The 72,089-nt window shown below is 36.7% G+C and overlaps 3 protein-coding genes and 1 long non-coding RNA gene across 5 annotated transcripts; 3 read left to right on the top strand and 1 right to left on the bottom strand.

The window, feature by feature from the left end:
• Window positions 1-970: 970 nt before the first annotated feature.
• Window positions 971-4,803, bottom strand: pax1a (paired box 1a). Its single transcript, XM_041972938.1, has 5 exons — window positions 4,665-4,803; window positions 3,408-4,034; window positions 2,387-2,520; window positions 1,799-2,012; window positions 971-1,576 (listed from the first exon to the last, which is right to left on the bottom strand). The coding sequence occupies exons 1-5, from the start codon at window positions 4,666-4,668 to the stop codon at window positions 1,479-1,481; spliced, it is 1,077 nt and encodes a 358-aa protein (XP_041828872.1). The 5' UTR covers window positions 4,669-4,803; the 3' UTR covers window positions 971-1,478.
• A 186-nt stretch (window positions 4,804-4,989) lies between these two features.
• On the top strand, window positions 4,990-7,893 carry LOC121631845. The gene is made up of 3 exons (XR_006008805.1): window positions 4,990-5,119; window positions 6,251-6,381; window positions 6,552-7,893. It is a non-coding gene; the product is annotated as an uncharacterized LOC121631845 (long non-coding RNA).
• Window positions 7,894-31,738: 23,845 nt separating this feature from the next.
• Window positions 31,739-39,055, top strand: nkx2.2a (NK2 homeobox 2a). Its single transcript, XM_041972126.1, has 3 exons — window positions 31,739-31,814; window positions 36,919-37,243; window positions 37,950-39,055. The coding sequence occupies exons 2-3, from the start codon at window positions 36,979-36,981 to the stop codon at window positions 38,504-38,506; spliced, it is 822 nt and encodes a 273-aa protein (XP_041828060.1). The 5' UTR covers window positions 31,739-31,814; window positions 36,919-36,978; the 3' UTR covers window positions 38,507-39,055.
• A 24,275-nt stretch (window positions 39,056-63,330) lies between these two features.
• On the top strand, window positions 63,331-65,147 carry nkx2.4a (NK2 homeobox 4a). Of its 2 annotated transcripts, none has more exons than XM_041972158.1 (2): window positions 63,331-63,815; window positions 64,430-65,147. In XM_041972158.1, the coding sequence occupies exons 1-2, from the start codon at window positions 63,446-63,448 to the stop codon at window positions 65,074-65,076; spliced, it is 1,017 nt and encodes a 338-aa protein (XP_041828092.1). In that variant the 5' UTR covers window positions 63,331-63,445; the 3' UTR covers window positions 65,077-65,147. The 2 variants fall into 2 exon arrangements, with proteins under 2 accessions (XP_041828092.1, XP_041828091.1); XM_041972157.1 differs by having other exon boundaries at window positions 64,403-65,147.
• The last annotated feature ends 6,942 nt before the right edge of the window (window positions 65,148-72,089 follow it).

Raw genomic sequence — 72,089 nt, 5'->3', positions numbered from 1 at the left:
AACTGTGTTTCATCTGGAGGGGAATCAATTCTGTCTAAAATGCAAAAAAAAAAAAAAAAAAAAAAAAAAAAGTACAGCCCAATTAGCAGTAATATGTCACATAAAACCATATCTGGGTTTTACAGAAATGATCCAATTGCAGTACTTTCTGTAGTTTTTAAAATGTGCCGGAAAACAAGAGACAAGACGGACGTAAAACAGCAACATGACAAACACCGTCGTATAATGCAACCAAGGTTCAGGAGCACAGTTCGAAGTATTAAGGAGAGCTGAGGAGTATTTTGGTTGGAGCTGGCCAGGGCACAGGAATAAACAGTTTACTGATCGAGGGAGAGGGCAGAGCCTATGGGCCTGTATGGGAAAATTCCCGTAATTTCTAAGCGGGATAACATATCCCTGAGGCTGCATGTGGGTGGATAGAACTGTTAGCAGCTCTCCTGTATACGCCGTTTATTAAAGGTGTACGGCCGGCCCTCAGATTTCCGTCGTTGCGAGTATCAATTACAGCTCAGATAGCATCTGCAGAGGCGCCCGGCCTTGAGAGCTCTACCCGAGTAAACAAAATTATATCCACCCAAATAGTTGTCTAATCGTTATCGGCATAAGGGTTCAATTCCAAATAATGCTCCTATTTGAGGCAGGGTTGAACTCATTTCATTTATACAAATATTGAAGTCTCATGAAAGCCAAACCACTTTCAAATCCTTCATTCAGAACATAGAAAATTATTTTTCTCTAACTTCCATCTTGGACATCCGGCGGTGAGAAGGCCAAAGTCACGACTATGATCCTAATGTTTAATTCTATAGCAACAAAACAAATGAATACATAAATTAACAAAGCATTTTCTTTAAATCATATGTCTTGAAAATGAAATCACCACCTTTTCCATGAATAAGGAGATTGCCCATAAACACATTTGTGCCATTTCACGTGTTAATACCGAAATAACATCAGCTAGAACAACACATGGCATTGAAATGTGCCTTTATTTTTGGAGTATTTACAATGGAATTATAAAAATATATAATTAAAGCTTTGGCATATATTTTACATTTAGACAATTTATATATTTTGTTCACATCGTCAAGTCGCTGCAGATTCACGATCATGGCCACAAATTAGGGTAATAAAACATATAAGTCAAATTACAGGTTGCCCCTGTTTTATGATAAAACATCAACAGAGTGGATTTTACAAAATATTATCCTGCAGTCTCCATACAGTCTAGCAACATGAAGTATTTTAACTGAAAAAATAAAAATAAAATAAAAATCAACCAGTGATGGGAAACACCGATACATCCATGCGAGCTTACATTCAGATGGCCACAAAGACGTAGCAAGCTACTGGTAAGTCATGTGAACAGGCCTGTGTTTGCCGGTCAGCCACAATCAAGCTGGTGATCACTTACTGTTGCAGCTGCTGAAATGAGTTCAATTAAATGTGTCTGGTATTAAAGGTGTTATAAGTCCCAGTTATGATGATGAGGTAGGAAGACTGAGTCCGTGCACACTATTCAAGTCGTCATGTTGCTGCTGCTGTTTGCTGAGGGGACTGGGAGGTTTTCTGTCTCCTGTAAAACACAAAGAAGACATACAGAGTGGATGTATGCAACAAACGTCAAATTAGGAAAAATATATGTGGTTAGACTGGATCATTGTCACAGGTAATATTTTGATCATTTTTAATTAAACATACGTTGTTTTATTTGGGAGTTTTTGCTAAATGTTTACATTCGTGTTCTAATAATAATAATAATAATAATAATAATTTTTGTATTATTTTTCCCGTCTACCTTCTCGGACTTGATGCTTGAATGCCATGGACGAGTGGATCTCTCCTGCGTGCATGCTCATTCCGCTCCCTGGATGGGACAGTGCCGGGCTCTGTGACTGCCAGTGGTGGTGGCCCGGGGCCACGTACCCGCCTGCTGGCCCACTGTACACCCCGTACTGGTTAGTTGGAGAGTAGGCACACGCCGAGACATAACTGGACAGTGTCGAGGAAGGCTGCAGGACCCCAGATAAGATGTTTGAAAAAATAAATAAATAAATAAACAACAAAAAAATTGATTAATCTTAAATAAGACCAGTTAGAGCATATACAGAAAGCCAGGCTTTCACGTCCTGATATACTCGTTCATAAAATGAATTTAATTAATTAAACCCTGCTGTGATGGTAATCATGATGCAGGAATCACTTGACCATTTAATGCTCTCTTGTCGCAACTTCAACACGGTTTTGCAGCAAGAATTATTTACTCATGAAATTAGGCTCTATGTTTTTTCTGCAAAGAACAGGCCATAAAACACATACAATATTGCATTCTGTGATCACATGCCCAGTTTTGGTGTTTTTTTTTTTTTTTTTTTTTTTTTTTTACCTGAGCGTATTTTATGTCGGCCTCAATGGCTGACTTGTCAATTCCGCCGACCGTGTGAGGTGCTGGGAAAGCTGCTCTGTTGACTCCACTCCACTCCTCCATTTTTGGTGGATATCCCTCCGTTCCGGCAATTGCTAAATCGGAAGCATTAATTTCAAGTCAAATATGTGCAAAGAGTTAAGTAAGGAAAGAAAAACAAAAATATAAGCCCCATTCAGACCCGCAAATGTCTATGAAAACTAAAACAATGAATTTTTTATATTGCATTTATATGCATATTTTGTGCATTAGCTATCGATTTTTTAAAATTTCATATCTCTAATTTGTGAGAATTAAACAAATATATTATATAATACCAAAACCATTATGTTATTATTTAACCATGCAAAGGGTGTAAAATTAGAGTGTATTTTTATTATTCTGTGTTTTTAATTCTAGGAAACAGTGAGGGAACTTATCACCAATATTATTCTAAATAGGAAAAAAAAAACAAATCTGAATTTTGAAGTATCACGGCTGTTATCACAAATATAACTACACAAATATACATACAAGAATTAATTTAAACATGAAAATCAGAAAACGTGTTTTTAAAACTATGCAGTTATTTATATTTTTACACATAAATGACATTTGATCAAATTAAAAAAAAAATACGCTTTAACGTGTCTAAAAATACTGACTTATAGAGGAGAAAAGCAAGGAAATATGTTTGTAAAGACTAACTGGGGAATCAGGTTGCATATAGCAGGTGAGCAAGGTGTTTGCAAATGCATCATCCCATGAAAAGCCCTATTGAGAGTGGCCTTACTGCGTTCTGGCTGAATGATAAAATGGAGGCCTGTATAACTTTTAATGGACATATTGTCCTACCTGTTGCCAAAACAGGTTGCGCGGAGGATATGGAAATTAATCACGCAGAATAACAGGAGAAAAAGCAGCTGTTCGGATTTAATAAGCTCAGAGTTGAGAACGCTGAGTGGTAGACTCTTGTGGCACGAAGGCCCTGTGTGTTCCTTACCTGAGGGATCCATGAAAGTTCGTATCCCGAGGATGTTGGTAACGGTGTGAGGAGAAGGCCAAGCCCTGGGTAAGCTCACGTGTCCAGCTGTCACTGGTACTCCTGGAGGGCTTCCCATTTTACTAGATGGCGACATGGTGTTGGGGTACGAATAGGGGTATATGTGGTTGTAGGAGAGCCCGGCCTGTGCGGACGCTTGCTTGCTGCTTTCATACTGGTTAGGCTGAGAGAGATTTCCAATCTTGTTGCGTAAAATCCTGCTGATCGAGCTAACAGACGGGACATTGTATTTGTCACAAACACCATCAGCCAAAAGCCTGTCCCGGATTTCCCAGGCAAAGATCCCAGGGTCATTTTGTTTGTATTCCCTGATATTTTTCACCACGTTAGGAGTTGTGACCCGTGGCTTGCTTCCACCAATGGCACCAGGCAAGATGGAGCCTGTCTCGTTGTACCTCGCTAAAATCTTGCTCACGCAGCCGTGAGAGACTCGAAGTTGCCGACTTATATCACAGGGTCTAATCCCGAGTTGTGCCAGCTCCACTATTCTCAACCGTATGGCGTTGGGCAGGGGTCGTCCATTGACGAACACGCCGCCTAGTTGGTTCACCTCTCCATAGGTTTGCTCTGCAGGAGAAATGATACACATGAATTACACATTTTAACTCTTAGAGGCGAGCAGATTTAACATAAGATCGACATGCATTTGCGCATAATTTATTTTTGTTAAAAAATAAACAGTATTATCTAACCATGTAAAAATGCTCAGCCTGCATTTATGTAACAGATTCCAGCTGCTGTAATTTCCACCACACAGCTACTGAGGTTAGAAAGTTACAGTGTTTGCCTGCGATGATTGGTAATCTGGCCGCTATTTTGCAACTGAACAAAAATGTGCAAATTGTTTGGCTGGTTTTACCCACCAACACCCTTTTGCACACACACACACAAAACCAACCTAAATATACCGAGTTCAAAGAATAGACAGAGAATCTTTCAAACAACTATATAATTGGAGATGTGATTACATTTGCGATTTAAAAATGTAACAAAGCTTTTCTGCTTATAGCTCTGGGAGAAAAAACTGTAAAATAAAACTGACAAGCTTTTGCAAAAACTTTCCCCCATTTGCACATTATCTAAACTTGGAAAAAGAAAACAAATGCGTCTTTTCTGTCTTTACGCAGGCGTGGTGAGTCCGGTTACGCTTCCATAAGCACCCTGCCACTGAAGCATGTACTCGGTTAAGGGGCTTACCCATTTGCCTATGTGCTTCGAGATGCTGGGGAATATAGGTGTCCCTTCAAATGGCTGAACGCGTCCGAGACAAGTCAAGGAAGGAAGGGAAGCGAGAGGAATGAGCCCCAGAAGAGGAAGAACTGGACCACAGTCTTTTCCGACTGCAACGCGTCCCCCTTCTTTATAAAGTTACCGCAGCGTACAATGGCACCAAAGTGATCTTCATCCGATAAATGCAAATTGGAGTTATCCCGGGGAGTCAGGAGTCTGCTGGAATTAATTTGACGCGTCCTCTACGTCAATCTCCACTTTTCTACGCCGAATCTCTGCTTTGGTTTCATTGGTCGTCCTGCACTGGAAATGCTGTCAGCCAATACAAACCCCATCCGGTTGGAGCCGGGCAGCCTCCTTGAGTATTTTGCATAGGGGAAGTGGCGGAGAGGGAAACGTTTCATCCAACATGCATCCCTCTGGTAAGGACTTACATACATCATGCAAGATTGATTTAAGTTGATTGTAGAGGGTAAACTTTGCTGAAACTGCTACTATTATAATTTGTATATATTTGAACCACTCTGACTTAATTTTTTAGCAGGTAATACAGTCATTTTATTTCAATAATCAGTCAAGTATTTTTCATTATGTACTATTTATTTTAATTAAATCGATTTGATTCGCATAAAATAGGCACCTTGTGATTTGTGTGAATGCATACTTGACTGAATGATGCTTTTAATAAGCCTTTAAAAAGCGTTTTAATTCTTTAGAATGACAGCAGTACCCCCTCCCTTACCCGATATTTGAAAATGGACAATGTTATACCAGCCTATTGTATGATATTTCAATATTTTACATTTGAAAATAAATAAAATAAAAAATGGTTTACTCAAAATATCAAGAGCATTTTTCTGTATAACATAATTAGATCGTGAACAGAGCATAACAAAGGAAAACTTGCACTAGTGTGAGCCTTTTTTATAAGCCAGTGTTTGGGCATCAAAGATGGAAGTGAGCTCATGTAATCGATACCTCTGTACATTGCAAAGCTCCCAGACTATGAGATATCGACTGGATTCCAGAGACGTACATTATCACAGCATGTTTTCAGAGTTTCCTGTGCAAGTTTAGAAGGCATCCTTTATAAGCTCACAAAACGTTACTTGTAAAACTTAACAGTCGACCCAATGTTACCATTAACGTTACCAGTAACTTGTCCCTATAGGCCTTGCACACGCTCCCTCCCCACCCCATCCCTCTCTTCACTGTCTGCTGTACTCCACGTTGAAGCAGGACACATGGAAAGCATCAGAGAGGCTTAGAAGCAACAACTGGTTGCTGGGTGCAGGGTTTTTTTTTTCTGAATTTTAAATTAAACTTGAATATTGTTTTTTTCCACCGGACATTCATTTTGATTGGGAAATATAAAGAACAAGAATTTTAAATATTCATAAGTACCTGAAAACATAGTGGCTGGAGGGCGATAATGTAGGTCACACCGAAGGAAATATAAACTGTTTTATTTTTTCGGCTTCTTCAAATTGTGTTTTGATCATGATTCTTTTTTGTCTCCTTCTGTCATCATCTTTCATTTTTATCTGTTCCAGTCTTTTCTCGTTGCTTGGCCAGCAGGACACCCCCCCATCTGGACGACTTAGGAACTGCATAACTTTATCAGCACTCGAATAACATTTCGAGATGTGCATATTTAATAAATCATTCGGGTATCTCAAATGAGGTGCGTTGACAAACACCATACACCATTTGTATATATGTATATATATATTTCCTTGCCTTTGTTTTATATTCAAAGATGTGAACTCAGAAACCACATTTATTATTCATTAGGCTTGTAATTTCGATGTTTCCTTTTCTTTATCATGATATTTGATGTTTCGCCAAATGCAGGAATTTTTCATGACACATCAACGACACACAAGTCTGGCTGCTGACCTGGAATGGCATTTGAAGTACTGGATAATGAAGATATATTACATGCAAGAGTGCACTTTATATACCTCTAACAAAAGTTTCTTTCTTCTGTTTTCTAAAAGTTGTCCTTTTGTCTCTCGTGCTTTTTTATAGGTGCAACTCACCTTTAAAGGTATGATTACATGTAAATATTTTGAGCTGTTGGCTTGTACCTTTTGTAAATTTATGAAGTCAAAATGGATTAAATGATACTGAAGGTAAAACTGTGCGTGGACACAAACTTTTTTTTTAAATTATTTTATTTTGTTTTAACATAATCAGTCTTTATAGGTTAGATATTATGGTTATATTATATATTATATTATAATTTAAATTAAAGTGAACGTTTCAAATGTACCTGGACATGTGTATAAGCACATTAAAAGAAATTTTAAATTAAATATGAGTGAATAAGTTGTCTTAAAAAGCCGTTGGTGTTTAGAAATTTCTTGCCGCTTCGCAACTGCCTGAAGTTTCTCACGTGTGACAAAACAAAAGCAACGTCGAACGGCTCCTTCTCATTTTTCCGGGATTCATAAAGTGTTCATACAATACATGCCCACATGCACACTAAAGCATAAACAGCAAAGGTCCCGTCCTCAAATTAGAATTTCAAATATATGAATAAATGTGTCTTGTGCCATTTTCAATTTTCTGCTATTGTTTAGGTGCATTCGGTTTTATTCATTTATTTATTTATTTATTCATTTATTTGTGTGTTTTAATAGATCTTTGTAAAGCCAATTTGGCCGTGTACTCTGAGAAACTGTAATTACTTGTTTATGTATAGTAATATTAATTATGATGCGCTGCCAGTGAACACGAATTAATATTAATAAATTACTTGTAATTTACTTTCATACTTTTAGTGGTTTATTATGGGATTTATGATCATGCTGAAATAAATCACCCGTCACGTGTTTTCACAAGGTCTGAATAATATATGCTTCATTTAGTTCAGGCATTCGAGCAAAGAAGTTTACCTAAAATGGTTTTATACTTATTATCTAATAATTTGACATCACGACAAACGTAAATAGAAGTCTTCAGACAGTAAAGCTTCTTCCGAAATCGCTTTTCAGACACAAGCCACCCTATCCAATCGACACATGACACCCGCAAGGTGCAATGACCCCAGACGGTAAATATTGATAAAGGTTTTAAGTGTCATCAAAGGATAAACTTCCTCAAGTGTGCTTTGTCTTTAAAGTCTTAAGGAGAACTTAAAGTTCTATTTTTCATTGTCTCAAATGGACCGAAAATGTGAGACAATGTGTCATGCTGGAACTGATCATTTTGAGAGATCTTTCAGGTACGATTACAATGATATCACGCCATAAATGGCGTTGTAAATGTTACAAGAGCTGCGTGCATTTTCATGTGTGCCTCACCAAGGCCCACAATATTACTTGTGATTAAAACATTTTCCACATATAGGCACGCCGGACATTAGTTTCTCATCTCCAGGTAAAACCCAACAGTGTCATAAACACGTCTTTCACATTTCAATATAATAAGAATGTGTGTGTATTTGACGTGGTTTCAATTTTCTTTCCACAACTGAGTGAACCACAGTTTTTATTGAAGTACTTTCTTTGTGTCTAAGGTTTTGATTTAGTGTTTGTGAGTTTAGTGATCTCAGAGCTCAGTATGGAAATTATTAGACAGGATCCAGCTTGCTTGGATTTACCAGGACCAACATGAGGCTGTAAGTCTAAAAGTGTGTTGTAGAAAATTTCATGATCTTAATATTACCACAAGGTCTTATAAACGAGGTAGACAAATATACGGTTTTTCTTTGTGGCTGATGTTTGTTTTGGTGAAGTAACATCTAACAGCTGGAAATTTGCACCTATTTAAAGATATATAATTTGTATTAAGTATAAAGTTTCCCTATTTATGTCTAAAGTTCTTGTTGCTCATTATTTGGAAAGAGGGGAAAATCAGTGTTTATCCTGTTGAAATCCAACCATGTCCAACCTGTAAAGAAGTACTCAGTTTTCTTGGTCAAGCCTCCCCCCTTCTCTCTTCTTAACAAAATAAAAAAAAAGAAAAGAAAAAGGTTTGTCCATTTCTATCTGATCTAAGAGGTGGTGATGTGTAGGTTCTTTGTGCTCCTGCTGGTGAGGTTCTGCTAAACGAGGCCTGGAAGGCAGCGAGCTCAGTTCTTTTATAGCCAGAAGTCCTACTCTGAGCTGCAGAACACGCCTAATGAGAGCTTGAAGCAGTGCCATGTGAGACATGCCAGTTTTTTACCAGGCTGGATAATTGCTTGTGACCTTCACTAAGCACTTCTCATATGTCTGTGTTTGGAACGTACCTCTAATTATTACATTTAAGTGAGTTGTCTGGGCATTGTGCATGTAGAAGAGCTGAAGAAACGGCAAATGAGTTATCCTTATCTATAAAGGTAAGATATGTCTGTTTATTTGTAAGCATTTATAATAAAATGAGTGCTGGACAAAGTCTGTATTTATAGATGTCAAATGAACTTTAATATGAGGGTGTAAAAATGTTCATTTACAATAAAAATATACAAACACATCATAAAACAACTTTATCTGAACCATTGTTTGATGCAAGACACTGCTGCCGCCCAAACTGCTGTACATTTTTGTTGGTTTTACAGCAGTATTGTACTATATTTCATAAGTATATATGGTCACAAGTTACATTTAAATTAAAATATTTCACATTTAAATGTACAGTAATATGTACAGTATAACTAACTAACAAGCATAAAACGGCATTTCCTGATAAAGAGCACCCTCATGCACTCACTTATAAGTACTGTAGGTTGCTGGATTAATTTTGATCTCTGACGTAACGCACCTGGGTGTAAAAACTAAGCTTTTCTCTTTTTAATATTTCAGAGAGAAATAGAAAATTAACAAAATGCATTTAGGGGAAAACTGATCTATGAGAAAGTGGATTTGAGAATGTAATTAGACAATCCTTTACTACACCAAGTGTTGGTGTTTCAGTCACACACTATTTTTCAGCATGCCACTAATAAGATTATTTAAAGCTACAACTATCCATCACATACTTTAATCAAATGACAATGATATAAAGTTAAAGATTATTCTGGAAAATGCATGAAAACACTACCAGCTGTGCCCCCAGTATTTTATTATTTTATTATTGCTGAAAATCTTTACATAGGCCTGTGACCCTGATTTGAAACTGTATAGATGTTTACAGGCAATACAGATGTTTTTTCTTTCTCTCTGTCACTCTGTCTTTTCTTTGGTTAACCATACCCAATCATGACTGAGAGTGAAGTCAAACATTGAGAAGATGTTGGAAAAGATCAGATCAGCTGATATTTGAACATGGTTTTGTCTTACCCTACCTCCAGGTACATGTTTTTAAACCCGTGATAAAACAGACTTTGACCTGTAACCATTTTCTGCTCAGAACAATGATCAGATTTAATGTTCATGATATTTGTTTGCCAAGCTATCATTCACACTAAATGTAGAATCTCTGAGTAAGGTCAAGTTGTAAGCCTGATCTTTACTCTTTCACACAGTTTCATGATACCAGGCTCATGACCTCTTTCTTTGGAAGACAGTAATTTGAATGCACCACAATAATTTCTCTGGATGTAAGAAAATGGCCATTTATTTATTGTGGTGCTTTTTAATCAAGGCATATTACTATTAAGGCAAGGCAGTTTATTTGTATAGCACATTTCATGTACAGTACAATTCAAAGTGCTTTACATTAAACAAAACCATTACCGATATTAAGAAATAGTAGAAGGCAGCAACAAATAGCAAGAATTGCAAAAAAATCATAAATTACATTAAAATGATTAAAAGCAAGATTAAAAGAAGTAGACTGATATTCAATTAGATGAAAATCCTTTCTAGAAAATATTAGTGAAAAGCTATACATATAGTACACATATGGAGTACTTGCCAGAGTAATATAGAAGGAATGATCCCATCTATACTACTTCATACATGGTAGATTTGACTATTTCAACTTTCTTGGAATAAACTCCACTGTAATAACATTTTTACTTTCATATTTTGGTCTACATTTCCTTTATCAGTTGTCTCTGATGCTGACAAAGTAAACGTATTACTTTTCAAGGTGTACTGCACCAAGTTGTCTTTATCTGGATTTATTTTTATTAACTAAAAGACTAAGATGAAGATGTTTCATGTCACAAGAAAGCACAACACCGTGTAAATGCATGATGAAGAGCACCCTCTGTGGTCATAAGCAGGACAGCCCTGCATGTTAGAACAATAAAACATAATAAATCATTTTTAAGGCAGCTCAAAAGACAACTTTATATTCCCAATATATATATATATATATATATATATATATATATTGTTGATTGGTGATAGGGTTGATTTAAACATGTTATAAACACATGCATGAGTGTTTGAGTCACACAATCTTCATGAAATACAGAGTAAAAATCTTTTTCATGGACTGCCTTACTACAGAGTAACATAAGGGATAATTTGTTTTGTTACTACATCATTAACTCTCAAAGCTCAAAGGCTATGCAGGCTGTTCAGCCAGAAATCCTTTCTTTGTTACATACACTTGTTTTTACTCCCAAGCATGGTTTTTGTTTGGCAGCCAGGCTTTCTGGACTGGATCTGTTGTCAATTAAGAAGAGGAACCTTAATTACTTTTGGAGCACTTCAGACTCCATCCATGGCTGCTGCTGATTCATGGCTGTCATACTTGGAAATCAGCCCAGAGACTCAAAAACAGTGGGTCACATGTGGAAACTAACATAAACCTTGTATTTTGAGTTCAGAATTCTTCTGTAATCTTTATGATTAACTTTTGACTTTAAGTTTTCGAACTTTAGAAAATTAGTTTGTTCACTTAGAGGTCTAAGCACCTGTAATAATGTAATTAAGCAGTGATTCCTCAAGAGACCCTTTCTGAGCTGTAAATCCAGATGTGTGTCAGGAATTATTGAGCTTTTAATTACAATTATTGAGCTGGAGTTATGGCATGATTCTGTGCTGCGAAGCCCGAGAATGCCAGATCCACGCTGGAAAATTATGTAAGGGGACATTCAAGGCCTTCAACTGGCAGCAGTGTGATATTGTTTTCCACCAAACCAGAAATCAAGGCCTTATAGAGGCCTTTTTTATGTCAGGGATAGGGGTGCTGTATGTTTTCTGACAGTTGTTCCTTTCAAGATTAATAAGCTTATGAAAACCGTGTGTCTTCTTCCAAATGCCAAGCTCAATATCAGTCAATGTTACCAGCATAATTGTGCTCTTCTGAAAAAGAAATCCCAAAGATAGATTGAGCATTAATGTCACAACACTGGAAAATCACAGTCTGTTTTTATGTGAGAGAGCATGAGACCTTGGGAATGGATGTCAAATTGGATTTGACTTTGTTATTCTGGATCAAAAAAATGTACCTAATCAGTGTTTGTTTCTACACAAAAGAAAGAAATTTAAGTTATTTAAAGACTAAAATGACAAATGCATGATCTTCAAGTCAAATAGCTTTTCTTAGACTTGACCATGTAGAAGTCCAGTGATCTTTCCTTTTACTCTATCAGTGCATTAAGCTCACTGAACCACAGCCAGATGCTCATAAATACATTCCCTTATTTCTACCCTTGTGTGGATGCCAGTTGGGCCGGGAAGTGGGTTTGTTTTGGGTGTTCTCAGTATATTCCAGCTAGAGCCACGCTTTCACGTTTCTCATAAGAGAGCTGTGCTGATTTCCTGAAATGCATGTATTCCTGCTTGCGGTCGTCTGTCATGGTGGTGATCTGTTGAAAGCTGCAAAATCCAACTCCAGTGTCTGTATAATGAAGACTTGTTTGTCCCCACACCCGTGGATTAATCACCTGGACGTCTCTCTCCTTGGTGAATTGTAGTGCCGTACTGTTGAAGTGAAAATTGACTCCAGGCTCTGGTTAAATGAGCAGTTAAGCCTGTGTCCTGTTATGTCAGAAAGGCAGCCCACATGATTATTTTTTGGCCACATCTGTACACATCGGCTTTTAGGTTTCAAAATATGCATGTGTATTTTGCAGTGTTTAGATATTGCTGAAATTCCTCATGTCTTTCACCAGCTTTCCATATTTAGAAAGAATAAGCATATGCTTTTTAATCATTTGACATTACCAAGTTAATCATGCTGAGAAACAAATCAAGCTTAGAGCACAAGGTGGAGATTGCTTCAACCTTCAGCAAAGGAATGAAGGAACTTTACTCTCTCATACTGGTGGTGAAATGTCTGACATGTTTGCGTTGATTAGGGACAGACAGGCCTGCAACCAAGCCTGGACTTGCTGGCCAAGAAAAAGCCCTTCATAGCCCCCCCATTTTCCTTAACATGCTCCTTCCTGAATGAATGTGTTGCCTATAGTCAATGGATTCACATTCTTGAGCAAGCATGGCCTACTGTACATAATCTGACTTTTCCTCATTCAGTTATTTGTGCTTTGATGTCTGTACACACTTGATAGTGTGTTTTGTTGTCTATCAAAATGTTTCTCATCATATATATATATATATATATATATATATATATATATATATAATTATATTAGATGTTACATGGTAGATAAATGTCAAGAGTTTGTGTGTAGTGTTTACAATTTGACATCTAAAGATAATTCAAGGTATATCTTTCTGGAAACTTACTCTACTGTAGCCTGCAAAACAATGGATGGGATAAACTGTATGCAGTTGTGCAACTAATTATTTGTGGTATCGGTAACTAGGGAAGTCATTACTTTTGTCAAATAGTGTTGACAGTTGCTGTAATAATGATGGTGTGTGTGGTAGAGCTCAGATGTGATGATGTTATTCTTTGGAACAGCTTTGGAAAATAGAAAATGAAAAGCCGTGCTTGCTCAATGTCACTGTTGATGTAACCATATTTGAATTTCGTACACCCATATTACAGATAATTATGGTTTTGGTCAGAGGTCTCTGTGAGTTTCCTAGACGACTCACAGTGTTATGAGATGTCAAGGAGAACTTACCTTCATACAGTCTAATTAGAAGGCATTCAGCCGCTGTTGAAATTTGCAACATCTGCCACCACCCCATGAACACCGTCAATTCACAAACCCATTACCCTTTAGACAATGTCTTCAAGATGATTTATTACATGATATTTTATGCTGTTTAGTGTTATCTTAAAGGGGTTTGGTTGTTGCAGTAGATTTGTTAATGGAAAATCTTAAGAGGAGAAATCTTGTTGTCAACAACTGTGTTGATAAATCAAAGCCTCTCTGGTCCAATTTGTGTTACAATTATCTCAAAGGAGAGGCTTTTGTGAGGGTTTAAAAGTGAGCCCATATGCTGCAGACCACAACCTGCTGCCACATCTCCAAAACATCCATAGAGATGGAAATCCGTACTCAAGTGCTTCCTCCTACAGAAAAACATGCCCCAGATCTCCTGTTAAAGAGAAAAACAATTACAACATCAAATAAAAAGAGTGCAGCATATTTCCCAGGTTCATAGGGTTTAAGTCTTTACTTGGTAGTGCGTAGACATTTTAGCTGGGAGTCTCCTTTTCCTTACAAATATGGCAAGAATTTCCCCAAGATGACCCATGCAACCAAGGATAAGAGAATATAGTCATTTGTGAGCTGAAAGCTTATGTATTACCCTTCTTTGTCCCTCTAATGATAATGACTGCTATAATGATGATATTACTTGAAAGAGAGTAATAGCCAAGTTAATACACAACACAAAATAAACCGGTTTTGCAACGAAGGTTGTAAAAGTGTGTCCTGGCTGTGCTTTTTTTCCTCTGTGGCTTTCTGCTTGCTGTGCTCACGTGATGAGATATGGGTCTACGTCAGAGGCCCGTCAGAAAATGTGTCCCATCTGGTACCATTCCTTTTAAAGCCTATGTTTGCTGAATAGCTTATCTTTAGCTTAGTCATTTTGAGCCATCAGGAGTTTGTAATATTGTTAGATTTCTGTTGTGATAGATTGCAGTTTCTGTCTATCGCTATATGAAAGAGCTGAGTTGACTTTATGTGCTTGACTTGTCAAATCCATACCACTAACTTGTTGCTAAATCTTGACATTTTTAATAAAAAAAATAAATTTTAGGTCAGAAAAATCAAACCTGCATGTGAATCTGCATGAAACTTACTAATAAATTGCTGACCCTCACACTGTACATATTTATTTTTTAAAAAGAGCCAACAGTCTACAAAAAATAGTTGGGCGCCGAGGGATTAAAAAAGAAAGAAAGAAAGAAGGAAACAGGAACAAATATTGCATTTGTTGGTAAATATCTTTTAGTTGTGGTCTAAACTTATTTGGTGCTGTGTTCTCTAATACTGTGACTGAACCATGTTAGATTGAAATGCCTGTTCATTGTAATGAAGGACGCCATCCAGCGCAATAAAAGCAAAGCTCTTTGGCATCAAAATGAGACAGGAGTTGTCCAATCCAGAAATATTTGTTTATTAAATCGACTTGTTGTTCTGTTACTCTTATCATGGGAAGTGCACCCAAAGCCCAGAGAGAAAGCCCTTCACACTGTAAATCAAATTTTAGGACATGAAGTAACTTATGAGTCTATAATCTTTTCATGACAGGTGTTTCTGGTTTTGTGTTCTTCCTTTGCTTTTCTTTTATGTTCTTCTAAGTTTGTGCATCTTCTTTAAGCTTTAAGCATACATAACTTCCAAGTAGTCACATTTGAATACTTAACTCAGGACTTAAATTAGCTGTCAATGCACTACTGTGGGTATTCAACTTTCAGAATAGCTCAGTGGACTTATACTTCAACATCTGAAATACATGCATGAAGCTAAACATTCAGTAACATCACCACCAGGAGATGGGCCTCGATCATTATGCATAAAACAGGTGAAGATATTGTTGGGGGAGATTATTAAATTAATTATACCAGATATTTACATTTTATTTGAACAACACATACAAAAGTCATCATCACAAGTTTGACCAGGCAAGCCATGTTTTTTTTCATTCCTTTTTAAGATTAAAGTTTTATTAGGTTGTAATGTAATTTTGGATTTTCATGCATACATTGAAAAAAAGTGTTTCTTTACACTAAATGATCTTAGACACTAAATTTAATTAGTCCCCGGAGTGCTTGGTCATTAACCAGAAACATTGCTTGCACAAACCTGGTCAAAAATGTTGATGACAGACTTTAGTTTATAATTCTCCTGTCAATATTTAACAATACTGGATCACTACAGCTACTTTTAGCTATATACAGTGTTGTTGTTTTTTTTTAGTACAATCACGTCTACAATGTGAGCTTCAGCCTGAGTATTAACAATATAGCTTTTTGACTTACAGATCCAGGAGAAAGGTTGTGCATCAGATTTCAGTCTTTTGTTACGCAAAAACTTTCTGCAGTGAAGCAAAGCAACACCGATATTTACTCTTGTTTTGACTTTTTTTTTAAATAAAACCCTTTAACTACCTGCCCTACAGTTTAATAGATATTTGTTTTAGTGACGATCATGAATCTTATTCAAAATTTGTGGAAGCAAACCTGCGTGAACCATCTTAGTTTGGTTTGCAATACCAAAAGTAAGTGTTTGTTTTCCCATAACTGTTTAAAATTTTGATAATTTATCAATTGTAACTATATTATTAACTGTTATCTCAACCATTTGTTTAAAAAAAATGGATAGAAGGAGATAAAAAATGCTAAGAAAAACATTTCTTTTGCTTTTTCTTTTTATGAAAACATTAAAGGTTTAAGTTACTAATAGGTTTGCTTTTTTTAAAGAAAGCAATAATAATTAAAGCCGCAAGCGGCATCCATCGGGTCCGAGCTGCCTGGACCCCGCCACCCGATGTCGCCATGACAACAGGTGCTGTAATGTTTTTTTGTATTAGAAAGATTTGAGGAGCGTTTGGTCCCCAACTTGCCAGGAAGCTTCACACCAAGTTTGGAGTCAGTCGCACGAATCCCCTCAGACTAGTTTGTTCAAATGGCAGTGAAATCCAAGATGGCGGGCACCCTGTTGCTATGGCAACAGGTGTTCGATTGACATCAATGCTGGACTTGGGTTGTCAGAAGTATGAATCCTGTCAAGTTTGGTGCAGATCCCACGTATTCCTATGGAGATATAAGCAAACCGTGTTTCATGGCGAGGGCATTTTTCGTCAGTTGCCACGGTTACACGCTTTTTCCTATTAGAAAGATTTGAGGAGCGTTTGGTCCCCAACTTGTCAGGAAGGTTCCCACCAAGTTTGGACTCAGTCGCACGAATCCCCTCAGACAAGTTCGTTAAAATGGCAGTGAAATCCAAGATGGCGGGCACCCCGTTGCCATGGCAACAGGTGTTCTATTGACTTCTTTGCTGGACTTGGGGTGTCACAAGTATGAATCCTATCAAGTTTGGTGCAGATCCCACGTATTTCTATGGAGATATGAGCAAACCGTGTTTCATGGCGAGAAGGTCATTTTCCGTCGGTTGCCACGGTAACACGTTTCCTGCTATTAGAAAGATTTGAACAATTTTTGGTCCCCAACTTGTCAGGAAGCTTCCCACCAAGTTTGGAGTCAATCGCACGAATCCCCTCAGACTAGTTCGTTCAAATACGATGTGTGTAAAGTGCAAAAAATGGCAAAAAAATGGCCGCACACGCCAAGATGGCGGGCACCCTGTTGCCATGGCGACAGGTGTTACTTTGAGTTTTTTGGTCAACTCGGGGTGGTGCACGTGTGTGCCGAGTTTCGTCTTCCTACGTTGAAGTAGACTTCCGGGGCCCCATTCATGTGGTGATTTTTGGTGACTCTAGGTGGCGCTGTTGAGCCAATTTTGCATTGAAGTGTATGCGGACCTTATAATATCCGAGTTACGCCGGACGTGACGTCTGTGCCAAGTTTCACAACTTTTCATGGTTGTTTAGGGGGTCAAATTTGGGGTCAAAGCGCTTAGGAGAACGAGAATAATAAACATAGCAGAAACAATAGGGCCCCGCCATACTTTGTATGGCTCGGACCCTAATAAATGAGTAGTTATTAGGAGTGTAAATATTAGAGCGTATATGACACTGAAGGAGCAAACTTATTGTGAGCCAGGTTTTCCAGTACAGTAACAAAATAAAGCTTCTTGAGTCCTCAAGAGCTGCAAAGAGTAAACTTGACAGTTTAAACTATATCAAAGAGTAAAACCACTTCTTTAGAAAGTCATTCCTACACCTGATATTTTAATGATTGTGGGGAACTGTTATGGATCTTAAAATTTTGTTAGATGTTCATTTGCATCCACAAATGTTGACTGCAGAGGTCCCATAAAGTATTACATCTTAAACCAGTTCGAGAGCTCAGAAGTTCTCTCACTTATTCAGATTTATTATTTCACTTTCAGATATTTAAAAGAAACCTTTTAAATATTTTGGGAAAAACGTAAATAATAACCTTCAGATACTGCATCTTAACTTTACTCTACAGCATCAAGGGTTAATAGTGAGGAATATGAGTCATTGTCACTGATGACCTAAGAGGGAACTTTCTGAAACTTATTTTCATTCGTCTGAGATTGTTTGACAAAACCAAGTAAGAGGTTATTAGCATTCTGGAGCTGAAATGCTTGAGTTAAGGCTAAAAATGGGTATGCCACTGTCTTCAGATGATTCATCCTGAGCCATTCTCAGCCTTCTGTCAACTTTTTTTTGTTTTTTTTGTAATGGAACCAAGACAAGTGGAAGCAAGTCCAGAAGGACAGGTCTGATGAGCTGCTTTTAATAGTTTTCCTTTCTCTTTCTCCATACACATCGAAGGAAAGAAGGCATCAATTTTTCCATCTGAATGGCAGATAAATGTCTTCTAAATTAAAAACATGGAATATTTTTATTATAGCAGTGTTCGGTCAGCTTATTTATGATCATTTGAATCTCATGACTTGTAAACTACTGTCATAGATTAAGTACACAATGGAATAGGACCAACTTTCCATATGTCTGGCAGCTTTAAGCATGCTGGCCTATAACTTTTAATGTGCTCTGTGAAAGCAGAGCCACTTGTGAAACCTAAAAGCCCTTTGAACCATGCCCTAAATTCTAGTATATGAAGACATTCCTGCCATTTTTTTTTTTCCTCACTTCGCAGCACTCTAGGTCATATCAAGTTCTCAGGTAGAACACAAATAGCTGCGATAGCATCAACAAGATGGTGCAAGGTGATGACACGCTGGCAGAATCTGCCTGTCTAACGAGGCGTGGGTTATGGGTGACTGAGGACACATAGTTGGTTGCTCATTTCATCATCTTCAGCCACTGATGATGAGACTATAGGTCCATAGTCTTATTGTTTGACAGAAATGTGAGAATCAGTGAAACTGCGACTCAAAACCAAAGCTGATTCATATCAAGAATCGTGCACTGAGTAGAAATATAATAAGAGAAGCTTAGTAGAAATATTTTTCACGTTTTTATAGTGTTTACCTTATGATCCACTGAAGGCATATTTAGATACAGTAGCTGCTATTTTTTACAAGATTAAAAACATAAAAAATAAATAGTTGTCCTTTAACTGTTCTGCTTAGCTTGAGTGCTTATTAGACTTCCTTGAGCTCCACATCCACCTATTTGTATAAAAAGCCAATTTCTTAAAAATATCCCCCCAAAATTCCTGATAAACCAAATTAACAACAAACTGAAAAACTGGAATTCCAGAATTAGTTTGTTTATTGTTTTTTATTTGGCATGTTTGAACCTTTTTTCTGCCCTGGAGAGTAGCTAACAGACATTCAAGAACCACAATTTACAGTGGTATAATTTAGATTTCTTTTTCTTCTTCTTCTTTTTTCTTTTAGAAAAAATTCACTTGGTCAGATTTGATCATTTTTATTTGCAAGGGACTGAAATCCCAGTCACATGAGCATTAGCTCATTTGTCCCACCCAGCTCAAGCAATTTGCTTTTATTTTCCAGAGGTTCCCACATCTTCACATGACTACAGATGGTGAAGTATAAGAAAGACCTAGACTGAAAGGGGAGGGGGGATAAAGGGGAAAGTGAGCATGACCGAGCTTCATTGCCAAATTGACAGAACAGAGACCTTGGAGTGAACCCACTCTCTTTTAGGGGAGTTTACATATAAACACATCCAGCATGCAGGTGCAAATATGGGCTTTTGGCAGTAAATAAATAGCCTTGAAAAGGAGTTTTGAACATTCAGCAAACATTGTTTTGTTTTTTTGTTTTTTTAGGTAAACTTGGACTTAAACTCTACACAGGTGAAAATATAAATAAATCCCTTCTTACCAACAAAATCTGGATCTTTATCATCAAAATGTTTATCTATCTCCAACTGTTCAAAATAGGTCATGGTTTATGTAACCGTACAGTAATCACATAAAAGCTCCTTTCATGTCTTTCTTGGAATTGATTTCTTTTTGCTCTCTATCTCTGAAGTTCTGCAGAAGCTCACATGTTACAACTGTCAAGTTTTCAGTTAATTTCAGCATAGTCATAAACCTTTACTGTACTTCCTTCCCATGCATCTTTGTGGTACCTGGTACAAACACACCACCATCTGGCTCCAGAGGGAAGTTATATATTTGGGTATTGAGGCAGAACAAGTATAATAAGAGTTTATGCAGACACCTGACTGTGTAAGAGACCTGACAGAGAGCAGATAATTCTAAACATTGTACAGTAGAAGAAAGAGAAATGGTTATCATCACTTTTAGTTAACCAGTTGGTGCAATGTTATTTGGCATATTTTCTTTATTTAAAATCATCCAGCAGATGGCAGCAGAGGCTCATTGAAAAGAAGATGGACTTTTTCTGTGGATACAAATCTCTTTTAATAGGTGTCTTTCACTTACCTTCTGTGTCTTTTTAGCCCTTTATTTTAAATAATTACTAAAATATTCACATTTTGTACACCACAGAAACATCCTTGTGCAAATATCTCACAGCTACAGTCAGAAATGTGTTAAGACTTCCTCAAACATAAAGAGGGGAGCAAAGTCTGTGAGGCTGCCAGCAGGTGGCAGCCTTAACCCATGTATCCAGGATGTTACTCATGTCTTTGAGAAATGAGAAAACACTTTAGCTCACAGCAGCAGGAATCTTCTGAATTTCTTCAAATTTAACTGTGATTATGCAATTTTTTTAAGTTAAAATCTGTTCTCTTATGCTTTAAAAGATAAACTGTTTTGTTTGTGTCAAACTATTTTTGACTGCAGTGTTTATTGAACTTGACTTATAGTAGTAACAGAGGTAGTTCATGCTGCCAAGGTCCTCTTCTGATTATAATACGATACAAGAGATGAAACATTTGACCCCACATTGTCACTGTTAATCACTACACAACTCCTCTCATGAAAACATCTCAGACAAATGACATAGACGCCATACATTTAGTCCATGAAATGAAATATCTCCATTACAAATGTCCCCGCAGAGCTGCAGAACTGGAGGTTGAAAAGACCCCTCTGATTGATGTGACACTGTATGAAAAAAGTATTGACAGCAATAGCCCACATTCCTCATCGGGTTTGGCGGTGTCAGCTTCCTTTTCTCTCCATCCTTCATCTGCTCAACGCCCGTCTCCTCCACGATGAAAGTCGAACAAATCTGCTGACATTGATCCTGTCTCCTCGGCTGGCCTAATTTCATTTCACCCAGAGAGACGGCTATCTTCAACGATCTTGACAGACAATTGTATTTACTATTTTCTTTTCACAAGCCAATAAAGGGGGAGCAGTTATTGCATCAGATTATATGAAAAACCGTTTAATGATTCCAATTTATAACTCTAGACTGAATAATGATACAGTTAAGAGCTGACAGGCCATGATAAATGATGGCTCATATAAAACATATTTAGTGTGAAGAATGGCTGGAGATGAATTGCACTGTGATACAAACTCATGATAAAGAACAGTAAGAGCCACTAGAAGACTTAATAATGTGCTATTCATTTTGAAGTGATTTTGCTGGTTAATAAAAGAGCACAAATTAAAAATATATTTATTGTAGAAAGACGTCTTGGAATATTGCCCCCATGTCTCCATAGGCACCCATCCGCATGTAATCTAATCACTGCCCATCTCTTTGCATTTCACCGATCAGCTGCTCAGCTGCTCACTTTCTCTCTCCTTCACTGCAAACTAGTGCATTTCACTTTTTGTAAGTTGCTTGATGTATAAAATTCCTTTCCAAGCATACATTAGCAGCAAGTTTACTGAGGGCACATTGTTCACGCTGCTGTTTGAACTGGACTTCACAAACGTGAACCCATAACACTGACAGTTGTGTCAGAGCTAAGCAATAGAAGCAACAGAACAACTTATTGTATAAATAAATAATTTCACAAAGAAAAATGCTTGCAGTTTCAGAGACATTTATAAATGTTGAAATATACTTAAATTGCTGCAGTAAATGTACACATTAAATACAGTTCTTTTCATTTAAAAGAAGGGAATGCCATGCTTTCAGGTATCTGAATGCAGTGAAAAAAACACACTCAAGTGCTAAACCTTGTTAAACCTTGATCAAGGCTTCAGGTTCTGCACAGGTCGCACGCCACAGAATGTGTTATATTTGTGGGGTTCTTTTCACTCAGACAACGATATGGACCTCACAAGACACAATGTCCCCCATTCTATGCACACTATTCTAAAATGACCAAAGCTGGCCTAGAAAAGGGTTCAACTGTGGTTTGGATTCATTCTATAAAGCATGGTCCCGGTGATCTTGTTTACTTGCTGCTTGTAACTTTACTTGTAACTACTGCAAATTTGATATATCCAGAGAAAAAGAAAAGGAAAAATAGAAATTTAAAGAATCCACTTTGTTATATCAGCACAGAAGATAAAACAGTGGCTGCCTTGACCTTTTGAATGCATAAAGAAAACATATGTGGACCCCATAAGAAAAGCAAACTTCATCTGCCCATGTGTTTTTCTAGATGACAGACTAACTTGAATAACTGGAATGATTTGAAGATAGGGAGTCACTTGATAAATACAAATAAATGCAGAAATAAATATATTTATGTATTTATTTGTTTATTTAGATTTACACGTTAAATTAGAACTGTACTGTGTTCACACTGACACCTGAAGGACTGCATGTAACTGGGGGATATGAATGGTGAGAGGATACACATCACAGTAGGTGAACCTGAAGCTCTGTTTGCTTATAGAAAAAGACAAAGGGATATTAAAGAAGCTGCGCAATTTGTGTTCATGTGAGCTCTTTTTTGAACATGTCTCTTCTACAAATGCATTTATATTTTTTCTTTTTTTACAGTTTATTTCACACATGGCTATAAACAAGCAATATAAAACTGAACAAAACAAATCAAAGGCACATCTTAATGCACCATGCTTGAAAAGGAGCAGAGAGAAGAAAAACTTATAATACCTGCCCCTTAGATTGCTTATAGTAAGCTGATAAGATCTAGTTCAGTCTTTAAAATGGGAAGGACAGAGTAATCATCACATGAAAACATTTCAAGTTCCTTGTAACAGTTCAGAAAAATGTAATTTAGTGTCTTCTTAACTGACCTCACTTGTCAAACTGCAGGAATGATATTAGCTGTATTTGGTTGCACAGCTTCAGATGAGACAACAGTGGGCTTGGCTGGATTGCCGTTTTTTTTTTTTTACAGATTCTTCTGCGTTTTTATAAACTTTTTTTTGATAAAATTGTTTAAGAGTTTCTAATTCTAGTTTTCTTTTATTCATGTTCAAATGTCTATAAAGCTAGTGGCATTCCCAACTAACTCAGCTGTACTGCTTTGAAAATATTTATATCACAACATTGCAAATAAACCATAAATGTTCATGGGTTCAGGCTTCAGCAGGTTAATAATATTGATATGATGTTAGCACACTGGTGCTAGCATGCAGATTAATGTATTACTGCCTAGCAGAGGCTTGACTGTGTCCTGAGACCATGTGGTGTTTGTGTGACTCAGACATAGGCTTAACCATTTTCTTTTGTATATGAATATGAATATGAATATGAAATAAATATAAATGTATTTTATAAATCACTTTAAACTCAGTTTAAACTACCTGAAACTGTATGTATGTATGTATGAAACGTGTGTATGAAACATGTGATTTTGGAATACCCAATTATTCTTCCTTCTCAGGCTCAAGTTTTTCTACAGTTTCGTGGGCTTAATGATAAATGGAGGCAGGTAGTGTTACAAAAATGTTAGTTTATCCCTCTATGCAATTTTAAATTCTCCTTTACAACCTAAAGTTTTGACAATGTAAGCAATCTATGAATGCAAAAGTATGAATGAGGTCTATCAAGACACAGTTGTTCTAATCTGGATCGTTTAACTAAGGGTAGAAATAATAGGAAACAAGAGAAAGGTTGGGGGGGGGGGGGGGGGCTGTAAGCGTGTAAAAGGGACAGCAAAGCAGATGTGTTGGAGGTCTATAAAAACAGAGCTTCTTCCTCTCAATAGCCCCTCCTTGAGATGCAGATCAACCGTGATCACCTGACAGTTTTGGACATAGGAAGGGCTAAGCTCTTGTCAACCTCTCAGAGCCAGCCTAGCAACACTGTGTGTCCTTATCCCTCTGGACACCCACACTCTCTTGTGAACTTCTCTCCTCTTTGCCACCTCCCCCAGGCCCCCCACCCAGACCCTCAGTCCTTGGAGAAGACCCCAGACCAATGAGGGAACAAGGACCTCCTGAATGGGCCCTGGACTAGCCTTTGTCCAGCCCTGCTGTAGAGTCTCTTTATTTACACAGTCTTTAACGCTATATGTTTTCTTGTCTCTTAATTGCATTGGCCTTTGCTGCCCCTTGGTCAATCAATACCTCCTCTCTAATAACATCAGCAACTCTATACAACAAGGCTTTTCCAGGTGATGGGTGTTTCGTGGGAGAGCTGGTGGGAATGGGTCATGCAAAATGTAGAACCCCAACTTCCCTTTTTTCCATTTTGAACTCCCTCCATATCTATTTACATACTGAATGTGGAAGAGGTACATATCTGTAAATATAATACAAAGGCAGCATCTCTGTGTATCTATCTTTCAGTCCTCTGCAATCTTATTAATTCCCACATGCAGGTGTGTCTTCTTCAGCTGCATGTCAGATGGCCTGCTCTAAAGTCTGGGGTCCATGAGTGAGCTGGCTGCACACGATAAGTCTGATTCTTGTGGCAATCACTTCCATTAAAACAATTTTGCTGACCCTTGACTCTAGAGCAGAACTGGAAAGAGAAGGAGTTGACATGCCTTTACCACTCGAGAGTCTGTGTGACCAAACACATTAATCATAAGAGGCTAACCTTCTCGTATGTCCAATTCAGCAATGATTCTCTAGTGTAGCACCGTGGCAATGTTTAGACAGAGCTGGACATAATTATCTTTTTGTGTACTTTAATAAGGAGACATCCGAGTGCTCAGATGACAGAGACACACACACCACATAACTACCGTATAGTGATATTATCCCCTTCATCCTGTGTAATTAAAACATAAATAATTAAATGCCACTAACTAACGTAACTGGTATGCAAATTTGATGATTTAGTGAGTTGAAGAACACTGGGATTTTTTGGCCAAATGGGGGCCATTTAAAGTTGACCTTTGAAAATGTTATTTTGAATGCAATGTGATGGTGCTGTTTAATTTGAAGAGGTACTTATCCCAAAGTCAACATCTTACTTCTGTTTTCCTGACGCACACTGAGTGACCATATATTAGGCAGTAGCCTGGCAACCACAAGAGTAGAGCTGAACCAAATGGATATGTTTGCAATATGACAAGCCCAGTGTGCTCCTTACTGCTGACCCCACCTGCTATTTTATTTCTGTCCTGCAAACGTGTCAGTGATAAACGTTACCTTGTCTCAGCAGGTGTGCCTGGATGGAGGGCCCTGCGGCACCAAGGGGGTCACAAACCTCACAGTGTTTCCCCCATTTATTTGAATAATGGGCCATTAGGACGGCTGGATATCCAATGTTAAAGTAGCTGTATGTGTCTCATAGATAAAAGACATAATTACCTGAGAGAGGGAGGATGTGTTGGTGCACACTATTCCTCAGCTGGGCTCCAAAGCTCAGGAATAGCACACACTCCTGCCATTAGATGGCGACAGAGAGGCAGAGCAGGAGACTTTTAGGAGTTAAAGGCCAGCTCCAGGCTTCCATTACAACAACTGCTGCCCTAAACTGTTCATGCAAAGTTAAATTGAGTCTAACAGTATACGAAATTTAACAAACAAACAAATAAATACCAAAAAACAGTCTTGTAGTTAAGTTTAAACTCTGGGACATTCATTTTAGGCACTAGCAGACTGTAATGTGTTTTTCCAACACTTGTTCTTTTTCAGTCAGGGAGCAAACTTAATCAAATTAGCGACATGAAATTCATTCACTTTTCAGTGTGTAGTTCTTCTTTTTCTTTTTAATCACATTTTAAAAACTATTTTCAAGTGATTACTGTTCTTGTTGAGTTATATAGTGTCATGATGGACGGAGAGTCAGCAATTTTGGTTTGCTAAGAGGTAGAGTTGTCCTTTTTGGTCATCATTGTGGCTGCTTTTACCCTTTATAAATGTGGTTCAAGAGAAACTTGTCTTGCGTCACTGAAAATGTGGATGCAAAATTTAGAGTAGCATTCATATGAACTAAAAAGATTGCCAATTAAATATGAGGTCTTTATCGTTTATTTGCCCTTGGGTTTTTATCCCTCAATTGCTATCACCTTATAAAAGCATCCCTTTAACAGAAAGAATGGGAGCCCATTTTCATGGCCTCCTCTAATGTATTTCCATCCATCTTCAATGCCTCAAAAAAAGTTTTCACCTCTCCACAAAACATGTTAATTGCCATCATGAGCCCAGTATAAAGAACATTACTGCACGTTAATTATCCAAATATGTTGGCAACCCATCTGCAGAAAGCCATTGAAATGACTAAATAGTGTTTCCTTCTTTTCGTCTTTTATTTTGGACACATTGTTAATCAAAAGGCTTCAGAAATGTGCAGATGGGTAATCCTTATGTCTGCAAGGAGCAGCCTGGTTCAAGGTGAGTGTTTCATGCCCCCCTGTTTCTCTCCATTGTGTTATTTAGCTTACATATCCTGATGGGCTGTTCACTACACCAAAATAGAGACTTTCCTTGCACACATGCAGACACTCACACAGACAAAAACTCACACACCTGTAAAGATTCATGCACACTGCTCTACACACAGTTACCTACCGCCTACTCACAGGAAAGCTTCACCTTCAGCGCTATGACTGGTTCCTATTTATGTAATTATTGATTTTAGTCAGGTTTGAGGCTAATAATTTTCTTTTCATTTCAAATGAAAAGCTGGCATTAATGGTTATGTTTTAACCTTAAACATCATCGACCTTTAGAGCTTGTTTTTACTAAAGTGAAGACTTAACCTCTTATATTTATGGAGAAAAACGGTTAAGAATCACTAGATTGTGGTTAATAGACATCTCTGTCATCATGGTCACAAAAAAAGAACAATTTTTATCAATGCTTCTTATTACTATTCTATCTATTCTATTCTGAATAGATGTTAATTGACATAAGTAAACTATTTAAATTAATCCCTTTGTCTATTGTATTATCTTTACCTTTTACTGTTCTTACATGCATCTTTGATATAGCTTGTAACATGGCTGCACAAATTGGAATAAAGTTTTCAGTTACAACTTACAAGTTACACGTTTAAACTTGCACGTTATGCTGCTATTATGTTGTGCATTTTCTCAAGTGAACCTGAGTTTCAAACACATTTGAGAAAACAGAAAGATTTTGTTACTGTATTGGTGTGTATTGTTTTATTGAGTTGTCTGAAAGGTTGTTGTATTTTATGTTTCATTGCTTTGCTACCATGTCTTTTGTTGTTGTTGTTGTTTTTCAGTTGTGTTTGTGAAATGTTGTCATGCCTTTGTTTTCATGGATGTTCTTTTTTATATTGTTGTTTTTAGTTTATTGTTGCATTTGACATCTCAGGGTGACAAAGCCCATTGTGTACGGACGACTTTTTTTGTATAGTAGTTTCTGATTTCTGTTACTGGTTACACAATGTCTCTTAAGAAAATCCACTTTCTGTCCAGAGTATCTGCTGATAACATCACATTTATCTTCATATCAGTACTTTTAAATGCATATAACTCAATTTGATGCTTAATTACTGGCAACTGCCACCACTTAAGTGTTGATATTGAGAAAGAAAATCAATTAATTCAATATGTTCAATGAGCTACACAGAAAAATAAATTGTTTAAGAGCTTTTTCTTACTTTATATTTTCATAAATGTGACATAACCAAAAGAAAACCAATTCTACAAAGAGTCCACCTTTTTTTCTTGATGCTGAAGGGAAATGATGTAGGTTGGCTTCCTATTCAGGATGGAAGTGAGAGGTAGACCCCTTGAACTCCACACGTAGCTTTTTTGTTACTAAGCATGATTATTTTACTTGTTTTTGTATACAATCATAATTTAGTATTTGAGATGATGTAACGTGAGGGGCCGCAGCTCCTGCTTATTTTTCTGAGGAGATTTTTCTCCTCTTTTAGATATAAAAATATCAAGCACAGGAAACAGGCTGTTAGAAAAATTTACCTTGTTCTGTGAAATTTAAATGGAATTATCCACTGTAAACGCCTATAAGTAATCTTTCAGTTCTAATTTCAATGTTGATTTCTGTTTGTATCATGAAATTGTACTGTCTATCAGTTTTTTTCCCCTGGGTACAATTAAAGTTTCTTGAATAACATCAGCCGAAGGGATTTTAAACATGGACTTTACAGAAAGATACATTTGTAAGAATAAAGGTCCTTCATAATTATTTTTCAAATTCTGCCTGTTTTGTCCATGTAGTGAGCTACTATTCAAATACAAGTTAAAGTCATCCATCACTACGTCAGTAAGAAGCTGCTGTTGAAGGTAGCAGTGGATATCTTTGCGATGCTTTTGAATCTTTCCACCAAAGCTTTTCTGTTCAGCTGGAGGAAAGGCGAGGACAAACTTGACCAGCTTCCAACAGCCTGTCCTTGACTCATGCTATGATTTATTGTTTCGGAAAATAGAGGAGGTCTTGGAAGACTAAAGCAACCAAACTATTACTCTCTGCATTCAAAGATATATCCTACAGATAACGTTCCTTCTTGTTGAGTTAGCCATGATTGTGATTTAATTCAGCTTCTCTGCTTTCACTTTTGATGATAGTTGCTCTTCACAATGTTAAAAATGCCCTGGTCAGGTGAAATCTGCTCACAAAGAAATAGAGATATATAATGATCAAACTACTGAGCATCAAAGTATCCACACAGTCATAAATCTGGTCCTTACATTTCAATTTGTTCACAATATTTTAGGCTTTCTTTTCTCAAGGAAACATCTTTGAATGTGTTCCTTCTTTTATGTCTCAGGTCTCAATAGCAGATGTAACATCCATATTACCAGGCTTTTCTGATTGTATCTGACTTCATTTGGATGTACTTATGTTAACATTTTCATTGAATCAGTTATTCATTGTTTGAGGTACACAGCTTTTCAAGCATTTGACATACACATAGCCATTTTCTTTTACAACCACGTGCTAAAGGACATGCTTACAGAATGTATCACCTAAGTACTGTAATATTGGCCCCTGGCCTCAGCAGTAGGGTTCTACAAAAAACAAGAAAGAAGAAAAAAAAAACAAAAACATATTGCTCTTCAAGGCCAATCATTGGCCTTAAACCAGAGGCTCTGGGTAAAAAAAAAAAAAAGTATTCAAGATTTAAGTCATTCATGTCAAGTAATGCCTAAGAAACCTTTCCATGTAGCCCATAAATCTAATATTTTAATGGAAATGCCAGACATTTCACCAGTGCCCTAGAAGAAGTTTTTTCACTCAGCTAGCAGTTTGACAAAAGTCACCACTTTCATATTCTTTGTTCCATCCTCTCTCTTCCTGTCCAGTAGGCAAAGTAGCAGGGCAAAAATGTTAAGTCTGATTTGCCCTACACTCCACAGCTCCTTAAATTCACAATGCACTGTTGTCATTTAAGAGTCGATAGTCATCAATGTGCAGAATTGGGCACTTTGGTGGAAAACAACTCACCTTCTCTACTTTGCTTCACATCTCTTGAAGGCCTGAAAACTCCCATCTACTCGCCTTAACACGAAGGACATGGTGATCTAATGCTAAACCTCTGTAAGTGCACGTATTTGTGAAGAAAAATTGCTAAGCCTTTCAAATTGTTCGGACTAGTGATCATCATGCATGAGTCTTAACCGTACAAGTGAGCCCTCAGGTTTAATTAAACTTTTTTTAAAAGTGTACATTCTATGAAAATCAACCCCATCTCTCTGGTATTTTTGTGTTGAGAAGCTCTCCCTCTCTTAGTTCTCCTCGAGTGGTTGATACATTAAAACTTGAACTGATTGATTTCAGAATGGCTGTGCCATCAGTGTTCTTACACAGCCATTAACTACATCTGAAGTATCGTAGTCATCAAGCTTTAGGCCAGGGATTGATAATAGCTTGACCGCCAGGGCCTGTCTTACCCATCCTTTTTCAGGAGGTCTTGTATTTAGCACCCAGAGCACTTGTGACACATCTCAAACAGCACAAGAGTATTCACAGAGTGGCTGAGTGGAAAGCTTTTTCACATTCGTCTGAACCTCATGAATACATTCCAACTCTAACTACTTTGCCTTAATGTGGGATTTCAAACAAGGTATGAGCCCAATTTATTTATTTGTATTCTCAGCGTCTTAGTGATACTCTTGAGCACAGTGATGGTAGGCAGGATAATCTCCGTCTTTCATCAACAAAGTGGCCTTGCACAAAACCCATCAGTAATGTATTCGCTATTGATTGATGGTCGCTCCTGCACTACTAGGCAACACCACTATTATCATGCATAGATTTCAGGCTGCCCACAATAAAATCATTGTCTTGATTTAAGTTGTCCACCCCCAAGGTGTCATAATAGCACAACTGGTGTTTGCCTCATTTTGCTTTCTTCCTCAACAATTACTAGCATCCCCTGTCATCCTCTTTGCAACCACCAGATACTTTCCAAGCCTTTGAAAGCGGAGACAATGTTTGCAGGAAAATGTGGCTAGTGCACACCTGACGTGTAAAGATGAGTTCAGTTGACCAATAAGTTTTTTTAAGACTTAATAATGAAATATAATGTGCATATTTTTACTAATTTTCTCATAATATCTAGCTACATTTATGACAGGTGATTAAATAATAAGTTAAACTGTACAATAAGATGTTAAGATTTTTTTTCCTGCCTTTAACAAACACAGGTACCTCAAATAGCTGTTTAAATCTATGAACAATTAAACTATAAACCCTTTTTGTTGTCACAGGGTAGACATTGATTTTTCTGAAATATCTCACTCTCTGTGCGCGCGCGCACACACACACACACACACAGACATATATATATGTAACTTTTCCTTTATTTCTTTTTTTTTTTAAAGAATAGTTATTATAATATTAATTATTATTGTTATTATTATTATTTTGTTTTTCCCCCGTCTGTGGCCTTGGTGTTTCTCTCTCAGTCCTCTGTGTTTTCATTGTCAACACGTGTAAATCTATGTTACAAACATTATGTGTTAGTAGTCTGACTCTTGGGAGCTGACCTTGGTTATCAATCATTGTATCAGGGTATCTAATGTAAACGCAACTGTGGCGTGGATAACATGCCACATCTGCTCTTTAGACTGTGCTGCTTCTTGGTTACCAAGTGATTTATTAGAGAGCCCCGTGTGAGGAATAATAGGTCGCAGTATAAAGATCAAGCGGCAGCGCTTCCAGAGGCGTACAATTATCTCTTAAAACTGGCTGTTGGAACATTATCATTCACATACGTTGAACACCAGATAGTTTCGTGTCCCCAAAACATCCCAAAGAGAGAAAACTAGTTTTAGGGGTTAAAAGCACCGTCCTCTGAGAGCTGTGTTTGCGCTCAAGACCAATTTATTGCAGATGAACATATGGCCAATATTTTGTCTCACGTCATAGCAAGGGGAAAACAAACACCATGCAATGTTAGCGAGTCAGCAAGAGCAGAGCCACTTGGCCAGCTATGCAAACGCTCTTGGACAATATGAGAAGAGGAGCACTTGCTTTCTGGGTATATAAACCACATCAGGCTTATCTCTGCACGCACTCCTGACTCCCATTTGGAGATATTTCATTAAGTCTGCGCGGTGTCTTAACGCTGGCAACATTTTCAGGCCCCCTCCAGTCGAGGTAAGCGCACTGGATGCTCCAGGCACTTTACATACAAAATGTTCTTTTATTTACAGAATAATAGACACAGGTTATTTTCTTGTGGTTGCTTTCTGTGCATGAGCGCACAGCACAGTCATTGAGTAAATGACCCTGATTGGACTGCGTTTTTACAATTTGCTTTTAGGGTGGGAAAAAAAAAAGTTTATTCTGAGTCTTGGTCCATAGTATTAGCTTACAGTAGCAGGTGATCGCGAACACACACCTGAGCAGTCTACGCCTGGTTGAGCACTATGTTTGATGATCATTGTTAATGGCTTACACCTTCAAGGTGGTTCTCCAGGATAATTTGAGCCCGTGTTGTTGTAAAATCAACGACATTATTAATATTTGTTGAATTTGGGAATGCGTTTTCAATAAACAACAGCCTCCAATAGGTTACAGCACACATATCAAAATAACAACTACATCTTTTATAATGAAGGAAGAACTTCTCTGCAGCTTTATAATCATTATTTCGTAACACCATTGTTTCCATTGCGCCCGTATGCAAACGGTATTTGGTTTAAAAAGTTTTTTAATTGGATGCAATCTAAGGGCACCCCCTGCTGTTTCTTAATTTTGCCGGTAGAGACCGCTAGAGCTCTACAGATGTCAACAGCTGTTAAAGTCATTACCGCTTTCACATTCACGTTGCCTGACAAGGAGGACAAGTTGTCTCTACTTATGTCACCTAGAACATACTAGATCCAATCCCCTGTATCTGAAGACATCTAATTAACTTATGCATTCGTTTGTTTTGATCATTTATGGGCATCAATAGCATTATGTGGGTTCACAAGTCATAGTTGTCCCTTTTGATAATGAAAACCTATTGTCCCACGTCCCTGTCAGTGTCAGTGCCGAAATGGGAAGTGATTAAAAAAATAATAAACCTCTTTTTCAACAATTCGTCTTACATACAGAAAAAAATTAAAAAGATTAAGGGCGAATGACACAACATGGCATGAAATTCGCCGTTACAAATAAACTGGTGGCTTAACAAATGAAAGCATCTCCTCTGGGCACGGCGCGGTGCTATAATCTCACCGTGACATGTTTAATCATTGGAGAGAAGGAGACGAATAAAGACCTTTTTTCCCCCCTTTTTTGCCCTAGAGGGAAAGGTGGTTGGATTTCTGAAAAAGGAAAGAAAAAAATCTCCCCTTAAGCCATAGTCTCCTCAGGCCATAGCTTAGCCTCCATAAATAAACCAGACCCGGCCTTACCTGCAAATAATATATTGGCTTTTAATCACAGAGGGAGGAAATCGGTCTTGTCACTTTGTACATTTATCATAGGCACCCCGAGGCAGGCGGGGTTACCTTTATCAAAGACTAACTCCCAGCCTCAGGCATCCCAACACGCTGAAATTCAGCGATTAAAGGAAGGCAATGATCAACATTATTATGGATTCTCCTGCGGCATTCTTATTTGTGCATCCAAAGCTTTATTTAATCAAGAATATAAAAACCTCTTTCTTTACTTATTTGGGGGACAATCGTGGGCATGAATTTTTAGGGTGGAATTATAATTAATCAAGCGGGCACCCCCCTATTTTTTTTTTTTTTTTTTTTTTTGAGGGGGTACGTCCGAAAAAATTAATTGTTTCTGAATGAGCCAATTCGGCTGCATGTTTGATTGCATAGTTGGGATCAGAAAAAAAGATGGAACAGGCTTCAATAATGAGGCAGTCAGCTCTGTAGTTTATAGCTAATATTAAAAATGGGAGAACTGGCGAAACTGGTGATAACATAATTACAGCAGCAGTGATCATATAAAAGGGTCAGTGTAGTGCAAGCAGTGTGCAGCTGTAAGCATACACACACAAAACAAAAACAAAAAAAGTCTTTTGAACAAGCCGGTGAAAAATATAATGACAAAGTATAGGCTATCGTTCTGGAGAGGATTTAATGTCAGCTGGACTCAAAGAAGCGGGTGATAGGATGCACCAGTTCTGCGCCCCTCATTGTCTTTTAAATCCTGATGCATCTGCAGCTCAGAGGCCCTTCTTTACTACATATTCTGTGTGGTTTCTCACCCCCAACACATACTTTTCACAGACGCACAGTCCTAAGTGGAAATAGTGAAACAGTGGTGTCCAGTCATAGCAGCAACATTAGCTTATTTCCATTTTCAGACTTTTCGTGGTCATTTTACTTTTTAAACTCTAAGAAAATAATAATAATAAATTATTTGAAAACCACATCAAAACAAAAATTGCAAAGATCGTATCACTATTACAATAAAATATATATTTCGTGTCTTTAAATTACATATCTTTTAAAAGATTGAACATAAAGGCAGCATGTCAACATTCAACACCCTGGGCAAATTTATCAAAGTTTTCCAACGTTAGTACAGTTTACTGGTTCAGTTTTGATAAAAATAAATAAATAAAAAGTTTTAAAAAATGGAAGAAGACGAAAACGTCTGCATACTGGCCACTGCCATACTGAGAACGTGCGCGGCCTGTTTGAACTACCTGTGAAGGTAAACAGGTAAACACAGAGCGATAGGCTCTCCAAGTAGAGTACGTCCACTTAGCTGGTGCACATTTACCTCTTCTTTCCGGAACCCTCGGCTCAATTGATCAAATAGTATATCCCCAGCAACTGACCACAGTGTGCAGGCGGTGCGCTCCCATGCACCGTCTCCAAACCTACTGTGACTCCCCCCCTCCCCCCCTTGTCACCATGCCACTCACAGCGACAGCTAGGCAGAATGACACGGGTGATAACCCTTGCGTGCTCAGACATACCCTGATTTGGCTCCACACACTTATGAGGCATTGAATAAATCTCAGCGAAATAATGCTCTGCATGGGCCAAGTGAGTTTCCTGATGAGGGTGCGCATAGAAGCTATTGCCTGTGCCATTCCTCCGTGATGGGTGAGAGATCTTAGGGTGTCTGCCGTGGGCTGCATGTCCCTTCGCATGTCGGATTTAGTTGTGCAGCACTTATTGGTGGATCAGGTCAGTAACCTCTCTCTTCCTTATAGAAACTCAGGCGCAGCTCCAGTTTGTCCATACAGACCGTTCAAATCAATGGAGCCTTTGTGGGATGTGGAGGCTTGTGATTAATTCTGCCAGTCTGGTGAAATATTTACTACAGGCCTGTGTGCCAGGAACACCTCTATATGGACCAAAAAGGGGGAAAATAAGAAGGATCACAATTAATATAAGATTTATTTTATTCAATTTCACCATCGTTAGCACTGATAATAATAATAATAATAATAATAATAATAATAATAATAATAATAATAATAATAATAATAATAATAATAATAATAATTTATTGATCAGCTACAAAATATTTCATATATATATGGATTAACAGATTTTTTCTTTAACAATCTGAACTACAAGGAATTTAAAAAGAAAAAAAACACAATAGTTTTTGCTTAAAAAAAAAAAGAAGAAGACAGACTACTGTGTGTATACGTGCGTGCGTGCAAGCTATGTGTGTATGTTGAGATGAAGGACTTTTCTTAATATTGTGGAAGGATCCTGGAATTGAATGAAGAGATAGTCCATTGAAAGCAGTTGAATGCCATGACAACTAGGAACAACCTCAGATTTATTCCAAACAGTTAGAAAGCTTTGTGCACAGGGCGTCAATCATCTATTATTTCGCCCCTGAAATAAATGCAAAAACTGAGGCCGGACAAAAGCTTCCAACAGGAGCCGGACATTTGTCTACATTTCCCCTATTGTCTGCAGCTTAGCAATCGGTTTGTATTTGTGTTTGCCCGGGTCCGACCACCCAGGATGCGCAGAGGACTTGCTAAAAAACGTGAAACATTGTCACCCACATCACATACTGGATAGGAGGCAGAGGGAGGAGTGCGAAAGGGAAAGTCTTGAAGGGGAGAAAAATAAAGTAAGCAACAATGATACTCGAATTTCACTATAGGGAAAAAGCAGCAAGAATGAGCGCTTTAAAGACGGTTTCACACAAGGAGAAAACAAATATTGGGATGCGCTGTCAAGTTGAGAGTGAAGAGATTAATTGAGGAAAAATGCAAATATTTTTACACTAATAGTACACATGCAATATATATTTGTTATAAATATATGTCTGCAAGTTTAAAATAATCGTGTTTTGTGTTATTTTTAAATTTAATTTGCATTATTATTATTATTATTATTATTATTATTATTATCATTATTATTATCATTATTATTATTATCGTTCGTGTTAGTTTTATAGTTCTCATTAGTATGACATTTAGGCTGAGCCTTTGTCTTAAATACTTGTTTAGCGTTTTCAAACAGAGTCCTGCTTCAGTTTCAACACAGCCTCTTGTCCCTAAGCCTTGGCAAAAATATTGACACAAAAGGTTTACATAAATTATCCCCTAATATTTGAACAAAATCAGCTCTTTCTTGTGGTTTTCATACATTTGAAACGAAATTTTAAGAAAATAACACCGTGATGTATCGAATCACTAAATGTTGTTTTTGTTTATTATTATTTATAAGGGCGACGCAAACGGCAAAAGATTCAGTGGGTGCGATTTGTTAAAACGAGCTTTTTAAGTATTGTGAGTATAGAGCTACTTGGAGGTTCTTTGTATGTAAATAGGGTGTAAAAAAAGGCCCTCCCAGTCTTTGTAATTAATTGACACGTTATACCACTCATCATGCTCTGAAGCACCAATGGTAGAGGCTCGGATCTCCCCAAAACCCACAATTTCACATCTGCAAACACTGTCTTCATCCACTTGACTCCTAAGACCCGCCCACACGTGGCCAACCTTTCCCGTTTTTTAATGCTTTTTCACTGCAGGTTCATGTGTTGAGACCAACCTTATATGGACTGATCGGACAAGGTAATGGCTTATTTCCCTCTAGCACCCAGCAGTAGCGCATCCATGAGCCACATATAGCACTTAGCCACTTTGGCATCCTTCCTGGACTTACAGAGACTGAATCCACTGCTACTTGCTCAGGCAATGGTTATCCACAGTGGTTGCTTTGACTGTACTTCAGCGTAGAGCGACACTTACTCGTCCTCTTTTTTTCCTAAAAGAAAAATCGCCTCTGCTTTTTTCTTCTTGTTTGTTTTTGTTTCACAACAGCGGATTGTCCGAAAAGCTGGTGCAGCAACTTTTCCTTGCATATTTGCCCCCCACCAGAATATGTCGTTGACCAACACAAAGACGGGCTTCTCTGTAAAGGACATTTTGGACCTTCCTGACACAAATGACGAAGAAGGATCTATCACCGGACCGGAGGAAGACACGGAGGGATCGGAGAGCACGACGACGACAAAAAATACTGGAGTTTTGGTGCAAAGTCCACTGGAAAGCGTTCAAAATCTGCCTTTAAAGAACCCCTTTTATGACAGTAGTGACAATCCTTACACACGATGGCTCGCTACAACGGACAGTATTCAATATTCATGTAAGTAGAATCTAAACACTCTTTGCTGAGCTTATTAATACACGATTAGTGTGAGATTTTTAAACTATGTGGCTACAATAAGTCATAATTGATTACATGTAGTCTCATTTAACGCCCTAATGATGCCCTTGGTCGGCGTGCACTGTTCATCTTTATGCACCCTGCACTGCTCGTCTCGAGGCGTTTACTCAACAAATGCATGAAGTGTTAAGGCTCACCGCCTTTGCTTTACAAGAATTCGATCAATAAAGCATCGTAGAAAAACAACAGAGCGGAAGTTATTAGAAGTACAACCACAGTGTGAAATTTAAGACATACAAGCACACACTGTATCTATATAATCACTTTCATGCTTCGATGACTCAACCTGCTTGTAGAGAACTGGGATGAGAAATTGTGTTTTTGTTTTGGTGGCTTTGATAGATTTTCTACACTCAAATGAGACCAAACAGTTGGAATCAGGCAAAAAAAAGTGGTTTTATTATTCAGTCATCCTTGTGCCGTTAAAGTGGCGTTTAGTCTCTTAAATCTTTAAGTTGCTCATGTAAGAACGAGTTTTAAATTATTGACGTGTTTATTTACGCAGCATTCATTGATAGTGTACATTAAATATTTGTGCAATATGTGGCATGTGTTTGAGATGTATCCCTCACAGAACTTTTACAACATAACATTTTGACAGTGTTTCTTCCATTTTTTGCCGCAGTGCACGGTCTATCCGCCAGTTCACAGGACTCAGCCAAGTCCCCGGAGCCGTCCGCAGATGACGAATCGCCGGACAATGACAAGGAAACTTCCAGCAGCGGTGGCAGCGACTCCGGCAAGAAGCGGAAAAGGAGGGTGTTGTTTTCAAAGGCACAGACGTACGAGCTGGAGCGCCGCTTCCGGCAGCAGAGGTACCTGTCCGCTCCGGAGAGGGAGCACCTGGCCAGCTTGATCCGCCTCACCCCGACCCAGGTGAAGATCTGGTTCCAGAACCACCGGTATAAGATGAAGAGAGCCCGGGCCGAGAAAGGTATGGAAGTGACCCATCTCCCTTCTCCCAGGCGGGTGGCCGTGCCCGTCTTAGTCAGGGATGGAAAGCCTTGTCACACTCTTAAAGCTCAGGACTTGGCGGCCACTTTTCAGGCCGGGATCCCCTTCTCGGCATATAGTGCCCAGTCACTCCAACACATGCAGTATAACGCGCAGTACAGCGCCGCGGCCACGCCACAGTTCCCCACAGCACATCACTTGGTGCAAACGCAACAGTGGACTTGGTGAGAGAAATTATAGAGACTTGGCTTGGAGGTGCGATAGGGAGTTTCACCACAAAGCAAAGAAAAAAATAAAACACAAAAAACAAAAGACTTTTCATTTTTGCAGCTTGACTCATAAATATACTACCATTTTTATTCGGGGCTCATGTGTGCGCCGTGTTTACATGTTTTCGTTAAGAGAACTGGGTCCAAACCTCTCCCTTATAGATTTTATTAAGAATGTCAATGCTCTTCTTGTGAATTTTTTTGTAAAGTATGTTGTGTGTTGGTTGTAGAGATGTTTTTCCTTTTTTTTTCTTTTGTCCATTCGTGTTATTATCAGCATACGAACCACTTTATAATTATAGAAATTTTAATTTCTTGTTTCTTTTATGGACCGACAAAATATTTATGGCCATGAATAAACTGGCAAGTTTTCAGCTTTTTTTCCCTTTTGTTTTTATTTCTTGTAAATATTTGTGGCAGATGGTTAAGAAACCGGAAAGGGTTAAGATGCTGATCGGGCTGTAGATATTTCCATATTTTACAAGACAGAAAAAAGACAAAAAAAAAATAGGAAAGATTTTTGCAAGACATGTCATATATGTAAATATGGTGTAGTCGCGCGGTGATGACTAAATATCATCATTTTTAAATAAGATTTTTTTAATAAAATATTGTGTTTCTGAAATGGGGGTTTGGTTCATAAGTGTCCTGTCGATTTGATTTGGAGATATCGCTAAACACCTTTAATGAAAGGCGAAGAGACAAACAGTTTATTGTGGCACAGAATAGAGCTGACCATGGGAATAAATCTCCAGCGCACTTCAGTCCTTTCTTGTTAGTCAGATTTAATCCGGAGAATATTTTTCTCAGCCCGAACAACTCATTAATAAAGAGCCTAAAGTCACTTGTGAAATGGGACTAAAATCCACTCACTTAATATAAGTGGGCTTCTCAACACAAGAAGCTTTTGAGTCAAAAGCACTCCTTTTTGTCAGCATCCCAACCACTCCCGGCCTTGGGAGACTGTGGAGGAAAAGCATCGTTTAATGCAATAAATGTTTTGTTATCTTATTAGCGCTAAACTGCAAATAGAGCAGGAATAATCAATGACTCACTAGCCTTCTTTGTTTAACCGTGACCAGCGTTTCAGCTCATGTTCACACGGCTTACGGGAGCTTTAAACGGCTGACAAAGCTATTTTTATACGCTCAAATAATGCATTGAAATATTTTTACGTTGTTACATTTGGGTTTCTTTGCTGCGGGACCCAAACAAATACAAATGGCTCCCAGTTCATCCCCAGAGCGCGCCGCAGATTATCTAACTCCGTCAATATCTTGGGTAAATATAACCCAGTCGAAAAATCTATGCATTTTGTTTGTCCCGGGACAAAATTCTCACAGCAGATGTTAGAGTCGCCCCTATCATCACTGAACAAACAGCTAAATTGGACAGATTTGCTAATTATTTACAGAATTGAGTCTCAGGGGGGCTACTGCTTTTGTGAACGACACATACTCAATTTGTCCCTGACAGTCCCTGGCTTTCTGTTTCAACACTGGTTGAGCTTGTAGGTCAAATAAATCAGCTTTTGTCATAGTTTCATTGTCCTTTTTATTTTCATCCAAAGAATAAAAAATGATAAAAGAGGTTAGGAATAAGCTGCAGCAGCGTGTCATGGGTCACAATAAGTATATAAAAACCAAATGAGGCTAGGGAATATTAGAATGAATTGATAAAAAAAAAAGAGAAAATAAAAAAAGTTAAAAGAGTCTGCCTTTGATACGATTTTAGTGTCTGGTTTATTTAAAATTTACAGAACAATACAATAATTTAAAATGTCATTATAGGACGTATAGTGACTTTTTTGAGGGGGGTGGGGGGTCGGATTTTGTTAAAATGAGGTGGCAGTTATGCGACTCCATCACTGCATAATACACTAAACAGGTTTAATATAAAGACAAAACTCCCCAGGCCTGCTATTTTTGCTGTATGCTTAGTGGAGATGTAGACAGTGTAGATAGAGTTTCTTGGTGCTTTCTCGGTTCAGAGTCAGGGAGATGTATCCTTGGGCTTTTTGTCTTGCCTGTCACTTGCTGCCATTGTGATCTTTGCTGCACACGTTGTGTCCCATATGGGCAGCTGGGCTCGGAAAAGGAGAAAAGGATCTCTTACAAACCCCAAATTGTATCAAGCTTTCAAATAAAGCATTGTTGTCTCTCAAAGAAAAACGAATTAAAAATTCGTGCTATATCTATTCTGGTCAAAAAAAGAACCCCCATTCACACATAACAGGGAGTCCTTCTTCCTTGATAGAGCTATGCCAACAACAGCCTTCTCATTTCTCCTTTCGCTCTGTCCCCCCATTCTCCGAAGTGAAAGGCTGATTATTGTCTGACCAAAAAAGTGGCTCGTCAGAGCGCAAAAACTATTTTTATTCCAGACAGAGTTCTTCCTTGTTTGCTTTGAGTCCAGCTGGTATGTATAGGCCAAATTCTAACATGACGGATGGAAAAATATTTGACTCCATTTAGCGCATTTCAGGTTTTCTGCATTTATGGTTTAATTGTGGAACAATATTTACGCAATCTCCGTGTTGCTATGGTCATATCCCTTTTTTACGCTATAGCAACTACAAAAGAACTGATTAATGTTAATAGTTAAATGCAAAAGTTTCTATTTGAATCTTAATTGTTTTGTAAATCCAGTAGTCTAAAAGATGCATGGGAACAAATTTATAGTGGCAGGTGTTGTGCGGACTGATGCGCCCAAGATCCGGTGTCTCTGGAAAGACTGGAAATTATCATATGAACATGGTTTACAATTACAGATGTCGACTTATATTTAATTTAATCATAAATTAAGATTTTTCATTATTCAGATTTTTTTTCTTTTTAAGCTATCAGCCTATCCAAATAGCCTAATACCGAACCAGTCCCGGTCAAGTTCTTTTCCTCAAAATGGTTTCAAAATGTAACTTTAGCAGCGTAAAAGCCCGTTTGGCAAACTTTTACGTTGAGCAGCAATCGCTTTGCACCTATGTGTGGTCATTTACACGCTGATAAAATATATATTTATATGTATTATAATATTATTCCACTATCAGCTTTGCAATGGGGTCAGATTGCTCGGAAATTGCTTTTGGATGCTTGAAGGGATAAAGCAGTGCGACATTAAAACAAGCGTCTTGGCGTGCAACGTAGTTCAACCTGCGTGGATAACACTATTATGTTGCTTGGAATACAATACTTGAGGAAATATGCACTTGGGACACAGTGGATCTTCGTCATCCTGCCCATTTGAACCTCGACATGAATCATTTTTCTATCATGCACATCGCCAAATAAACGAGGATTTCAAAGCTATAATAAGCGGTGCTTTTCATTTAAAGGAAGCTATCTGGGTTTTATTGCCTTAAAGAAGATCCAGATTAGATTCGCCACAGTGTCGATATTAAAGAGAGAGGGGAGTGATGGAGTGAATGAGAGCAGAGAGGAAATTGTTGCACCAGGCCGCCACAAGATGGAAGCAGAGGTCTTTAGTTGGCGTCGAGTAGCTTTTACCTGCAAATGTAGCCCAACTTCATCCAATTCCATCACTAGGAATTACTCCAACTAAACACCAACTGCTGAAATTAACGTGTTGTTTTTCCTCTTTAATGAATGCACATTCCGTCGAACTTGACTGTCTTTTAAGTGCATGATTGCGGTTTATGACATTGTTATGGATCTTGAGAGCATAATCACATCGCTCTTCAAAACAAACCAGACAGGACGTAAACAGTCCACAAGCAATTAGTGCGGTTTGCAGTGCTCAGTCAGAAATGAACCAGCGGCGAAGCAAAAGAGGAGAGACTCCGGGTTTCTCCACGGTGTGGCGCAATAGGATAAGTAGACAAATGTGTTGAAGACATAGTCACTTCAGTAATAGTGAACAATAGAGGTGAAGTGAAATTCACACAAAAATAGTCTCCTCTCAGTCAGTGTCAACAAAAAAGAATGTGGGTCAAATGTGCTCAACAAAATAATCAATCTATGTAATGATAAATTTTTTTTTTTTTTTTTTTTTGTGTACTAAGTGACTTTCCTTAGAGCCTAAATTTAATATCAGGAGTGTATAAATAATGTTTCATGACTACTTTCGACTCATTTGAATAATTTACATGTCTATACATTCATTCAGCCATGGACTCACATTCCAAGCGGCAAAATGCCTCAGCATCCCCATCTTCTCATGCGGTTAACTACGCAAAGCAGTGCAAAATGGGTCATATGACGTCAAAGTGAAAGGCTACCATCTTTATGCATCCTCTCAGATGGGCATCAGCGAGCTTGCACCTGCAGGGGGCCTCATTGGGTTATAAAGATTTAGCAGCAGGGGGTGGAGAGAGGCAGGGCATGGTGGAAAAAGACAGAGAAAGGAGAAAATAAATCTCTAATATGCAAGAGTTTCTTTTTTTAGCCACTTTTCTTTTTTGGGGGGTGGAAGAAAGAGAGATGGGGGGGTTCACAACATGTTGAAAGTGGGAGAGTATCATAACTAAAGAAGAAGAAAAAAAAAAAACACAGAAAACATCCAAATAGGTGTGCGATAAACAAATCCAAATCAAGCACATCCACATGTCAATTCCACAAGTTCTCTCAGTGGGACAGAGCATCTATGAGTATGGTTCACATTAATTTGCCATCAGCATGAGAAGATCCCGGTGAGCAGCGAGCTGGCCAACAAAAACACAAGCGTCTGTGGTTTAAATAAGGACGCAACAGAAGACCTGCAGCTTGAAAGCAGTTTCAAGTGGAGTTGAGAAGAGACACCCCTGCAGCATTTCTGAGCATCTTCAGCATCTCTCATGTTCTGTTCATCCATATATATATATACATATATATATATATATATATATATATATACAAAAGACTGGCATTACCCTTGTCAACTCTTTCTTGAGGTGTCCAGTCCAAAAGTTGAGCATAATTATTTTTGTATACAGAAACATGTCTGTCTCTTTGTTCTAATGAGAAATGGCCGATTAAAATTTATTTGAGGCATTTTGTTGCATTTCTAAAATTTAGTCACTATTTGCAGATTTATATTAATTTATGTAGTAATTGCTTTAGAATAAATCACATCTATTCATAATTTCTTTGTTGAATGTAAATAATGGGAAATAAGTCTTAACATTAATTTGACATTTTTTTTAAACAGCACTAATTTGACAAATGTAAATGTGACAGCATCTTTTAACACTTGTTAACATGGTTCATTTTAATAATTTATTGAAATCCAGCATTTAAACAGCATTTTATAGATAGTTATCGAGTTACTTAAATTCCTTCTCATCTGCGTCCAACGTTTTTTTCTTTTGTTTTGTTTTGTTTTTTAAACATACAGCAGAGAGAAAATACAGAACCATTGCTTTCTTGACTACATCTAACATTGTTTCCCTAAACTTAATTAGTTATGTGTGAATGAAAGTATGCCGTATTTTAAATGTATTTTTCTTGCTACTTTCAGTCTGCAACTGAAGTATGTTATGGAAAGCTAGCAGTGAGTTACACAGACAGCCATAAATCAGTTGGAGCATTTAGTTTGAAGACAGTTATAGCAAGTGAAAATCTCATGTCTTTAATAGAAACAAGCAGATGTGTATCCATCCTCTGTTCTCACGCTACAGAGTTTTGCTGAGAAGATGCTGACAGTGCAGTTTCAACCTGTGTGGTGATAGTAGGTTTAAACTAGGTTTAAAGTGCTGCAGATGAGCCGCGGGCAGCAGTGTCGTCTTTGTGAAGAACAAGTGAGAGTCAAGGTTCTTGACTTTGCTGAATGTTGAGATTATGAAAACTGCAGAGTGAGCGGAAAGATGAGGAGACTGACCAGGAGGTAACGGTAGAGAGCTCAGACAGAATTTCTCTTTCCTTCACAGATACTTTACTCCATTCCTGAATCCATGTAAAAACATGTCATCTGTATGATGAGCCAAATAAAGGACTAAAAAACAATAATACTGGTTTTGTGATGTCTGGGATTGTGCTTGTGATCCTGATGAACTAACAATGAATAGATAACAGAAGTCAGTTGTGAATTCTTTTTTCAACATGACTGCATATTTATGCATCATAAACCACATTATAGATCATTAGCTTATTTTCTGAGGGTAGAAGCATTACCTATCTTTCTGACAGACGTAAAAGAAATGCTGCAGCCAATAAAAAAAAAAGAAAGAAAAAAATGCTTGAGTACTATTAACAACTAAATATATCTCAAGCAGAACTCTTGACTCATGTTGTTATTCTCCCTTATTCTCCCTTAGTACATTACTTATATGACAATTTGAAAATTTAAACTTCACTTTTAACTAGATTTGGGTTCAGAGGATCATTCATTTTCATGGCAAATCAACCTACAACCTTATCACTCTTACTTACTAAATTTATAAAGAAAGGTTAGTTACACCGATTGAGTTTAAAATACTCCCAAACAGTCTGTCAGATAATTAATATCACCTTGGAATAAGGATTTTTTTTTTGAAAAGAAACACTTCAGTTATATCAGCTTGTTTGTGTGGCAGCCGAATTAAAATACATGAATCTGAATTTGAGTTCTAGCTGCAATAAAGTTTTAACTTTCCAACACCACCTGCCCACCAGCCCATGGCCAGTGATAATGGGATGAATATATTTGTGATGACCATTTTAATCAAAGAATAGACTCAAATTCACATTTTGCAATTTCAAGGTAATTATGGATGTAGGCCACATTCGATGGATACTCTTTAAACTCCTTACCTGCAGTTTTCACATTTGTTCCACATACTGAAACTGTTCTTTTTCCTTAAAATGTTTGTAGGAATAAAAAATTGCAATGGTCCTAATAAACTGATCTAAAAGCTGTGACATTTTTATTCCCATCTGTGCACAAGATATTAGCTACTTTAGCTGTACTGTTTTACAGCAGTTAAGAAGATTTTTTTCCTCTTAAATAGCTCAACATACTATTCAAATATGTTACTTATCATATCTCTAATTTAAAATTATAATGAATAAATGAAAATAATGACAAGCATGCTTTTCATTGAGATTAACTACTCAAACCACCTTATCTCTCACAAGAAGATAGAAGGCATGTTTTCATATGTACAAAACACAGCAGTGTTGCAACATATGATGAGATTTGCATAGGAAGATGCATGCAAATAATGTTTTCAAAGCCTTTAAAATGCAGCTGTTTTACAGTTCCTGCCTGCCAGTATTATGTAATGTAAAACTTTTACATGTAACCATTTGAAGAGGCATACATATTTATAAGGGTTTTTCCAAAACTCAAGAAGTATAGTAGGTGCTGGTTTTGCAACCTTTGAGCCATTGTAGTGAAACTGCTATAGACCAATGTTGTGGGACTGCATTTTTTACTGTTTAAAAACAATACATTTTTTTAAGCTAATTCAGCTTTCCTCTTTTACTCATGTGAGTTCTTGTAAAACTTGTGCTGCTTTATTATGACACGCAAATTACCATCCTGTCTTACTTTCCTTTTGTCTTCTCTTTCTCAATGTTCCATCTCAGGACTTGAATTGTCTTGTATAAAAACCACAGCCTGCTGCTGTCAGGTGGGCTGGATGGGGGACAGCGCCAACAATCAGGTTCCCAGAGTTGAGTGTTTATGCCTTTCACTTAATGGATTGTCTCACCTTCTTCAGAGGATGAACATGAGGTGCTTGAGATGCCAGCACTGCAAATGGATCATGGGGCTTTGAGCCTGATAACGACCAGCCGTCACCTGTTTCAGTCGCGCTTCAGTCAGCATGCGTGAGGATCAAAGAGCAGCAATGTGGCTGCTTTACCAATTTAAATTGTGTAATTAACTTCCTGTATGAAGAGGAAACAAAGAACATTCAGCAAGTTGTGCCCATTTTGTGTTTGTGTGCTTGTATTTTTAGTGAATTTATAATGGAACCGTTTGCGCTGTATGAAAAATAAATAAAAAAGTTAGTGATATTTCCTCTTGTGGACTTTGTTGAATAGGCGTAGCATTTCAGCAGGACTGAGTAATGCACTCACTGAGTTCATAGTGTTGCTTCACATCCAGTCTTTAAATTCATTGTGATTCGTGGGATGGAAGCAACAACTGTTCAACACAAATACCATTTTCTGACTTTTTCATAAACACAAATGTTACATAGCATTACAAACAACCAGATGTGTATCAATACTTGGAAAGAGAGGAAATTGTCTATAGGCACTTCATCTACATGCTGCAGGAGGAATGAACCACTGCACATTGGTCACACACCACTCTCACATGAATATTCATCCCAAGTCTTATAGTTCATATCTTGACTTGCTTATTAGCACATTTGATGGGAGTCAGACAGACAAAATACAGCTGAAAGACCCTTCACTGACAAACAGACCATATCTCAGACTTTTGGTTTCAGGTTACTGTGCATCATTCTTACACAGAAGGATTTTTCTAAACTATATCAGTACCCACATTTCTGACATCCTCAGCTCTTAGATTCTCCGTCCTGCTATTTTCCAATGTAGGGACGGTTCCTTATGTTACACAGAGTGTGATATTATTTCTCTGAACATACGGGTCTTTCCATGTATTAACAGTGTTACATTAATAATTGGATCTCTTCTTATTTAGTCCCCACAAATATAAACATTAATATATGATTGTATTTTATTTAACTTTCTGTGTTTTAATTTTGCATTTTTTACACAATGTATTTCACTTTGTTTGAGATAATCTATGTTTTCTTTAAATTTATCAGGTTATTTATTCAGTACCTCTTAGCTTGTTGTTTTCAAAGTTGATCTATAAATAAAGGAAAGAAGACCTGTTTATTTGTAATTATTTATATGTATTTATATTTAATAAATAAAAAAAGCATATTTTTTCTCTGTGTCGGCCCTTTGATGGACTGGCGAGCTGTTCAGGGTTAACCCTGTCTCTTGCTTAGTGAAGCAGGACGATGGATGAGTGGACAGAAAAATTAATACAGCATATTTACCACTGACAGAATATGCAGTTCCCAATTTTATACATTAACTAGATACTTTTAATTGTGTTCCTTAAAACAAAACAAAACAAACAAAGAAACATGTTCATAAAAAGTCTTCTAGCAAACTCTGTTTACAAGTACTGTTGTAGTTATCACTGTGAGGGGTTTATCTTACCTCAATACACCCATTGTACTATTTTCTTCCAATAGCAAATTAGGATTGGCCGAATCAGAAACAATACCCATAATCTGGAATAGCTATGGATTATGATAGATTCAGCAGCGTTGATTCCTGTGCGTTCCTTCTAGGAAAGTTATGGTTTAAATTAACATGAATCCTGATAAAGTTGAACATCTTCCACCTCTGAGACAAAGATTAAGTAAATGGTTCCACTGGTAGAAACCAGCTGGTTTTGCATGAATTTTTGTTGTTTAATTGTAGCCGAATACATGAAGTACTCTATATATTGAAAGAGGTGAAGCTCTTTTTCATTATATACAAACACAGATTAAGGTACATTTATCAAATGTTTTGAAAACACACCCCTGAGTAAATGAGTTGGGAATATCTTAACAAAAACAGAGGCGTCTTCTCTCTCAGGATTTTTCCTACACTGAGGTACTCTCAAACTTGACAAGTTTCTGTAGAGGGCAGCTGGGATCTCATCACTTTAACAATTTCAGCTATGTCTTACAAAAATGAGAGGATAATGTCAACACATTTTACTGTTTCATGAATGAAAATTACATTATCATCACAAGGTTAGTGTGAAAATATGGCTACTTCTTTTTATTTTACATGGTATCTTAGCAAGTGTATTTATATCACTTACAGGTAAATTAAAATAATTTACTAAATCCACGTGTGCACCAATTTTTGTTAGTTTCATCAACACTGTGTTTACCTCAATGAGTTTGATGCATGACTTTATTATTTTGTTGATTTTTAAAAAAAGTCCCACAGAACCTCATGAATATTATGTACAGGTAAATATCCAAGTTGTCTATACAAAAGAAAGGTAGATATTTAAGCTGAAGAAAAATTCAGCCTTTATATGTGCAGCAACAATACTGTACTGGGCAACGTACAGTTAATCCTAAAAAAGAAATTATTGTAAATGGTGATGGTTGATATGTCATCTGGCTGCAGAGCTACCTTCTATTTGCAGATAAAAGAAACACTCTTGAGGAGGTTTGAGGGCTGGTGGTGGTTCGTGGCACAGGAATTTCACCCAGGAGACAAAGGATCAATGCAATATGGAAAAACGTTTGAGCAGCCTGACCTCGTTAAACAATCATAAATGAAAATGTGAAGTTTTATTTACATGTTTTTTGTTTCTTTCTTTCTTTCTTCCTGTATCACTTCAAGCCCATACTTGAAGCCCATACAAGGGGAGACTAATGTCTTGAATATTTATGCTAACCTTAACATGTTTTGTATTACCAGAAGCAGTTAAATTAAATAAATAAAAAAATGTGTAAATGACATGTGACATTAACTTTAAGTATTTTTTTTTTATTTAAAATGCTTTTTTTATGCAAGCTTTTTTATTTTCAATTTCTATCATGGCAAAGTTTCCTATTATTAATAAATATTAATTGTATTTTTTTTCTTTTATATTTTTAAAAACCTAAGACACAACTCACACAATCTATTTTCAGAAAAGAGTAAAATAGAAATTACTATAACTTTATGGTAATAATAATAACAACAACTGGGTGTTTAAACATTCATTCTTCAGTCAGTTTCTTCAATAACTGATTTTTGCTATTATCTTCAGACAGTGTTGTTATTTTTAGCTTCTTCTATGTTTTCATTTAATCTTTTACTGTCCAAAGCAACTAATTAGGAACACATTTGGGTCAATGTGGGTTTCAGTGATTTACCCAAATGAAATATAAACTAGGGAATCAAAGCACCAAATCTTCTGACCCAAGGACAGACACTTTTTTTTTTTTTTTTTTCAGTATTTCACAGGACTCATCAGTAAAACTGTACTCCAAAGTGAATCTGAAACCTGTGAGACTTCAGCTTTGATCAGATTGAACTAAAGAACACTTCTTTTAAAAAATCTTGTACTATTGTTGCATTTGTTTGTTCTTGTTTAATTACTTGATCCAGTCTAAACATCATGGACTGTGAACGGACTCAACAGCCTGTTAGCAATGCCTTATATCACATGCATGCTGTCTTTAGAATTCAGGAAAATATTTGCTCATTAGCCTTGATAATTATGAAAAATCTATAAAGTTAATTTTCAGAAAAGGTATTTTTCTTTAAAGGAACAAAAATTTAAGGTCTAACTTTTAACTTGTACGAAATTCTATTTGATTACATGGAAAGTATGTCTTAGGACTATGTCTTTCAGCTGGACTTATAGGTATCCCCCCGAGGAGGCTGGAAGATGTGGCCAAGGAGAGGGAAGTCTGGGCTTCTGTGCATAGGCTATTAACCCTTCGATTCAACTCCAGATAAGCGATGGTAAATGGATGGATATATGAATAACATGGGAATTATTATTTATAAGAATGAAACTAAACTAGAATTTGCTGCCAGGAACCCATTGTACTCACATGCACACACACATACACACACACACACGCACACACACACACACATGCACACACACACACACACACACACACACACACACACACACACACACACACACACATGCACACACACACACACACACACACACACACACACACACACACATATAGGCAAGGCAAGTTTATTTGTGAAGCACATTTCGTGTACAGGACAATTCAAAGTGCTTTACAAAAAACATTAAAAGCAGATGGTACCTGCAAAGCATTCAGAAGTAAAAGGCAGCAAAAAATAGCAAAAATCACAATAAACTCATAAATTACATTAAAATGATTAAAAGCAAGATAAGTTTAAAAAGTTACCATGTAGATTTCATGCATAGGCACATGAGAAAAGAAATTTTTAACCTGGATTTAAAATGTCTCCATTTAGTTAAAGTTTAATCTCCTCTGGCAGTTTGTTCCACTTGTTTGCAGCATAACAGCTAAATGCTGCTTCTCCATGTTTAGTCTGGACTCTGGTCTGGACTAGCTGACCAGAATCATTGGATCTAAGAGCTCTGCTAGGTTTATATTCTCTGAATATAGCACAGATTTATTCTGGTCCTAAACCGTTCTGGGATTTGTAAACATTCAGAAGGGTTTCAAAATCTATTCTGTGACTGACTGGAAGCCAGTGTAAAAATGTTATAACTTGTGTGATGTGTTCAGATCTCTTAGTCCTGGCTAAAACTCTAGCAGCAGCTTTTTGGATGAGCTGCAGATGTTTAATGCTCTTTTTAGGAAGTCCTGTTAAAAGACCATTACAGGAAATGAATGCTTGGATGAGTTTCTCTTGGTCTTTCTGGGAGACTAAACTTTTAATTCTGTTGATGCTTCTAAGCTGGTAAAAAGCTGTCTTAGTGACAGCTTTGATGTGGCTGCTGAAAGTCACATCTGGGCCTGTCAACACTACAAGGTTACAAACCTGGTCGGTGATTTTAAGAGCCCGAGTCTCCAGGTGTTTACCAATGCTGACCTTCTTCTCTTTGCTACCAGTAAGAATCATCTCTGTTTCGTCTTCATTTAATTGTAGAAAATTCTCCTTCATCCAGGTGTTTATTTGCTCCAGACACCAACACAATAAGTCTATTGGGCTGCAGTCATCTGATGACAGAGACACATAAAGTTGTGTATCATCTGCATAACTTTGATAACTAATGCTATAGTTCTGTAATATTTGACCCAAAGGGAGCATATACAAGTTGAACAGAAGAGATCCAAGGACTGACCCCTGGGGGACTCCACAAGTCATGGCCACTCGCTCGGATTCATAGCTGCCAATCATAACCAAATAACTCCGGCCTTCTAAATAGGACCTGAACCAGTTAAGGACCGCTCCAAAAAGTCCAACCCAGTTTTTCAGCCTTTGCAACAGGATTCTGTGATCTACAGTATCAAACGCAGCACTGAGATCCAGCAGAACCAGGACTGATACTTGACCAGAATCAGTATTCAACCTAATGTCATTTAACACTTTGGCCAGGGCTGTGTCAGTGCTTTGATGACGTCAAAAGCCAGACTGAAATTTATCAAGATTTCCACTTTAATTTAAAAAGTCATTAAGTGGGTGAAATACAACTTTTTTCAATAATCTTGGAAATAAAAGAGAGGTTAGAAACAGGTCTATAGTTGTTCATTATAGAGGCGTCTAGAGTCCTTTTCTTTAGGAGTAAAAAAGAGAAAGAGATTCAAAGAATGAAAAGTTTACAAAGTATAGATTATGCAATCAGCAGTATAACTAATAACAGTTGAGGGTGCCAGAACTGCATATAAAAGAAGGACCCACCGAAGGTTTAGTTTTTCTAAGGATGGGTTATAGCTCACCACTTTGTTTCAAATTTTATCAGAGAATCACTGAGCCCATTTAATAACCATCAAAATCCATAATCCAGGAGTAATCAGATAATTGTAATAACTGGATCTGTCACATCTACATGCAGTTCTAGAATGTGATATTCAAAAGACCCTTATCTACCTTTTCCTATAATCAGTCTATTATCAGATTTCTTTTGCAATAGTGATGTAACGTAGCAATGTAACTTCCTGTATTTTTCAAACCATCCAGTCTATATTAAACATGGCAGTGCCCACGGTCCTTAGCATTAGCTGCAAATTTGGGGGTTAATAAGACTGCAAAATAGATTACATTTGAATGCTTTGCTTTGTTTGTACACAAACTTCCTTTTGCTAAACGCCATTGAGTTTTTCTTTTGCATTTACATTGTGACTGTGTTGCTTACATTTTTTTAATAGAAAACATTGAAAAAACTGAAGTTTTTTGCACATGCCCAGATGTCAGAAAACAAAATGAGTCAGATACACAGGGCTATATGTGTGAAGACACTGGAGTATTGTGGAGAAATTTAATTTTTCAAAATCAAATAACTGCCATTATCTGATGAAGCACATCAGATTATGCTTTATCAGATAATGTATGATCACTTCAAGTATCTAATAATTCCAGAAATTAGTAAATGATTCATTTTGGTGTCCATGCAAACAGGTGTTTTTATAGAAACTTTATATTATATTAATATGACATTATATTATATTATATTATATTATATTATATTATATTATATTATATTATATTATATTATATTATATTATATTATATTATATTATATTATATTATAAATATTTTCATAGATCAAATAAAAACATCAGCACACTGAGTAAAAGCTAAAAGAAGATTAAAATACAGAAAAGCATCAATGTGCATGTTTGTAGAAGTAAAATATTTTATTTAAAAAATGTGGTACTGTTTTGTAATAATTCATGCACCAGATGGTTAACTTAACTCATCACTCAACAATCTAAACTTGCATGTCTAGGATTTTTACCTGTGTAAAAAAAAAATCACATAGGCCTACATGCAGAGAAGGGGGACTCGAGTTGGGGACTTAGACTTGAGTTGGGCTAAAGTCTCATAAATAATGACTTCAGACTCAACTTGGAATTGTACTTGCAAGATTTGAGACTTGTGAACAATATTTTATTTTTAAAGTTTTGTTCCTGATCTCCTCTCTGTGTGATTACCTGTCTGCTGTATGTGATTCATTTCCCCACACATAACAATAACATTGTTATACACAAACACACATGCTATGCATGTGCAAACAATGACAGAGGCGCTGCTGTGGTTTTCGGCCACTTTTTATTGTAACTTTTGACCAAACAAATTTGTGGCATAGATGGATGCTTGATCCACCACGTCCACCTTAAAACACCTGGAGAGGTTAGTCAAATGTGCACTTAATATTAGCATCTATGTTAGCAACAAGCTTAGCACCACAGTGGTGTTAAAGTTAGCTTGTTATTACCTTTGTATAAATATAGTGTTAACTTTATCAGATTGGCTTCACTGAATGTGTTTGAAAGAGTAATGAGACATGTACGTAACACAGTGAGTTGTATAACCGCCGACTTTAGCATAACTTGCACTGGATAACGTTGAACTGAGACCAATAAATCAATATATAAGACAAACAATGTGTTTTTTACTGGGTATGTTTTTCAGAAAAAGAGGATACAGCTGTTGCTGCTTTAGAGATGTTAGCCATATTCATTGGACCTGTAAGCATTGGATCTAAAGAGATTAAAACATTGTGAAAGCTTATTATTATTATTATTATTATTATTATTGTTATTATTATTATTATTATTATTATTATTATTATTATTATTATTATTTTGTAATGTTTGATTTGATATTTGAATGTGTTCTGTCTCATATTTTCAAGCTTTTAAAAATATTATAATTATTTTCTGATGCACTAGTGTGTAATGTTTTGGCTATCCTCTGTATGTACTCATTTTTAAAAGTTCAGATGGTACACATTAAAAACTATTTTATATATTAGGATCGTATTTACTAATCTGAATAAATTCTCATGCTCATCTACAAGTTTTCCAAATTCAGTAAAGCCATGAAATTGGCTAGAGAAGCAGGACAGAGTATTTGTGAGTTTAAGCTAATTACTGTTTCACAATGCTTTTAGATAAAAGGTAAGTATGCAGTTTAAATTCCTTGGGTATTACAGTTCAGTGTTCTGACAGATTATTTATTAAAACTAAAAGTGACTTACAACTTGATCTAGACTTTCCACTTAAAGACTTGAGACTTGTCTTGGACTTGTAAAACATCACTTGTGAAGATCTCTGCCTTCATGTAACTTGAATTCAAAGTCACAGAAAAAGACAAGGCATGAAATTTTGACTTGTATCTGAACTCCTTCACCCGTATACCATTTTCTCACAAAGTGGTGCTGAATGCAAATACACAATTTATTCTGGACAAAGAATCCCTTTTAAAACTGCAAAAAGTTCCTACATTCAGCTCTAAAACATTAAAAGTGTGAGGTGCTAAAGAAATGTGACAAAAACACAGTAGTGACCATCTGCATAGTCCAGTGGTTCTTGGAGGTCAAGATAATTTCAGTGGGTCGCCAGATAATTGTAAAAAATATATTGCCAAAAACTTGATCAAATAAATTAGGAATTTTTACCAGGGCTGTCAAAATTAAACTATTAATAAAGAGATAAATCTTTTAAAATTAGCACCTTAATTTCTTAACACATTAATGCAGAAACCACAACGTTATTACACATGCCAATTTTAAAAATCTGAATTTGACATTATTGCTGTAAAAGAAGCTGATTTTGGGAATGTAAGTGCTTTGTCACAGCGGCAAACCACCAAAAACCACTTTATCCTCATTATTTATGAATATTCTGACAGTTTTCCAGCCTCATGTTTAGAGGATGCAGCAGGATGACCCATTTGACGAGTCACACAATTAATCAGTAAGTCGTCGCGTGGGGGTCAAGAACACCAACGTATGTTCTCTTCAGGGTCGTGGCCCAAAAAGTTTGAGAACCACTGGCATAGTCTATCACAAATTTCCATGAATGTGTTGTTGGAATCAAAGTCTACATTTGTTTTTAGTTTCTAAATACAGAGAAGCTGGTAAGGGAAAACACTGGAAAGCATTTCTGTTGTACATGAATCTCTTAATTAAAGTCTCAAACAATTTTACAATGGGTAGGTGGGGTTAATTTTGTTATTCAAGGATTTATTTATTTATTTATTTATTTTCTAAATAATACAAAAGCACTTCAGCAAACCTTTAAAACAGCATTTAGTAATCACATAAGGCCTAAAAAGAAAAAAAATGTTTCTTGTTTTTCTACATCGTGATGATTAAATGGATGGAAACTTCATTTAATTGTGAAATTTAACATTTCACCTCAGACATTTTGCTGATAGCTGAAAAGGTTCAGTTTGCCTTTTTCAGTCAAGTTAAATCATTGAATAGACAGTGATGAGAATAAATATCAATGTAAATAGCAACCCGAAAGTGAGAGATAAAAATCTTTTATTATTATTATTATTATTATTATTACTATTATTATTATTATGCCAGTTGACAAAATTTGTTTCACATTTACAGATACTGAACTTGAAAAATGTCCAGGTTTGTTTTCTTTTTAAAAATATGTGGATTTCCATTACACTTACTTATTTTTCATCTGCATTACAAATTTAAACACAAAATTACCACATAACAAATAAAAGCCATGAAGCTGTGTGCAGTGAGCAGTGACTGGTTTTGAAAGACAATTTGTGTGTGTTTTCTTGTTGGCTGAGCAGCAGCAGTCGTCATCTGCGTGGAGGAATCTTTTTATGGCTGCTGCACTTACAGCTGGAGGGAGTAGAGAGGAGGAACAGTCTGCAGCGTTTTAGCACACAATTTCATGATGGTTTCAGAGAAGAGGCCAGCCAAGCATTTCAAGTGGCAGAGTAGCGAGAGGGCAGCATTGTGAAGGAGAGCAGGTAGTGTAATGATCAGGTAGACAAGATGGCATCAAGAATCCTCAGAGATGGTCAGGCACAGAGAGCTGACTTCCTTCCAGACAAAAAGAACCACTGAAACAGAACGAGACAAAACCAACAAACAGGAGAGCCATTAACTCTGAGTCAGGAAGACTTCTTATTACTGTTCAGCAGCACAAAGTCACACACATTTATTCTACAAATAAATGATCAATGTGCGTATTATATCAAATTTTGCATTACTGAGCCATCATAAGAAGAATACATTTACCTTTAGAATAGACTTAAGTAAAATTATCAATGCGTATAAATACTTTCCATATGATGGCAAATACTTGAATATTAGTACACAACTTAAGCTTGACCATAATTCAGTTTGAAATTATAGCCTACATTTTAGATTTGACTTGGGCTATTTCTGTATGAAGAATAAATATTACACAGAAAGAGACCATCTAAACATTATTATATTTTATAGTGTGTGTGGTGATTTTGTAACTTAAATTCAATTAGTGCACGAAATTTAATAGAATTCTTATTTCTTTAAAGTGCAAAGCATTATTTATAAATAAATTTAATTTGTAGTAAAAACCTAATAAATAAATTAAAATCTAATTTATTTAACAGATGACCATTCAAAGCTTGATACTGGTTTGTTTGAACATTTCCACCATGATTTTGGTTTTTCAATTAGTATTTTCAGTTTAATATCATTATTTGTGCTGTCCATTAAACACAATTGAGCCAAACAATGTATGTAATCTGTCTGAATAATTGAACTGTTTTAACTCCAGGGATTGTGCTTCTCTTTATGTACTGATGGCTCTTCATGTACTGATGGAAAACTACAACATTCGGTGTCCTTGCTGCAGCTGATATTGCGGCAGAACACACTTTGCTCTAAGTCCTCAGATGGTAACAAAAATTATTAACACTTGAAGATATTTCTGTATGTCACAAAATGATGCTACATATCAGTTTGGTATTTACTCTTTAATGATTAAAAACAGGATTGCAGCTTTATTGATGACTTGAAACAAATCTAGAAGTGATATAAGAAGACTTTCTAGTTTAATTAGGATGCTATTTATCATGACATATACTTGCCAATAACTGCAGATTATTAAATGGACTAATAACCACAATGAGCTGCTCCATCTTCTTAAAAGGGAGGGAAAAAAAAACCATACAATTTGTCATGGAGTAATTTCAACGTAAGTTGTTGGATAAAAATTTCCTGTAAAACACTCAAAAGACAATATATATGTAATATATGTAATATATGTAATATATATATATATATATATATATATATATATATATATATATATTAATAGTTTATTTAAATACTTTCGCTCCAGTCTTTCATTTCTCATACTATTTTCTTTCTGTTCCTGTTCAGGCATTATTCTTCCTTCAGAGGATTTACTTTAAGTGGTCCTCCCTTTCAGCATGCCGTAGCTGATTTAAGCAGCATTCAGTTTCTAGGAAGAAAACAAGTAAAAATGAGCATTTTAATCCATTCACACTCTGCAGTGTAAGTGGAGCTTGACTTTATATTTTAAATTGCAGCACATGGTGCATTCCCATAACTGTTAGGATCAATACATTCAGAATCTGAAGTAGTTTTGTGATGTGTTTATATGGAGTCATCTAAATAATGATGGGCTATCAGGTGCCTTAACGGATAAAAGCATCACAAAGTGGGGACAAACACATTGCACATTGCATTGATTTGCAGCTTCTCCTCATATTTCCATTGCTGAGTTGTGAAACCATTTAAAAAGTTTCGTCTCCACATACAGCACTCAAAGTGCTTTGAAACTTTTGATTAGAAGCTGCATCTTCTAACCACTAGCATAAAAACAGGACAGAAAATGGCTTTCTGGCTTAAATGGACATCAGAAAACATAAACGCCAATTGCAGCTATTTTATGCATAAAACCATGTTTTATCACATCTTTAGATGTAAAACGTGTCAGACTACACTTTTTTCTGCATTGAAACACATGTTTTTATTTATTTATTTATTTATTTGTTTTATTTTTTTTTTTAGGCAAAGTGTGACATTTACTTTTAAAAAGCTTACACAATTATTGGCAACCTTGTGATCCAAAAGCAGTATAAATCCCTTTTAGGTATGGATTTGATGTAACTTTAAAAATGTACATGAAGACATCCTTTTAAGCCCGCAAATAAAATCTTTTATCACAACAACTTTTTGTGCTATGCTTTGTGTAATGCACATACAAATCTGTTAATAAATGCAAGACACCTGCCAGCTTTGGAAATATGTTTTTTATAGTGAAGTGAACCTACTGTTGTTACATAAAGACACGAATAACCTTACAACATGGTTTATGTCACCACAGATTTAAAATACCATTTCAGGACATCAAACAGACTTCATTGTATCACAAAAAAACAAGTGCACTGAAGGGCAAACAGACACAAGAGACAGATTGGCAGATACATTTGGTCATAAGAGGAGCTGGGTGACAACGCTAGAGTGAGCCATGGTTGAGTCAGAACTGTACACTCTAACAGCTTTGTTTACCTGCCCTTACTGCTGCCACAATTAATGCAGCAGAGAAGTGGACAAACCAGGTACCCTTGGAACCAAGCACCCAGTCCAAGTACACCATCTGCTTTGTTCTGCCATGCATTTGGTAATCTGCATTGATCTGCTGCTACATGCTTTTTTTTTTCCTAAAATTGTTGTTACAAAGGAGAGCCGCTATGCTAAAATGTTGCCACTTAAAACAAAGCAGAGGGCAGTGGCAATCAGAGAAACCAGAGGACCTAAAATTTTGGGGAGAAATTTTTTAAATCTCAAACAAAAGAACAGATTATACATAAAACTACCAAATCAATTTATGCCTTGAAGTGAATAGTTTTTTGTTCATTTGTTGTGTAGCATTAATAGAATATGGCCTATAATGCTATTTTTAAACAGGTCACAAAGAAACACAAAGAGCGTGTTTGAGTTTAGCTTGAACACAAATTAAAACTCAAAATAGAAATCAGTGTATACATGTTTAAGCTAAAATTTGATAAGCATATTGCAACATCTCATCTTACAAATTATTTTTTATCATTTGTCTTAGAGTCTTATAATACAAGAAAAAATACTACACCTCTGTGAAAGATAAACACTAAATGTGAAATTAGTGGCTTTACTTTTTTAAATTTATTTGCCTTAATTTTTTATTTGACTAATATTTTGCTGCCATTGCTTTCATTGGCTTGAAAACTAATATATATATCATTTTTATTCAATTTAGAAGACCTATTTGACTCCATTTTAAGCCTGGTTCAGAAAAAACTAACTTAAAACTAGAACAATTAAGGATGTAAAAAGATTTATTTCGTGCATCCAATTAACTGACTTCTTCCTTACCTCAGTTTCCGATGTCTTGTAGCCTTATCGCCACTTAACTAAATGAACTACTGTTTTGTGATTCTAAAAGAAAAATGTTTAACACTCTAATCCTATTACAGTAAATCTTCTACTCTTCATTTTTCCCAGCAGACAGATTATGGCCAGCATCCCATTAAAGCCCATATTCTGTATTTTGGCGCCCTATTAGCATCATTTCGTCCATCAAGCGACATTAATTGTGAATGAATGCAAACTCCTGCAGAAGAATACGGTCTTCAAGAGGTCTGTCACATACTTTCTCCACTTGGGAGGACCTTTAACCTACTTAGCCGAGGAACAGCACTGTTTCAAGTAGTGCAGCTGAAAGATATGCACCTGCCCGCTTTTTACTCTAACACTGCGCCGCAATTTAAGAGGAGAGAAAGTATTTGATCTAAATGGTACTACACTGACTGCAGGTGTGGAATTTCCTCAATAAATGTCCACACCAATGAGCCTAGAGGCCCGATAAAAAAAACAAAAATTCTAAGTTTGGAGAAAAGAAAATAATTATGTTTAAGTGTAAAAGCTATGATGTATTTTTCTGCACCACAGAATAAACAGCTTAATTTATCTCTTCATACAAACCCAACAACAAATTTTGCTGCTGAGTAAAAGATGTAGAATACATATTTTCCTTCCACATTTGTTCATATCACTTTGTCTCATCTGTCATCGTTTGATTTAAAAACTGCATGACTTTAGATAAATTGTAATACGTAAATTCTTTAAATTTAAACTTTAAATTTTCCTCAAAATGTTATTCAGTCACATCTTACTAAGATGTGACACCATATGGTGAGTTTTTAATGCGTAATCACACTTTTCTAAGCCTTAACGCATTAAAATAAGCTACTTTAAGTGTACCATTTCCTAGAAATTTAGTAATCCCAGAATGTTTAATTTTCTATAAACACGTAGCTGATTTGCAATCATATAAATCCCTTTACATTCAAATGCACCGCGGGAGGCCAAAGAAAAGGAAAGAGGTATAATCGTGCGTAAATTACGCATGGAAATTTCAATCCGGATATATAACTCAGACATATTTAAGATCCTAGGACATGTTTGTTTGGATCCAAAGTCACCCAAACAGAGAGAATGAGAAAAAAGAAGTGCAGAAAAGTGGGAACTGTTTCACTGTATTTGTTAAATTTTCCGCTCGCATAATATATTAGAGATTTAACTAGCTGAAAGTTTTGTTTGGAATTTTAAGGTCTGCTAAATTAAATAAATCATGTTGTTTTCTGCACATTGTTCTTGGCTTGGTGCGTGATTGAGTTGGCAGGTCGTGACCCTGGCCCTTCAACAATCTCTTTACTTCACTCAGAGTATTGAACTCGCATCGACGAGACGGAAAAAAAGCACTTCAGTAACCAAGCGCCTGGATCCATCTGTTGTGCTGAGATGAGGGGGTGACGATATCGGAAAAAGGTTGCAAGATATAAACCCCATAAATGGGTTGTTATTTGGTTCTGGATAGAAACACTTAAATTGTTCAATTACAGCTTCCAGATAAAGAAAATTAGGCCCAATGTCCATCGAAGAAGTCGCTATTTATTTGCACACGGAGATTTTGAACTCCTGTTTTAATGTTGATGCACACAATCTAACACCTGATTCCAGGAATAGTTAACATTCGTCTTTTATATAGAGTAATAAGACTCTTGGTTGTCTTTCTTATATGTAAAAAATGTCTACCTTTTTTCTTTGAGTAACGAACCATGAGAAATATAATCCACGAATAGCTGTTAAGTTACGCAGTGTGATTGTAAAACATTTGCTGAAACGTCATGTTTGTGTCAAAAAAGAAGTGAAAAGCATCTTTTACGTCATGCTGCCAACAGTTTTTGTTGTGTCTAAGGTGACAAAGGTCATAGGAGACCAATTTAAATTATTATCTTTAACAGAATGCATCGTGCGCATTTTGTTTTTTTAGTTCGGCAAAAACGCAGCAGCAAAATGTCCAAAGATAACTAACGCCAGTAACTGCAAAGATACATATATTAGTTTATATATATATATATATATATATATATATATATATATATAAACTAATTTAAAATTATTTCTAAAAAATATTTTACGGATGTATTAACCAACCTTGATAGAGATTCATCCACCTTTCCTCAACGTCCATTTTTCCGGCTTCCGTTGGTCCATAGCATATCTACTGGTTGTAAAACAAAACTTAGATTTACAGCACTATCAATGCGGTGAATAAATTCTGATAAGGCTGCATGCCGACAACAAGCCCCAGATTTTTATGGGATCGTAATGTGGAGGGTTTGTGGACTAGGGTCCTGCTCTCTGACTCAGTAATCCACAAGGTTGAGAGGTTTGTCTCATTTACATAATGTTAGAGGTCTGGGCCGAGGCCTACCTTTCTTTTCTACTTGAAACACCATGCTGCCGTTACGAAAAGAGTTTAAAAGGCGCACAGACATTTGGACGAGTGACGGAGTGTTTGCAGGTAGGAAATATTAACAAAAAACAAAATAAAAATGTGAATACATCTAAGAAGTTTACTTCAAGGTTTTCCAGAGAGAGCACCAGAGCTAGTTTTAGGAATCATGTTTTTCTCTTTGTAAAGACTAATTCTAAGACATCATTGTTTTCTCAACACCTATAAAGTCTAACTACTCATTAAATCCGTTTCTGGTTCCAGAGGGATGGAAGATTTAAAGAGTCAAATGATAAGAGATCCAGTGGCTGACATATGCGTAAGAACAGCCATTTATTACATTCAGGATATCAACTTAACTGGAGATTGGTGTTCTTGTTGTTTCGCTATAATTGATGGCTGACCATGTCACATCTTCATTTGCTCAATTAGGGTAGGTAGCTACTTGCAGCCATGTAATACTAAATTACATTAGTGGCTTCATGCAGACGAGTGCTTCCTTGTCTTGTTATCTGCCTGATGAATTTTGTTTATAATAATTAAAAAAAGGGAAAGAAATCTGAATAAACATCCTTATCTTTCCACTACCTCCAGAATGATGGCCAAACTACATTTATCAGACACAGATTTAGAAACATACAATCACATCGTCAATGTAGGACTGTAATTGGAATATTCATTAACGGCTGTCCATTATTGCAGTTTGTCAAAGCTCTTTTCTCTTTGACCCCCTTGTTGTGTCGCTCTTCCTCTTATTTCCCCCTGGCGCCAGTCAGTTTGCTCAGAGATTACAATGTCGGGTCAAGACTGCAAAGTGTCATTGAGGCAGGTTAACCAGACTTGAGGGTTCTGATTCTAATGAGACATGTCTGACAAAAATGAATACAAAAATAAAAACAAGCCAAACAAATTCAAACGATTTGTCCTGAAAACTGCATGGTGAGTGTGTGTGTGTGTGTGTGTGTGTGTGTGTGTGTGTGTGTGTGTGTGTGTGTGTGTGTGTGTGTGTGTGTGTGTGTGTGTGTGTGTGTGTATAATTGCATTTGAGCTGATGTATATCAGCTCGCACTGTGGATCCCCCTTTCAGATTTAGTTTAAGTCATTTTGAGCTTTTATTTGGACTTGTCCCTCTCTGCTGGGGTAAAATGATGCTCAAGATGCATAAATGGACTGGTCATACAACTTCATTGTGGCTCTTTGATGATACTCGGTGGCCCTTATGTCTGTTCAAAGTGCTCTCAAAGTTTCTAGAAAGAGTGGAATTCTCTACTAAAGCAAAATAGTCATATGTGATCGAATCAGCTGGTGTGCAGAACATAATGAGCTATTCTTCATATGAGCTATGAAGTTGTGAGAGGGCAGGATCATTTTTTTATTTTTATTTTTTAGTTTTTATTCATGTATAGTAGGTAATATAAGCTAAACTGTATTTTCATGAATTATTTTCCCTAAAATGTCAATGACTATTGTTTGCTGGTTTTAGGAGTTTTGCTCCGCCCCCTGTGTTTGTCGTAAACCTGGCTCCTGGCTCCAATAAACCCGGGCTAAGAGCGCCCTGGGCTCGCCTCCTTCTCCAAGGCGATCAATAGGATCTCAGGCACACTACAAGCACTCTCTTACGTAGACATCCACCAAGGAGAGAGCCGATACAACAACACGGTTGATCTGCTCAAACACAAAAATCTACCTGCTTTCTGAATCATGTCGTTGAGCCCAAAGCATACAACGCCTTTTTCAGTGACAGATATTTTGAGTCCAATCGAGGAGACCTACAAGAAGTTCAGTGGCATGGACGGCGCAGGAAACCTAACCTCTCCACTGGGAGCCTACCGACAGCCTCAGGTGTCTCAGACCGGCATGCAACAACACTCCATGGGCCATAACGCCACCGTGGCCACTACTTACCACATGCCGCACACCGTCTCACAGTTCTCCCACAGCGCAATGGGGGGATACTGCAATGGAAGCATTGGTAACATGGGAGACCTCCCGTCGTACCAGGAAAGCATGCGGAATAGTGCAGCAGCTACAGGCTGGTACAGCGCCAACCCTGATCCAAGATACTCCACAAGTAAGTTCGTTTCTCTTTTTATATTTCCCTTTTCAGATTTTCTTTTTCCTACATAAAAACATAAATTAAATATCAGGATTAAGATCGTTAAACTCATATGACACAGTGTATTTTGTTTATTTGTTTATTTATTTATTTTATTTCAACAGTTTATGCTAAAAATTAAAGATTTATAATTGTGCATAGGATTTTACGAAATCTATTTAAAACTATTCTGCATGGCAATTAAACTGAAAAGGAGATCATTCTTTCAAGTCTGATTCGACTTTTTATCTTTAGGGCAATTAACTATTTTAAGATATTATTATCATTATTATTATTATTATTATTATTATTATTATTATTATTATTATTATTATTATTATTATTATTATTATCATCATCATCATTATTATTATTATTGTTGTTATCATTATCACATATTTTTGTGTTTAGTTTTTAGTTTTAGTTTTTTATTAAAACATTTTATCTTCAATTAACAACTCATATGGCAATAGTTAATAAATACAAAAAATTACTTCTTCAGGCGAAATAGTGTTCTCCTCTTCTGTTTATTGAACGCACGTATATGTATGTATATTTTTAAGTTTCTAGATTCATGGGACCTTCCACAGGTATGAACATGAACATGGGGAGTCTCACAGGAATGGCGGACCCCACCAAAGCCATGCCAACTCTCCACGCTGCGCCCAGGAGAAAACGGCGCGTCCTGTTCTCGCAGGCTCAGGTCTACGAGCTGGAGAGGAGATTTAAGCAGCAGAAATACCTGTCAGCGCCCGAGAGGGAGCACCTGGCCAGTATGATCCACCTAACGCCGACTCAAGTGAAAATCTGGTTTCAGAACCACCGATATAAGATGAAGCGCCAGGCCAAGGACAAGGCGGCGCAACAGCTGCAGCAGCAGCAACAGGACGGTAACCTGTGCCAACAGCAGGCGCAGTCCCCGCGGCGCGTAGCCGTGCCCGTTCTGGTGAAGGACGGCAAACCGTGTCAGAACGGCTCCAACACGCCAACACCGAACCAGCAACAGGTGCAACAAACCCAACAACAAAATGGAGCCGGGGTCGTGCTTGCATCCTCGACCAACAGCCTCACCCAGCATCAAAGCCAGCAGCAGGTGAACGCTTTGGAGCTTGAGGAGATGTCGCCTAGCCCCCCCTCACTGCACAGCCAACTCAGCATGGCCCAGATAGACACATCTGCTGTAGATTACACCAGTAACATGGTCAGCTCAAACCTCCTCTACGGCAGAACGTGGTAGGACCCAATAATACAGTACTGACACTCTATACTTTTCTACATGAACCTGCGGATGAGCCCAATGAAGAACTCCAGAACTCTATATATATATATATATATATATATATATATATATATATATATATATATATATATATATATATATATATATATGGTTGTAGAGAGGGTCCTTTGGCGCGCACAGAGGCGCACCAGCTGATCAGGGCACATTTTCTTGACATCTCTTTAAGGGGGAGTCTATTTTTGAACATTACAGGAGTGGCCGCCCTTGAAAGCGATTTTCTGGTTTCTGGACCTTTTGTAATCCATGTTTTGGACCTTACTCATGATGTTTTAAACGTAGTCTATGTTGTTGAAACAAAAAGGAATGCTGCTTCACTTATTCGAACTTGGGGGGGAAGGTGGGATCAGGTTTAAAAGTACATTAAACCACCACTCTTTCTTTGCGGTGATAACCTGGTATTTTATCATATTAATATTGTAAACTAATGTATTCATTTAGACTTATTGAATAAACTAGGGACTTGTATATTTGGCTAACAAAAACAAGAATGCGTTTAACTGTATAATAATCGTTATTGCGTCCATTTTTATGTTTTTTTTCTTTTTCTTTTTTTCTTTTTCTTTTCTTTTTTTTCCTTTTTTTTTCTTTTTTTGTAAGTTAAAAAGGAACAAATGCGTGATGGCTGCTGTATATGTTTCAAAACCAAGTGAACGTTAACAATAAATAACTTGAAGTGTGAGAGCTATTCCTGAACAAGTAATTTTTAAAAAGAGATCTGTTTTGGAGTGGATTTTCATTATGTTGTGATTGAGACCAAATTGAGCTGAAAAGCAAGGTCGATGAGGGAGCCAGCATTGTTCAGGTGACATTTTGGAGGGTTGCCTTTCATGGGAGATGTCTGCAAGACTTTAAGACCGGGGAATCTTTTTAAAACCACAAACACCTTTAAGCGAGTTCAATATTGACATTAATTTTTGCATTGTTATATGATTAATTTTTCCCATAATTTAATAAATTATAATCACGCTGACGTACGTTACCCTCTACAGGCCCAGACCTTCGTGTTGATGCTGCGTAATTGGGCAATTTTATTTGTGAATGCGAGCTTTCATGAAATATACGATTACAACCAATTATTGCAATAAGAAGAAATAGCCGTCTCTGGCATTGATGCCGCTTATTATTTCATGCTACATTAAAGGTAATTAAACAAGATATTATTATTATTATTATTATTATTAGAATTATTAGAATTTGTCAATCAAAATAAGCAATGTAAAGATTTTCATTTTAAATTAAGGTTTGTCTGAATTATACTTTAATATTTTATCAATATATTAATGATTATTATCATTTATAACTATTTAAAACCTAAAACTCTTTTTTTTTTCCTAATTTCTTTTTAACAAATTAAGCTCTGATTCTAACAGTTTAATATTTGGATGATTTATTTCCTGTCAGTTGTCCATAATAATTGTGATAAATATTTGAAAATGAAGGGCCTTTTATTTTATAAGTTTTTATTTCAATGAAATCTGCAGCACATTGACAAAACATGAGCAATCGCTGCATAATGTGGAAAGGAATATAAAGATGACTGAAGAGAGCACGTTTACTTAGAGCAAATATGGAATTCTTTTTAAATGAATTAAAATTTTATTAATAATTTCTTAAGTACATAAAGTTGATCATGTTTTGCACATATTTACAGAAACACACACGTACATATAAAACAGTGTCACTTTAGAAGATTCATGGTTTGTGCAAATAAACTCCAAAGTGTTTAAGGTCATTACTCAGCATCAGTGTTGATTCCACTCTGCTTCTGTCTTCCAAAACCTTCTCCTCCACCCGCACCGGCTCATAATAGATCATAACATTTCATTTTCAGTGGTCATTTAAACACATTCGGAAATAATTTCTCAATCCCCTTGCTGATGACACCCTGTGATGATGATGGCTATCAGTGTATCTCAATGGAGACCTTGGAGGGCCTCCATTTCCAACCCCTTCACATACCTGGCAGCTGTATGTATATGTGCTATCATCCATACTTGAAGGAAGCACCAGAGCCAATATGTACCTGACATTTGGAAGTAAACACAACAACATCAACAGAATGGAGTTTGATAAGAGCATTTTAAAGAAAGATGCCTTTCTCAATATATATTTTGCTGCTATGAGATTCTTCAGATAGATTTTTTTAAATTGAAGGCATGAATGAGCTGTCAACAAAGCTTTTGATGGTGGAACACATAAAATGAAATTGGAGGTGAAGCCATTCTTTTCTCTTTTCAATAGCCATAGTTATGGCGCACTAATAGGCTATGCTTGGTAATCACTGGCTATTGTGCCTGTTGCTGCTCTCAGTGTATTGGGTGGGGGTTACTTCTCTTTGTAAGGATATATGAAACAGACTGGACACTGTAATTGGTGCTGGCATTATCATTGCGGTCGAAAAAGTTTAGGCATTGCAGTCTTACGGTGTGACATATAAAATCTGCTTAAAGGATGTCTGTGTTATCCATATCCTCACACATGTGCACATGTTCATGTGCATACACACTGCCCACATTTACCAGCACAAACAAAGCAGCTGAATAACTCATACATTATATGGAATTGCTTCTATTATACAAAGCAGATATTTCTATCAGGGCTGGAAGCGGTCCATCACTACTCCAATGCCATATAGTTACAGCATAAAGCAAGAGGCATTGGATATTGTGTTCCACTGATGTAAAGGATTTCTTTCACTATTCTTCTCAGGTAATTGCAGGTTGCACTGCATAATGTGAATGTAGAAGGAAGCCTTGCTTGAGTCTTTGCAAGCCCCTATTCCCCACCCCGCCCCAACTCCCTTCCTCCCCATTATTCTACTTAATATGTCAGAAGGTCTGATCGCAGAGAAACCTTTTCAAGTCCTATTGATGTGTTCCTCAATTGACCATGGTGACCTAGCAACCTAGAGAGCGCTAATTGGCAAAGGCTTCACATTATTGGCTGCATAGTTTATACAGAAACATTGGCCAAACATTTAACAATTGCAATACACAAATGAATGTTTTTGTTCTTCTTTTTTAATTTTGTTGGTAGAATTAGAAAAGAAATTGTATCTTATTTTTAGTTTAATCTGGAAGGCAGTTAATAGAGAAAGCTAAAAGCATAGCCTGGCCTACTTACGTGTGGTAGAGTGGATGAGCAAGATTACCCCTAAAACATGAGTCCATTTTACAGTTTATATATTTATATCTATATATATTATATCCATCTATCTATCTATCTATCTATCTATCTATCTATCTATCTATCTATCTATCTATCTATCTATCTATCTATCTATCTATCTATCTATCTATATATATATATATATATATAGATATATATATATGTGTGTGTGTGTGTGTGTGTTGTCTCCTCCTCTGAGTCTGCTTTTTGATTTTACTGTGAGTGTATGCATTGAAATGGTGACGCTGTGCAAGATTTTAATTAGTATTGTACATTCTCCCAAGGAAAGACACCTATTTCTCTGTTCTCTACAAGCAACTTGTACCTTCAGATTTTGTTTAATTTCCACCAAACTGTTCACTCCAAGTCTTTGCTCCAGAAAGTGAAAAGATCTCTAATTCCTGTCATTTTCAAATGGATAAAATATGCGTGGGAATAATAACATTCCTACAGAGTGAAAAATAACATTTCAAGGAGGTCATAGGACTCTGAAAGCATCTCCCACTAATAGATTTTCAGGAATTAAATTCATGAAACCACAATTTAGTTATTTTCTTAGTCTGACGATATCATGAACTAGAATATACTTAGATGCGCTCACACTTATTGCTATGCCTGGACTTCCATTGGCTAATTCCATTGCTTATGAATACAATTAAGCAATATTATGTACTGCAGTGCCAAAGTAACACTCTGAAGACTATTGAAGAGGAGGGGTAGAGGTTGAAAGACCATGTTAGAGATGTGTGTGTATACATGTGTGTTTGGGAGGGAGGGGACCATCCCTTATTAGAAAACCATGTCACATACTCTTCTGTGCTGAACCGACTCGCTGCACTGCCAGTAATCCCCCCTCCAAGTCCCCCTCTGCAAATTATTCAGTTCTCTCATAAGTAGTTAGAGAAACTGTTTTCAGTTGCCACTAATAACTACTGACCTCCAGTGACACAGGCCAACAATGGGTTTGTCAGGCCTGAAACGCACAACTAAAGAAGCTGATTAGGAACTCAAGAGGTTTGAAGCAAGAATCAATGGCTGCTCTGTCCAGCTACAGAGCTTCCAGCATGGTGCGGGTGATTGTGGGACCTCCATTAGTTATGCCTCATTAAGTCCCACAAACTTTTCTTTCAGAAAATTAGTTGAGCCAGTTCAGAAAACTATTACGGTTGTGAGTTCCCTACTGATGTGCCACTGTTGTTTGGCTTTGAGACACAAGAGGCTGGAGAAAGACCTGCTCTGCTTTTTAATAACTTTTTGGATTATGTGTGAGAGTTTGTGACGTTTAATCCATTTGTATTCACTTTCCTTCCTTTAATAACATTACATTTTAATCCTAAAAATAACCATTCCCATTTAGTTGAATACTTCTCCTTTTAAATTATTCATCTGATTTTGTTCATCAAGTCTTTTTTAAAACAAATTCTGAAAATATGTCATAAAGGATCTGTTTTTCTTTTCTTTTTCTTTTTTTTTCCCTGAGATTTAAGGTCTCGAGCCACATCACAAGCAAACTAAAGTTAGAAGAATATAAATATCGCTGCAAGGAATTTATTATGTATCTTTACTGTAATATTGTCATAAAAATGGGATTTTATTCATAAAATGTGATGTTTTTAGAAATGCATATGAATCACTGGCACCTGCAAAAATTGTGAAATATAAAGAGTGTATAGTTTGCATATTTAAATGAAAACAAATTTCATCAATGAGAATTTTTTCTAGATCGGAAAAAGCTTTTCTATGAAAGGCTGTTGAAAGTGTACCTGTTTACTACTGCAGTGCTACACATCACATAACTACACCTCTGGAATAGATTTCGCAGCAGAAAATAAAATCAAAAGAGCACAAAAACATTTAATCGTTTCCTCCAAACAGCCTAAATAAAAAGATGAAGGGAAATTCTTTTAGAAATGGACTTCCTGTGTTCAGAAACCCAAAAATGACAAGAGTTCATCTCTCTCTTTCATCAACACTTCTTTTCACTTTTGAACCAGCAAGCAGTTTTCTCCCAACTAGAAAGCGATTTTCTGGTTTCTGGACCTTTTGTAATCCATGTTTTGGACCTTACTCATGATGTTTTAAACGTAGTCTATGTTGTTGAAACAAAAAGGAATGCTGCTTCACTTATTCGAACTTGGGGGGGAAGGTGGGATCAGGTTTAAAAGTACATTAAACCACCACTCTTTCTTTGCGGTGATAACCTGGTATTTTATCATATTAATATTGTAAACTAATGTATTCATTTAGACTTATTGAATAAACTAGGGACTTGTATATTTGGCTAACAAAAACAAGAATGCGTTTAACTGTATAATAATCGTTATTGCGTCCATTTTTATGTTTTTTTTCTTTTTCTTTTTTTCTTTTTCTTTTCTTTTTTTTCCTTTTTTTTTCTTTTTTTGTAAGTTAAAAAGGAACAAATGCGTGATGGCTGCTGTATATGTTTCAAAACCAAGTGAACGTTAACAATAAATAACTTGAAGTGTGAGAGCTATTCCTGAACAAGTAATTTTTAAAAAGAGATCTGTTTTGGAGTGGATTTTCATTATGTTGTGATTGAGACCAAATTGAGCTGAAAAGCAAGGTCGATGAGGGAGCCAGCATTGTTCAGGTGACATTTTGGAGGGTTGCCTTTCATGGGAGATGTCTGCAAGACTTTAAGACCGGGGAATCTTTTTAAAACCACAAACACCTTTAAGCGAGTTCAATATTGACATTAATTTTTGCATTGTTATATGATTAATTTTTCCCATAATTTAATAAATTATAATCACGCTGACGTACGTTACCCTCTACAGGCCCAGACCTTCGTGTTGATGCTGCGTAATTGGGCAATTTTATTTGTGAATGCGAGCTTTCATGAAATATACGATTACAACCAATTATTGCAATAAGAAGAAATAGCCGTCTCTGGCATTGATGCCGCTTATTATTTCATGCTACATTAAAGGTAATTAAACAAGATATTATTATTATTATTATTATTATTAGAATTATTAGAATTTGTCAATCAAAATAAGCAATGTAAAGATTTTCATTTTAAATTAAGGTTTGTCTGAATTATACTTTAATATTTTATCAATATATTAATGATTATTATCATTTATAACTATTTAAAACCTAAAACTCTTTTTTTTTTCCTAATTTCTTTTTAACAAATTAAGCTCTGATTCTAACAGTTTAATATTTGGATGATTTATTTCCTGTCAGTTGTCCATAATAATTGTGATAAATATTTGAAAATGAAGGGCCTTTTATTTTATAAGTTTTTATTTCAATGAAATCTGCAGCACATTGACAAAACATGAGCAATCGCTGCATAATGTGGAAAGGAATATAAAGATGACTGAAGAGAGCACGTTTACTTAGAGCAAATATGGAATTCTTTTTAAATGAATTAAAATTTTATTAATAATTTCTTAAGTACATAAAGTTGATCATGTTTTGCACATATTTACAGAAACACACACGTACATATAAAACAGTGTCACTTTAGAAGATTCATGGTTTGTGCAAATAAACTCCAAAGTGTTTAAGGTCATTACTCAGCATCAGTGTTGATTCCACTCTGCTTCTGTCTTCCAAAACCTTCTCCTCCACCCGCACCGGCTCATAATAGATCATAACATTTCATTTTCAGTGGTCATTTAAACACATTCGGAAATAATTTCTCAATCCCCTTGCTGATGACACCCTGTGATGATGATGGCTATCAGTGTATCTCAATGGAGACCTTGGAGGGCCTCCATTTCCAACCCCTTCACATACCTGGCAGCTGTATG

This window comes from Melanotaenia boesemani, chromosome 20, assembly GCF_017639745.1.
Source record: "Melanotaenia boesemani isolate fMelBoe1 chromosome 20, fMelBoe1.pri, whole genome shotgun sequence".
Taxonomy (NCBI): Eukaryota; Metazoa; Chordata; class Actinopteri; order Atheriniformes; family Melanotaeniidae; genus Melanotaenia; species Melanotaenia boesemani.
This window is presented reverse-complemented; position numbering and strand designations above follow the sequence as displayed.

What these genes read in the sequence shown, in the direction of transcription:
- pax1a (XM_041972938.1), bottom strand. An exon ending in CCGACATAAAATACGCTCAG is followed by an intron (nt 2,013 to 2,386) that starts GTAAAAAAAAAA and finishes GGGGTCCTGCAG; the next exon opens with CCTTCCTCGACACTGTCCAG. An exon ending in CAAGCATCAAGTCCGAGAAG is followed by an intron (nt 1,577 to 1,798) that starts GTAGACGGGAAA and finishes TGTGTTTTACAG; the next exon opens with GAGACAGAAAACCTCCCAGT.
- nkx2.2a (XM_041972126.1), top strand. Translation starts at nt 36,979, where the DNA reads ATGTCGTTGACCAACACAAAGACGGGCTTCTCTGTAAAGGACATTTTG. An exon ending in GGACAGTATTCAATATTCAT is followed by an intron (nt 37,244 to 37,949) that starts GTAAGTAGAATC and finishes TTTTTGCCGCAG; the next exon opens with TGCACGGTCTATCCGCCAGT.
- nkx2.4a (XM_041972157.1), top strand. Translation starts at nt 63,446, where the DNA reads ATGTCGTTGAGCCCAAAGCATACAACGCCTTTTTCAGTGACAGATATT. An exon ending in TGATCCAAGATACTCCACAA is followed by an intron (nt 63,816 to 64,402) that starts GTAAGTTCGTTT and finishes TATATTTTTAAG; the next exon opens with TTTCTAGATTCATGGGACCT.